Source organism: Hippoglossus stenolepis, chromosome 7, assembly GCF_022539355.2.
Source record: "Hippoglossus stenolepis isolate QCI-W04-F060 chromosome 7, HSTE1.2, whole genome shotgun sequence".
Taxonomy (NCBI): Eukaryota; Metazoa; Chordata; class Actinopteri; order Pleuronectiformes; family Pleuronectidae; genus Hippoglossus; species Hippoglossus stenolepis.
Window position 1 is genome coordinate 10,355,206 of NC_061489.1, and position 69,596 is coordinate 10,424,801.

The window sequence follows — 69,596 nt, forward strand, 5'->3', positions numbered from 1 at the left end:
ATCATGGGAAGCATGCCAGCTGTCACCTTACAGTGATGTAAGTACTTCTGACAGGAGGAAAAGAAGCAGCTTTTACCCTTTTCCATCACAAACATCCACTCTATATGACATTCAATAGAGGGGTTGGACCCACGAGACTCAAGGACTGCTACAAAGAAGGAAATAACATGTATGTTCACTCAATGAACTCCCCTCTACCATATTTATTCTCACTCTGCACAAGTCTTTCGTCCAGATTATAAGATACATAGATAATGTAGGTACTACATTTTGAAAAATAATAGGCATTATAATATTCAAATTAAAAAAAATAAGTATTTCCCACAACAAACACGTAGAGGGGTCTAGAGCTATTTGTAAGTCCATCAAATAATACTTTTACTAGTTGTATAGATACAGCAACATACCTAAAAAATACAGATCAAGAAAAAGGAATATCAATCAATCAGTCATAACATTTTATTTGTATAGCCCATATTCACAAATTACAATTTGCCTCATAGGGATTAACAAAGTGTGACATCCTCTGTCCTTTACCCCTCGACGAGAGTAAGGAAAAACTATCAAAAAACCCGCCATATTATCAGAGACAGAAGTGAAATAGATGTTGTGTGAAAACAGAGCACATAAACAAAATATCAATATTTACAGCATTTATGAGAAAAGACAGCATCTAACATAAATGGAGAGGTGCATCAATGTTTAAAGTATTTATATAACAGAAAATGTGTGACAGAGATGAAGGAGCAGTACCAACAATTGTAATGATAATGGTGTAGCCAATAATGGTAGTACATGTGGGCAGGCATATTGTATATCTAATAAATCTAGTTGTAATCATAATCCACGATCAGATGTCACCATGATCAGCAGCTGTGATCCTGGATCTCCAATGATGGACTTTTACTTTAACTTCTTGACGAGTTTCCCTCTTTCATATTGGTTCCCAACGTAGAAGGAAGCAGTTTGGTTCTGTCCAAAGGAAACAACATCAATTTACCACCACCTTTACGACTCGTAATGTAATATGTCATTTGTTCATATATAATCCATACAGAAATAAAACCAAAGCTTAAAAGGTTCACTAACCGACTGCAAGTTGTAGCCTTGTTGTGAATGGACAAGCATAGCAGTGGTGTGCTCTCCCTAAATGTATAAAGCTATAACCTCAACTTCAAACTGACTGTCTCACAATCATGCCACCTCACAGTGTTCTGCTCACATCTATCCTCCAAAAATCATCTCAAAGTAGCCTAAAAAACAGCAAATTAGTAACATATCAGCAGTTCTGATTTATAATGATTGTGTGATAATTGTTTTTCATGCTTTAATAAAATGACAGCATGTTCTTGCCCTTTCCCTGGTCTCTTTCTGTGAGTGCTGCCTTGCCTTGAGGGCATACAAGTCTTGGCAGCCAGTCAGGGTCCAGAGTTCAAAGGTCAGAGGTGAGACCAGGGATAGAAGAGCGACCTGCAGAGCATTGTGGACCTTCTACAGAGCGTCTCTCTCCACTTGTCTCCTGCTCTGCAGGTTGTCAATGTTCAAAGCTACAGCTGCTGCTCCTCTAACTCATGTCCAGTGCGGTTCAAAGGCTCTCGTGCTAGACAGAGCCTGCTGCTGCTGCATGTGCTGTTAGTTCCAGTTTCTTAAAAATACTGATTGTCTACTAATCTTACTCTTCTAACAATGTGATGAGTCACTGAGTCACTTCCTCTATTCAGACAAGTGAAATGTGATGCAATAGATAAAATCTACTGCAACACTTGTAAACGTTTTAATATTAGAGGGACATGTTTTGGCTTGTGGCTGTCGTCAAGGTCGTCACCGCGTTTCGACGCGTTTGGGCTTGTTCTGTGCATGGCAGGTGTTGTTTGAGTGATTTTTCTTCATGCACCTTGGAAGTGAAGGTGAAGTTGTGCCAGAAACCTCAATTCTGCTTCTTCAGTGAGATGTGACAAAAACATTTTTTGAGAATGAGTGGGCGAATCTGTACCTGAAGAATTTTCTTTTCACATCATCTCTCAGACACCACATGCTCTCATCCAGACACGATCTGATAGGGATTTGAATCCTCACAGATCCTCTGTGTAGATGTTCAAGTCATGACAGAACTCTGGAGTGTTTTTGCCCTGATGCAGGATGACAGGTACCCGGCTGTATTACGAGCCAAAACGTTTCAAAGCCTCAGCCCTCTCTCTCTCTGTGCTGCTGTGTTTGTGTGAGTGCATATGTGCAGCTTCATATCAGTCTGTGTGTTTTCGTGTGCTGGCAGGCAAACGTGTCATATCCTGGTGTTCTCCAAGTGGGTAGTATAGATCAAATGGACTTTGATTCACTTCAGGTCTCTCTTACGCTGCCTGTTTTTTTTAGCCACTTCTCTATATGTCCTCAGTGAGCCTCACACGTTTGGTTAAAAAAGGATTCGGGGAACCTTGAGCCACTTCTAATTGTGTTCGCCTCACTAACAACACCTCTGCCTCCAGCTTCCCTCGCACCATGGCAGTATACTCTGTAAGTATCGGAAGACTATTAAGATTTCAGTTATGAATTCAAAAATTAGAAAAAGATCCATTAGTGCTTTATTTAATGTGTCTTGTGTACTATTTATCGATTTTTTACTTTATATAAATTATTCTTTCTTGCTGGGCCTTTTTTATCTTTGAAATCCAAACAAAACTTAGCAGCAAGTCAATAGGATTTAAAATTCAAGAGGATTTACAAGCATTCCGTGAAAAGTGATTGATTTATTTCAAGAAGGCAGCACAACATTTCTAAAACAGAAATAATGTTTTTCACATTGTGACAATTACTTTGTCCGACTCAAAGTACATCATATTAGATTCTTGAGTAAAAAAGTTGCATATAAATAAATAAATACATTAATGAATAAAAACATAAATAATACTGATAAATACATGAATGCCATTTTTTAATTTAAAACTGCATAAACATGTGTATTGAATACACTCACTGGCCACCTTAAGTTACGAGAACGCTCTTATTAACAAGTGAAGCTGAAGAGCTGAAAACAGACGAGAACCTTCATCTTTTCTTTGGGTTGTTTAGTTTCTTGAGGAAAAAAATGTATTTCCTGAAGACCATCGTGCTGTTTTTGATCATTTTTACACACTTGGGTTCAATCTGGAAAAAGAACAGAAAGAGGTTTGGAGTTACGTCTCATGTGGATACCCAGTATTGATGCAACATTCAGAGCTCGGTAACTTTTGAGAAATTTGGGTTTTGGTTGGCTCACCTGTCGATGTGGTTCCAGAGTCTGCAGGTTTGCTTTAAGTTCTTGGAGAAGATTTGTGTAGTCGTCGGACACGCTAACATTGTTGAGCAGGTCCTTCAGCTCCTTGGTGAAGACGCCCACACAGGAAGACTGAGGTGGAAAAATCACAGGACATTGTTAACTGGGTGCATGCCTCCTGAATCGAACTCAACTCGAGTTAAGGTACAACACTCACCCTAGGTTCTGGCACTCGCAGTGGGCCAGACTGTAGGAACAGAATTTAATATCATTAATGTACTTAGTAATGGTGACCACTTTAATTGACAGAGGATGAAATGAAGAGTCATGAAGAGTGAAGACACAGGAGACACATGAGAGCATTAAATCAAATGAAGTGTGGATACTTACAGATGTGATATTGACTTTTTTTTGTTTGTAGAGTTGATGGAGTTGCTCCAGTCTGTCCATTATCTCCACGTTCAGGTTGAAGTTTGACTCAGCATTGTAGCATAAATGCAACAGGACAACAAGGGCAAACACAGACTTAATCATACTGCAGGGATCTCAATCACTCTCTCTCTCGCTCTCTCGCTCTCTCGCTCTCTCTCGCTCTTCCTTCACAGCTTATTTTGGTTGTCTTAAGTGTGACTACTGATGTGATGTGTCTCTGCCCATTCTTTATATACACAGAAAAAGGAAGTCACTGATGTCAGCATCCTCCACCTACCTGGAAATACAAATGATCAGTCAAAAATGTGATTGCTACGTAACGCTCAAATTGTACATGAGACCTGAATCTCAAATTTTATGGTAAATGATTTCCAACAAGCTTCGCTTTATTTTTCAATAAGATCTGACAATAACATCATCTACATATGTAGTTTCTCGAAAGATATTAAGCCTTTGCAATAAAATTAATACAAGAGCCACAGACAAGCAACATCAAACTTTATTTTGTTGTGTTAATTTGTAGAAATCATGTTATTTCTAACTGGAACTGAACAACCTAACTTCTCAGATATAAAAAGTGAACAGAATCATCTTCACAGCACCACTGTAACTTATTGCATGCAGTTAAAAAGTGATGCTTTTTAGCTATAAAAATTCAGTGATAGTGTTTATTCACTGGACATTTAAACAAATTAATCAGTTTGCAGTTTGTTTCAGGTCAACACTGTGTGGTCAACAATACATGAATGCAAGAGATAACTTGGGGGGGGTCTTTGACCAGAGGAACCACAATCAAGAGCAAAGTATTGAATGGTCTAAAAATAAATAGAAAGTACAGAGACCCCTCTGTCCCTCGTCCCCTCCTTAACTCAGAAAACATTGTCACGAGTCAGGTTCTGTGGTCAGGAAATATTTGGTCATGTTTTCGTATAACGGTACAACGTAATCATTTAACTAAGGGTGAGCTCATAGTTTCTTCTTGGAAACAGTGGATTAGAAAATAGTGATGAAATATGCTAGTTTTTTTTTTGGTCTATCTTTGCAACAGATATTTAGAAAGAAAGCCAGACATGTTGGGATATCCCCTTGCTCAAACTGTGGTCAGTGATGAGAGTAGTAAAGTATGTTCAATGAAACTTAATAAGGGGAAATAATAGCCACAGGCCATGTCACACATGGCCTGTCATGTACAATATCAGCTTGAAGCGCGTCTGATTGAGCAATAATGTGATGAATTGAGTCTCTGCAATGCCAATAGAAAAAAAAGACCTTAGTGATTTTGAAAGGCAAAACAAAAAAAGCATTCAAAATAGAACTGACGTTTGTTATTATGACTGATTATTTAATTTTCACGTGAATCACTCTGGTTTGGGAACCAATGCCAACATGTTAGATAAAATGACAAAAATCATCTTTGGGAATTAGGTTATTTAAAATGTACTTTTAAGACAGGGTTACTACTCAGGATGAGAGTAGTAAAGTATGTTCAATGAAACTTAATAAGGGGAAATAATAGCCACAGGCCATGTCACACATGGCCTGTCATGTACAATATCAGCTTGAAGCGCGTCTGATTGAGCAATAATGTGATGAATTGAGTCTCTGCAATGCCAATAGAAAAAAAAGACCTTAGTGATTTTGAAAGGCAAAACAAAAAAAGCATTCAAAATAGAACTGACGTTTGTTATTATGACTGATTATTTAATTTTTCACGTGAATCACTCTGGTTTGGGAACCAATGCCAACATGTTAGATAAAATGACAAAAATCATCTTTGGGAATTAGGTTATTTAAAATGTACTTTTTAAGACAGGGTTTATGACCTATACTGCAGCCAGCCACCAGGGGTAGATTGAGATGTTCTTGCTTCGCTTTTTGGAACTTACATGTCATCCATCTTTAAAAAACACTCTATGTTAGCAGCTGTCACATGACAATGTGGTCCTACATTTATGTAAGACATCAACAGTTTTTCTGTGGGAGCACAGTAGACTCCCAGCTGTGTGTTAATAATGTAATATAATGTTATATCAGACAGCCTTGAATTAAGAGTAACAAGGTCTTCAAGCAACTTCAAACCAAAATCCCACCATTATCACGGCAATGGTAGAAGCTTTGAAGCATCGGGGCCTAAGTAATTTTCAAGACCTTCAAGGTCTCTGCAGCTCTCTGGGTATCAGGCCACACATAGCCGTCACCAGTGATCCACAATGTAACTATGAGAGGAAAATAAATTTGCGTGATAAATTCCCACGGTAATGAAAAGTCTAAAGTTTACTGACAGACTTTAAATACTATTTAGCCCATTGAAGACGGATAATGTTACATCAGCTCACTAAAGTCAAGCAGCTAAGACTGGGACTTGAAGTCTATGCAGTGTGCAGCAGGTGGAAACATCTGACCTCAACAAGAACTGATGTACTGAAAGAAATAAACCACTTGTAACATATAAAAGGGGCTTTCTTTCCCAACAGCCATATTCAAGGTGACAATCTCAAACTGCACTGTTGATAGCAGTTCACATAAATTCAGTCCACTGCAGACTTGTATCAGTGTCAAAATCATAAATCTGCAGTGTTTGCAACAGCAGTGTGGGACTGCTCTGAGGACAGGGCTGCAGATATTTGAATTTCTAGAAGAGTAAAATAATTCCTTAATAGGTTGAAAAAAGGCCAGTATCCAAACCTTTATGGCAATAATACTACGTTACTGCCGCATGTAACATAGCTTATTAACGTTGACTCAATGAAAGTATTAATTAAGTGACATCTGACTGAACAACTCAACAACAAAGTTATGTGAAAATCTACATTCTGATTAATTGAATTGCTTGAAATCTTAGACTGTATATAAAGACACGAAGCTTAAATATCCAGGATACAAACACTACTATCACGTACATTTGGAGCCAGAGTTGTGCAAAAGCAATCAGGGGATGGGATTGGAATGCAGTTGAAAAACGAGCAACTACCTCTTGTCTGTAACATCATCAGTGGATGAGGAGTTAGATAAGTGTGCAGATGACTGAGGAGAACAGGGCTACTGCTGTGGGCACAACAGAGGAATTTTTTCACAAAGTCCCTAAAACGGAAGAAATAATATCTCCACTCTGCCGTGACAATTCCAGGACTAAGTTCCACAGTTTAATCTCAGTCACTTAGTTTAGTTGATTTTACGTGTAGCCAAGTCTGGGTGTGGAGGTTCCTTCTCGTTAAAAAGGAGTTTTGTCTTTCCTCTGTCTCCCAGCGTTTGTTCATTGTGTGAATTGCTGAGTTTCTCTCATAGTATTGTATGGTTTCAAAGTCAAGATAATGTATGACGTAATTGGCATGATGGAAATAAATTGAAACTGTACTGAACCTCAACACAAGATATCATTAACATAGAAACTACAGTTTGATTTGAATATTTATTTTAAAAAATGTGCATTTCTTCTAAACGTTATCTGCTCTATCTCTTACGATCTTTGTGGAGCTTTGACTTCCTGACTCACACTGCATCATAATGTGTGGCTGTGGTTAAAAAGTGTACATCTGTCATCATGGAAGTTACTGGGGTGCTCTTGTCTGTAACACCATCAGTGGATGAGGAATCAGATGAGTCTGCAGGTGTGAGTTTGTGGATGACTGGGGAATCTTTTCACGGAGAAAAAGTCCCAGGAGGGCAGAAAAGGTATCTCCAGTCATGTGTCTGCTGTGACAATTCCAAGACCAAGTTCCACAGTTTAATCTTGACTTAGTTTAGTAGATTTTACAATTTTACAACTGCTGAAAGGAGACCCGATAAAGCTCGGAGCTGGCTGCACAAGAGTAGCTCTGTTTCATTAATTTTGAAGGGCATGAGAAGATGGGCCCCTGGGCATTGTAACCTCACAGACTCTCTGTCCTTGCATTCCCCCAGAAACACACAATTCATGAAGTTGTCACAATCATTTCTATGTTGTGACTTCTTCAAACTGCAAATGTTTTGACAAAAAATGGAACTCTCCAGTACATTATACGACGAGAGGTTCAGGTGTAGAGACCCTGTGACCTCAAGGGCCCATTCAGCAGTCCATTTTTGGTGTAGACTGTGGACAGTGCTTGTGAACACTGAACAATGACATCATCTCCCCAAACGGACGTCTGATGATTAATGCGGTTCGACTTTCTGCTCAGATGGGAAATGTTTCACCTCTGTGTGTGGTAGAGAGACACAGAAAAAGACCTCTGCCGTGGTGTGTGCAGACAGTATCAACTCATGGAAAGCCTATGTTGTATTGCTTGCAAATGTAACGTGGGTGAACCTGAGACTGCTGACGGTGCGAAAACTTTGGTCAACTTGAAAGAGATCGTGTTTGATAAAATATGAATCTTACATTTCCGCTGAGCTTGCCAAATTCAAATCTTGTTTGCTTCACATCTTACCTGCCTGTTGTTTCAGAGTGCATGCAGTGTACTGTGTGTGTGTGTGTGTGTGTGTGTGTGTGTGTGTGTGTGTGTGTGTGTGTGTGTCAGAAAGTATACTTTTTGGGAACATTTGCCATAAAAGAGTTTTAAATCCTACACTTTTTTACTAATGATCATTTCATTCCAAGTGTGTTTTTAAGGACCACAGCTTCAAATGATGAATCCTAAAGATGACTAAAGAGGGGCCAAAGCCACATGTGTGAGTACCATGGCATGTATCCCTAACATGCTAATGTCATAGCCCCTATAAATGATAAAAGCTGTGTTCATTTTGTAAACATGCTTGTTTGATTTAATTTTGTCCTGTGTTTTTTTTCAGCACAGGGAATGTGATTGGGTGGTGGATCTGTGGCCGCTCCCAAATTAAGATGGCTTCTCGTTATCACAAAATGTTTGCCTGATGAGGTCCTGAAATGGTGAATAAGTGTGCGGGAGCTGTTTTTGCAGTTTTTGATCAACTCGTCCCTCTCCTGCGCACCTGCTCCGCCAAATGTGCAAAGCTTTCTTTAGTTTTTCACAGAAACGTGAAGTCACTGTGACCTTGACCTTTGACCTTCAGGCACCAAAAAGTAATCAGTTCATCTTTGAGTCCAAGTGAACGTTTGTACCAAATTTTAAAGACATTCCCTTAAGCTAATTTTAGGATATCATGTTCAAGAAAAATATAAGAAAATCTTGACCTTTGACCCCCAGAATCGAATCAGTTCATTCTTGATTCCATGTGAATATTTGTAACAAATTTAAGGGAAATTCCCTCAAGGTATTCTTGAGATATCACGTTCCCGGGAATGGGACGGACGGACAACCTGAAAAAATGATGTCTCCGTTTTCGGCGCGGAGGCATAAAAAGGAGATAAGAAGAATGATCATCTGAACATAGGTTTAGTAATAGTATTACATTCTATTGCGTGTTCCTCCCATGATGCATTTGTATCCGTGTGAAGGTGTTGTTTATCCTGGGATAACTCACGGAGGAAAAAAATAAAGATCTCCATCAAAACTGAAGCAGCAGTTCAGATGAAGTGTTTTGTGTATGTTCAAATACAAACAAAAAAAAGCTGTCACAGTTATTATTTTGGTCAATTCGCATCGGGGCATCGTTTTTTCCATCAATAAAATAACAAATAAAAAGGCTTATTGGCAACTTACACTCGAATTAAGTGATAAAGTAACAAGTATTCAGCTTTTGAGGCCAAAACAACAAAAACTGTTTTAAATTAATTACATTTTTGTTCATTGTACACATACCTGTACTCTAGAGTCCAATTTCCATTTTTTTGGGTAATGTCTTTCTCATATTATGTGTTATCATCTTTGTGGTGAGCTCCATTTACCACATACTTCCTTCAAAGTCATAACCACATGAATATTTGTGCTTTTATCTCATTTTGATCCAAGGATAAAAATGAAGAAAAGATGTTTCAGTCAAATGTGCAGCAACAGATAAAAAACTGGGAAAATTAAAATTGAGAGAATAAAGTACATACAGTATGAAGAATTGAAACATATTGTATTTATGTATATATGCATAATACTTTTTGGAACCAAATTAAATATTTGGAAGCCCTGTTAAAAAGTAAATTATATTGTATATCCTTGTGGTTGCAACAACTAGTAGCTTATGCTGCCATTACATCACTTCTCATGATGCAAGATAGAAACTGCTTTCAGGAGTATTTACGTCACTGAACAGCTGCAATGAGCTAAACTTCTGTTTTTGAGCATCAAGTAAAACTTCAGGCACAACAGAGAAAGCCCGATATCTTTCCTGTTTCTCTGTATTTCAGATGGTGCTCCACTGTGATGGGAGATTTTTAAGGCTGTAGTGATGTTGTCAGCCATTTTCCTTGAGTGCTTTCAGCGTAATGGTCAGTCCTCCAGCATCACAGAGCTGAAACTCGTCCACTCCATCATCATGTGGCTGCTGATGAGCCAAAGCCGGGGCTGGGTCTGCTTCATCCCCATGATCTTCCCTCTCCTCATCTTCCTCAAAGTCATCTGGATAGTCAGCTTGTTCTGAAATTTCAGGAACCTCCTGAAAGGCTGAGAGAGAAAGAACCTGCTGAGTGATTGCCACTGTTGTACCAGAATAAAAGATACCAAGACTGAAGGCTTTTGTGGTTGATCATAAAACCGTTTTTAGAAGAACTTATTGTAAAACTACCAAATGTTGATGAAAGGGCACAAAGGTGAATAAAATAGTTCACAGACAAAAGAATAAATAGGCTTGCTGAGCTTCACACGGATACTACAGAGCCCCTTAAGTCCCAAATGGGGATATTTTTTATCTTTTGCACACAATATATTTTACTAGAAATGTATATGCAACTTCAGATGCACACAGTTACTGTGATGGAGAGAACTCAGCAAATCAAGTTTTATTATTACCTTGAAACAAAGTTATTTATCTTGTTTGAACAAGTTATTATCTTGTGATAAGGATAAAAAAATAAACGTTACCCTGTCAGGACCTTAGGGGCTCTTTGTGATACAATACATTTTATATAATTTTGTAATGATTGATACTGTGTGATGCTAAATCAGACTATGATGACTCAACAAGTTTTTTTTTGTTTTCAAATAAAACCTCATTAGGCCAGAGAACTGTCGGTTTAGTTTCAACAAGTTAGAAACTTTATAGCAGATTTTGTCCAACCAACAGTCGTAGAAAAATGTAAAAACAAATTGAATCAGTGCTTGTTATGATGGGATACATGTTTTTAAGAACCTTTTTACACTTTCCTGACTATAACCAGTACACTGAACTTGTCTTGTATGCCACTTTTGGTGCTTGTAAGAAAATCTTAAAATCTCAAAATGTGAACAAAACCTTAAATGATTAATCAGCAAAAATGATCTCACAATGAGATCATTTTTGCTGATTACTATCTAAATTCTGCAGTGCCATAGCAAACTCTTAGTCATCTTTATAATACAAAGATCTATAGTTGTTTAAAAATGTGAATCACAGTTTAATCAAGTATCTAGTCTACATTTCACCAATATAAGAGGTAAAAACTGCTTGATATACAATATTGCTCCTCACATATTCTACCATTACTGTGTATAACTCCTCCATTTCAATTGTCATTGCTGCTCCCTTCATTTCCATCTGACATTTTCTCATGTAAATACTTTAAACATTGACACACCTGCAAATCAATGTTGTAAATATTGTAATTTCTTTTTATGTGTTCAGCTACACGCGGCATCTATTGTGCTTCTGTCCGTCTACGTTTTTCTCCACCTGTTATTTGTTGTTTTTTGGTAGTTTTTCTTTACTCTTGTTTGGGGTTTAGGACAGAGGAGGTCGCACCTTGTTAAGCCCTATGAGACAAACAAACAAACAAACAAACAAGTTTTGTACTTTCCGTTTGTTGACACTTTATACTTCTGCTCTACAACATTTCAGAGATAAATGGTATACTTTTCACTGCACTGCATTCATTTTACAGTTGTAGTAACTTTTTCAGATTAGGATTAGATTTAAAAAATGACACTTATAAGTAAACTACATTGTTAAAGATTAAACAAGTTGTTACCAACTTCTTTGGCTTGTGATCCCTGACAAAAAGCTGTATTTTCTTAAAGTTGACTTCAAAACGTATTTGTTGGTTTAATTTAAAGGCTCAAAGAAGTAAATCTATAATTTCACAGATAAACAAATGATTGGGGAGGATTAAAACCTAAAAATGATTTCAGAATTACATATGAGACTGTTGTTTTTCATCTTTCCTACAACATTAATCATCTCCCAAGTGTATCATGTGACACTTTGGAGGGGGTCGACCCAGGCTTGGGAACCACTGGAATGAAAAACTCCAGAGCTGTGTGTATAAGGGTGTTACTGGCTCCATTTTGACAAGCTACAACTGTGAAACGATACTTATGCTCTGGTGCATTAATAAAATACAATCTAATTGTGTAGTAGATAATAATAATTATAATGTGAGGGACCCCACTCTTTGGAGTTCCCTCACTTGTGACTCTCGCTGAGGTTTCTGCATTTTCTTTCCTCACCAGATGAAGAATTCTAGACAGAGTTTGGTGGCTTTGTTTGTGTTTTGACCTCCGGATAATGTTTGGACATTCTCCAGAGGCACTGAGTGTGTGAACGCAAATGCCAGAGTGAGAGCCTTATTCTAGACTTTCTCTGGAGAATGTCCAAATGAGCCCATGAGAGAACACAGCAGGAGATCCTCTGGAGGATTCATTGTAAGTGAGTGGGGGCGTGTTGATGATATTTCTATCACATGACCGAAGATAAACTGAAAAAAACAAAAGAAAAAGAAAACAAATATCTCAGGATCAAAAAGCGGTGCCATACACAAACGTGAACGAATATCTCAAGAGAGCTTTTGGCGATAAGGTCTGACACTGCTGTGGATGTGTTGTAAACAAAAATGTGATCCCGAAAGCGAAATGTATAGATTACATACTGCCTCTGCCTGCTGCTCCATCCCTCACCTGGAGATTTCTGTGTTGTCGTGAACGTGTCTGAGTGGAGAATCACCTGCTGCGTGGTTCATATGTAAAATGCAAACTCTGAAAAAAGTCCGGACCCAACTCGGCAGGCAATCTGTGCAGTTCAAGCCTCAAAACAGCTTCAATCGCTTAGACAGAGCCCAGAAAAGTCACCTTGTGTGGCTGCAGAGGGCACTGTTGCTCAGTAAAAGTTAAGTAGTGTTGCTTTAATGATACACTATATTTTTACACTGTGGTACTGGCACTTAAACTTAAAGCAATAATCCGACTTTAACCACCTTTAAAAGATGTTTCAGTGTATGTGTCCAGCACTACATTACCAGTGGGCTCGGCAGAATCGCTCCTCATCAGAGACGCTGAGTCTCCGCTGCAGTCTTCTACAGAGGACAAACTATCATCTTCGTCAAAGTCCTCAGGATAGTGGCAGTCACAGTGGTTCTTTCCTTCGACACACAAATCATCACAATCCGCCTCCTCATCACTGATAGTGTGTTCTTTCTCTTCCCATAAGAGTGATTGGCTGAGGACCTGTGACCCAAGTGAGGAGTTTTTCCCTCCTGTATTAATGTCACAGCTCTTCCCCACGGGAGCAGGGTCAGTCTCTGTGTCTTTGATGTTCTCTTGGTGAATCTGCACATAGGCGCTGCTAAGTACACAGGCAGCACTCGGCCTGTTTTCTGGGTCGAGGCTGAGCATCCTTTTTATCAAAGAGGAGATGTCATCTGAGAACACGTCAGGCACGGGGTCATACTCCCCTCTGGTGATCTTGTATAACAGACTCATGAGGTTTGAGGCTGCAAATGGAGGCCTGAGAGCACAGAGCTCGTACAGCAGACAGCCGAGAGCCCAGATATCGGACTTGACCCTGTAGGGGACATCCTGACAGAGCTCAGGACTGAGGTAGCTGGGCGTCCCGACACATGTGGAGGCCAGATCAGCTGTGTTGGTCAGTACTCTGGATATCCCGAAGTCCCCTAACTTTACCACACCTTGCTTTGTCAGCAGTACATTTGAGGTTTTGATGTCCCTGTGTAGTATTTTAGCCATGTGTATAAAATTTACAGCTGTAGTCACCTGCACAAACCACCCCATCACAGTGTCCTCTGTGAAAAACTCCCCTGGTTTCCTCTCTTTTACTTTGTCGTCTAACGTCCCAGCATCACAGTAAGTCATCACAATGTAAATGAATCCACCGTCAGAGCTCACAAAGGCGTCGCTGCATGTCACTATGTGAGGGTGCTCCAGCTTCCTGATGATGTCAGCCTCTTGGAGAACAGCCCTCTGGGTTTTTGTCGCTCTCGTCTTCTCCACTTTCACCCTCTTCACTGCGTGCAGGCTCTTCCGCTCCACATGCCTCATCAGGAACACGTCTGCTGCTCCTCCATGGCCCAAACACAGGACCTGCTCATACTGCTCCATGTTTTGTCCGAAGCCGTCGAACAAAGTTCCATTTTAAACAAGTAAAACCATGTAGAGGTTATACATGAGGCTCTACATGACACAGGAAAGCAGCTGTCCACGGACGCTAGGTAACTGCTTGTGTTGAGTACTGTTGTCGTGGTAACCACCTTGGCACGACACTGAAATTGGATAGGAGAACAGTCAGAGAGTAAAGCTGTTCTGCTTTTGTGTTTTCTAAAAAGATATTTATCAGTAGCTCACAACTGTTTCAAGGTTACAGATAAATGTAAATGATAATAAACATAAAATGGTTATTGTTCCTTATTCTAAGACTATATTTTGAAAAAAATACATCTTTCTTTTGTCTTTCATACTGGTCTTACATTTTGTATAATTTGTGTTAAATAAGAATTTGCATCTTGTTTAGTGCTTTACACAACCTTTAATTTGTACAAGCATTACTGTTTTATCTCCTGATATATTATTCATCCCTATCTGTTATTTATTTACTTAAATGTAATTATGGCTTGGCTGCTATTTTGGTTACTACACAGTACACACATTGTCTATTATATGCATTTCAAAATTGTAAGAACTGTAACAACATTGTAAAATACAATATGTGTTAAATCTGTTTATTATACTCTGGCACATTTACAGCAGTATTTATTGATGCTGAAAAAGTAATGTTACGTCCCTGCTAAATGAATCAATAAAGAAATGCATTTTAAGTCGGCTACTCACATTAAAAAGACAGTAACAAATATATGACTGTGATATTATAGGCTAGGGTTGACCTTGAAATTAACTTGAATGTAGAAGGAATACAATTTAAAGATATATTTCCTTAATTAGAGAAGGTGAGCTCCCATCTTTACTTTTAAATATAATGTGATAATAAACTGTATTCATATATCACTTTTCAAAACACAGTTACAAAGTGCTTCACAATTGGACAAGATAACAAAAAAGAAAGGGAGAAACATTAAAACAGCCCAGATAACATCAAGAAAGGTTTTCTCATATAAGTACGTTTCACTGTGCTTCTAACAATATGAGTCCAATAATGAACAACTTGAAAAATCTGGTATTTAAACATTACCTTTAAATACACCACTTACTGAACTGCAGTATGGGTGAATGACACTAGGTGGCGATGTGGACATTATCTAACTGTAATCTACCAGTAATTGGCTGAAGAAGGAGAGGGGTTTGCGCTCTCTGCGCAGGTACCTGCGCATGTCACAACAGAGCCTGAGCGAATGGTAGTTTTCTCTGTTTCACATTTCTGTGAATTTCTCTTTATCTGAGAGTAAAATGCCTCCAAAGGGTAAAGGTGGTAAAAGTGAGAAAGGTGAGTGAATATTCACTGTGTTTGTATTTCGTACGTTTAAATCCAGCAACATTTATCCGCTTGTAGCGTAAACCTGTCACACATGTTTCCATGCAATGATGCAGTGCTGATGTTTGAACGTGACTGTGTTGTCGCTGTGGCTGAACTGTATGTTGTGTAGGAGCAGCCGCAAGAAGCGCAGACGCGGATAAGAAAGACAAAGCAGCCAAAGGAGGCACCGCTGTGAAGGTAACATTTGATTTTACAGTGGTTTCATTCTGAGAGGAGGGATTTCCCCCTCCTCCTCCTCCTCCTCTCCCCGTAGAGTTCCTATTACACAGTGACAGTGTGAATGTGTGGTAGAGTTGCGTGTCAGCACACTTGTCACCTCACGCAATTCTAATCTATAGATCTCCCACCATGTGTTCCGATATTTGTGAAACCCCGGCCACGCCAGCGTTTCAAATGAGCACGTTATGGGTGCCGTAAGGACATAGTAGCCAACTTTGCCTTTTATTTCCGGAGATATTCTGCAGTAAAATCTTCTGAAACTGGACATTCAGACAGTGGGGGTCACCATGAACAAGAGTGAGGTGAAATGTCTGTGTTACCTCTCAAGGATTATAAAAAGCATGTATTTAACAAAAGCAACTTATCAGTGTCAAAGCAAACGCCCATAATAAGTGTCATTAAACTTTCAACGTTTGTCTCCGGCCTTTTTTTCCGCTTCAAGGACTTTTACCGTAAGATCACGAATAGACAAGCATCAATTTTATTGATGCTTCCCCCCCCCCAACTGCTTATCAACGTTGTAAGGGGTGGTTATCAATCAATCAATCAATCAATCAAATTTGATTTGTATAGCCCTTATTCACAAATGACAATTTTTCTCATAGGGCTTTAACAAGGTGTGACATCCTCTTATCTGAGTAACCACAGCCTTTCAACCATCAGCTCCAACTAGTTCTATTAATATCAAAACTGCTCATCTGACACCAACAATCACATCATGGCCAAAGCCACTGAGATCATATTTGTGCCCTATGCTGATGTTTGATGTGAACATTAACTGCTGGCCTGAATCAGCGTAATCATGATTTGATGCCTTGCACTGATGCAATGTTCTGAAGTATATCATTGCTAAGCTGAACATCTGCATTGATATTAAAAAGCTAAAGTTATTGTCTCCTACCTGTTGTTTATTCCTGCAGGTCTCTCTTTGCTCTTACTGTGTGTGTTCCTAGGTTCGACACATCCTTTGTGAAAAACATGGAAAATGTATGGAGGCGATGGAGAAGCTGAAGGCTGGCGTCCGTTTCAGTGAAGTGGCATCACAGTACAGTGAAGACAAAGCAAGACAAGGAGTAAGGACATGCTCTTATAATTAGTTGTTCAGTTTTACTCAGGTTCAAACCAGTTACTGCATGTATTATACCATAGAAAACTTCACAGTGATGTTCTTCTGTAATTTAATTTTTTTATCATGTTCCATTGTATGTATGTATTTAGTCGTTTATCCTGGGAGCTGAATTCAGACACTGTCTTTTCTAAAGTCTGCTCTTCAAAACTACTGACATCTTCAATGGTGGTTATAATTATAACTATGGGATTGGAGATGCTGTTTATGATATACAGACCGAAACCTCAGTATGATTCCTGAAGGGTAATAAATTCAAGACTGATGATTATTACTTTTTTACTCACTGTGTTCATGGTTAGTTATTCCAATATGTTTTATTTTTAAACATCTCTGCACCACAACTACACTCATGTATTCTCAGGCACTGGAAAACTATTTTCAGTGCAGTTAAACATTTGTTGCTCGTGTTCAGTCACTTTATTTCCGGCTTGATACTCATATCAGGTGTATACAGTAACTGACTGTTATTATGATGACAGGGTGATCTGGGTTGGATGACGCGTGGATCGATGGTTGGACCTTTCCAGGATGCAGCATTTGCCCTGCCTGTCAGCTCCATGGATAAACCTGTCTACACAGACCCTCCTGTCAAGACTAAGTTTGGCTACCACATCATTATGGTTGAGGGGAAAAAGTGACTCTCAACGGTGGAAATTGGGACGCAGATTCTGTATTTTGAAATGATGTTTTCTGATTTTCACCTCTCTACATTTTGCTAAATGTTAAATAACGATAATAATTAAAAACAGACGTGTGTAATTCTGCCAGGTTTTTCTTTGTGAAATGTACATATGTGTACAGACAACTCACATAATTACCTGGGTTTTTCTTTTCAGTTTTGATCATGTTTGCGGAACATAAACCACAAAAGGCCAAATAAATAAATTTTCACTCATGTAGTACAGAATGTGTAAGGTTTGTGTTTGTGTGTGTGTGGGTGTGAGAAAGAGTGGCATAGAGACTTGTTGGAGGAAGTTTCGGCCTGAACAACTTCTGCTTTAAAGTCTTTCTGAGAGAGTTAAGAATTACACATCATTCATTTTTTGTACAACCAATATTTGAAAGGATGGCAGAGCCAGGACCGTTGATAAGATCATGTTTCTGTTTTGATTTGGTAAATAAGAGATAACAAAGAAAGCTGTTCAAAATACTGAGTAGGGTTGCAGCCAATAGTTATTTTTATTATCATTCAATCAGCTGACTATATTCTCAATATCTCCATCAGTGGGTCTGAGTACAAAATGTTGAGAAAGGTGATGTAATTAAATTGATAGTTTAGATCACTGTTGCATAAAGACAAAGGAAACTAATTATTAAACAAAAACAGCAGATTTGTTTTCTGTTGATCAACTGATTGATTAATCAGATAATTGTTTCAGCACAATTACCGACTGTTCAATGGTAGCATTAAGTAGTTTGTTCTCATTTTATGTATTTCAACTAAGTAACTAATTAAAAAAATTAATATACAATGTATTTTGACTCATTGTGTGTGTACAATGATTTTAATATTAGAAAGAATTTGCTGGTTTCCCTAACTACATTACTGTCCCTTTTAAGTCCCTGGTTACAAGTCCTGACCAACATTGGCGGGCGTGGTGACATCCAGACCGCCAGGTGGCGGTAGCCCGCAGAGGCCCCGGCAGCAGGGCCCGCACCGGGAAAAGGCAGCTGACGTTGTTACGACTTGCTGGATGATTGGTGAGGTAAGATGGCGGCGCCAGAGGAGCCAGAATTATCCCAGGCTCAGACTGAAAAACTCCTCCAGTTTCAGGTAGACAGCCTCAACACAACACTAACAAGCGTCCATTTGAAACGTCTCATGTCAACACTGTCCCGTTGACTCGATATCAATGTGAACAGGAGAATTTGTGCGCGTTAAAGCGCTTTTTGCTCAGTCAACTTCGGCACCGTTACCCCAAACCGTAGCCGTCTCCTGGAGCCACAGCTAACGTTAGCGGAGCTAGCTAGCATTAGCAAAGGTAGCTAACAAGTTAGCACAGTTTAAGGGCCATGGATGGATTCGCACAACGCACCGTCGTGTGTTCTACTCGCAGATATACAGCCGCTCCAACTTTATTCATCAGCATCACTCGTGGTGCTTGTTGTTTGTATTTTATGACTTGACGTCAACTTGGCTAACGTTAGCTCACCACTGACGCTTCCTGAAACAGTTGCTGAGTTCACACTAGCACAGCAGTCATGATGGAGCTGTCACTGAAGTTTCCCAGCTGTTTTTGGACCTGTTCATTCAAACAATCATTTCTATGCCGATGTGAATGATGCAACTTTCCTCTCGTTTTACTCTGTAGCTGTTGTAAAGCTCTCGAAGTCTCCGATGGAATAGATGGTCGACTTTTCAGAGCTAGCTAGCATGAGACTTCTTGTGTTAAACATGTTTACTGTGTTCATTTTGACGTTAGATTTGAGATAAGGTAGCTGTGTAACTAAAAGGTAGTTAATCAACCATACAAATGACCCAATTCAACTTCATTTTTCACATCTTTGCCTTTCGGTGCAACCTGAGCACCTAAATCATACTTTTTTCATGTTTATCAGGACCTAACTGGGTTGGAGTCAATGGACCAATGTCGCCGAACATTAGAGCAGCATAATTGGAACATAGAGGTAAAGTCTCAGATGCATTTTCGTGCATCTGTACTACATCTTTATTCTTAATAGATTATGGGAACTGTGCTTTCTTGCTCTGATTAATTTGCCTTTTTTTGTCTTGGCTTACTCATGATGTGTTTCAGGCTGCAGTACAAGACAGACTCAATGAGCAGGAAGGAGTTCCCAGTGTGTTTAACCCTCCACCATCCAGACCATTACAGGTCAATACAGCAGACCATAGAGTATATAGTTACATCGTGTCAAGGCCACAACCCAGGGTAGGTCTGCACACTTTCACTTTGGTTCTTTAGATTTTTTTCCACCTCACAAAATAAAATACAGGATGTCCGTTCTTGCCTAGATTTCCTTATGTATCATTGTTAATGGTATCACTCGGATATGACTATAACATTAAAACTCCTGAGTGATTTCTTTATTTCTAATTTATTGTTATTACACAAAACCTAGGACATGCCTCATATCTCACAATTTCTCTTTTTGAAAAACTGCATTGACTGTTCTTTTCAGGGATTACTAGGATGGAGTTACTACTTGATAATGCTACCATTCAGATTTACATATTACACACTTCTGGACATATTCAGGTAATTCAAGCACATTGAGTTATACATGTAGCTGCTTGATAGAGGATGGTAATTGACCATCGCAGTGTCTTTTTCCTGAAGGTTTGCCCTGCGGTTCATCAGGCCAGATCCGCGTGGTCGCGTGACAGACCCTGTCGGAGACGTTGTGTCCTTCATTCATAGTTTTGAGGAGAGGTATGGTCGGGCACACCCTGTATTTTACCAGGGGACATACAGCCAGGTACGTTCAAAGATATGCTGGCAGAAACACAATTTTTGAATCAAGTTCAGTCATACAGCAAGGATAAACTGCAACATGTTGTGATTTTGTTCACTGTGATATGTGCAGGCACTGAATGATGCCAAACGGGAGCTCCGCTACCTATTAGTGTACCTTCATGGAGATGATCATCAAGACACTAATGAGTTTTGCTGGTATAATACTTTTTTTTTTTTACCTCTATGACCTGAAGTGTTTCATATTACCGGTTGTCTGTTTTGTACCGTTATGCATTTTAGTTTTTACTCAAAGCACATTCTTCTGGTTAAATGGTTTAGCACATAAACTCTAAATTGTGTATGTATTCACATAATTCCAGTTTTTTTTCTAACCATGTGCAGATACAAAAGATGTTATCTGTATAAATAATTGTGCTGCTGATCTGTTTCTCGATAGCTCCACCTTATGTACAGAAGAGGTCATTACCTTCCTCAACACACAAATGCTCTTTTGGGCATGCTCAACCAGCAAGCCTGAGGGCTACAGAGGTACGTAAATGTAGTGTTATTGAACGTGTCATTTTTCTAGATCAGCTGTTACTGTGAAATTGTGTAATGTGATCATGAAAAATATGCTTGGTAGCAATCAGACATGTTGGTGCATGCACACATGTATACTGTATGAAAGAGGGGTGAGACAAACTCAAACTTTTTTTGGACCTAATGACAGAAAATCAAAGCTGAACAGATGATTATTTTCTGTTCATGAGTGTTCATTGGAGAACAAAAAATTGATACATTAAACTGAAACTGTTCACATCTAATAATGTGAATTCCTTGAATGGCTCTATACAAATGTATTATTATAAATATGTGGATTTATTTGTATGTGTAAGTGAACTGATCGTCTATAGTAATAAACTGCGTTATAACAGTTATATTTGGGTGTGTTCCAGTGTCTCAAGCATTGCGGGAGAACACCTATCCATTCCTGGCCATGATTATGCTGAAAGATCGCAAGATGACAGTGGTGGGAAGGCTCGAGGGTCTGATTCAGCCGGAGGACTTCATCAATCAGCTCACCTTCATCATGGATGCCAACCAAACATATCTGATGTCGGAGCGCCTTGAACGGTAAGAGAAGTCAGTGATGGATAATAACTGACCACTTTCCTTTTATACATTTCATCTAATGCAAGACAAACTGGGAGTTAGATGTTTTAATTGAAGTTCAAATGATTGACTGTCTGGATCAACTGCATTAATGCTCATTTTGAAGTTTAAACCCTTGAAAAGTTTGTTTAATGTCACACTCTGCCCGAGCACCAGATTAATTTAACAGTTTGAAAAAAAATGTTTTAATACTTTTTAATTTGCCTTTATATACCACATAAAATGTTAACCATGCTGGTATATTTTTTTTCAGCACAATATTACCAATATTCCCAGACTGACTCTTTGAAATAGTATATCAGCATAGTGGACACAAAAAACTAAATCCGATATAGAAAATTATGTGGGGTTCTTTTCTATTAAAAAAACACAGACATGCTCAACGGAGCATTTTTTAAGTAGAAAATTCAGGTCGGCAAACAGTGCGGATTCTTGTGCAGTTAATGACTAATGTTTTAAATCAGGGAGGAGAGGAACCAGACACAAGTGCTACGGCAGCAGCAGGATGAGGCCTATCTGGCCTCCCTCCTTGCCGACCAGGAGAAGGACAGAAAGAAAAGGGAGGAGCAGGAGCAGCGCAGGCAAGAGGAGGAGAAGGTTCTACAGACTGCTCTCGCTGAGGAGCGGAGACGAAGAGTGGGTCTTATTTTCTTTTTACGTTGTAGATGCCTATAAACATACAGACCGTAACAATCATTTTTGATTTATAAATCTTTTCTGATTCATGTTGTCACATTTTGTTGCGACTCCAGAACCTTGAAGAGGAGAAGGAGAGGAAGTCAGAATGTCTTCCTCCTGAGCCGCCTGCAGATGATCCAGAGAGTGTCAAAATAGTGTTCAAGCTGCCCAATGACACACGAGTAGAGAGACGATTCCTGTTTGGGCAGTCTCTGACGGTGAGTACCACAGTCACCAAGACTCAGACGGCCCTGGACAATTTTTCTCATCCAGTAGTTTTCTGCAGGTTTCCCAATGGAATTACATTTTGTCAAAGCAAAAATAGATTTTATTCACAACCTTAATAATGTTGATACGGGTCAAAGGTGGTTTGACACCTTTTAATTTGAAGTTCTTTCATCTGAATTAAGTATTTTCTTCTCAGATACTGTTCTTCAGTGAATGGTTTCTTATCTTCTTTTTCAGGTAATATACGACTTCCTTTTCTCGTTGAAAGAAACCCCCGAGAAGTTTCAGATAGTTACAAACTTCCCTCGCCGAGTCTTGCCCTGCCTCCCGACTGAAGAGCAACCCAACCCGCCCACACTGAAAGAGGCAGGACTCAGCCGCTCCGAGGTCGTTTTTGTTCAGGACCTTACGGATGATTAATAGATGACACACCTCCTCTACCTGGAAACACATTTTCCTTCGATGCCCAACCGCCCTCTACCCTTTTTTCATTTTACTTTTGTCAAATGGCCATTATGCACAAGGGGGTTATTGAGATAAAATCATTACCTGGACTAATCAAAACCACCCAGCATCCAGTCCTTGTTTGGTTGTGTTTACAGGGTTCCCAGTAGCCTGGAAAGTCTTGAATTTTATCAAATAAATATTTCTTCAAGTCCTTCCTTGAACTCATCTTTATATCCCTGTGGAGAGAGAGGTGTGTTTTCCATCATCTGTACTAGTTAACAGTTAATTGTCTTTCCTTACCAGTTAATGTTGCAGCAAATGAATTAATCACCTACTTAAACGGTAGCATAGCTTTGTCAAAACCACAACAATTTCCTAAATTAATCCATGTCAACTGGGAAACTGAGGAAGGCAGGTTGTAATAACTACGGATACACACGGGATGCAGCATGAAGTATAGACTTCTATGATGGCGTAAATGCCTTTGCTTTTCTTGATGTTTGCTCCATTTTGTCCTAATTCATCTGCCTCTTTGCCTAAAGTTTACACACGCCTCCTTCAGTGGATGACAAGCACAGACCTGGTTTTGGTTCGGTACTGCTGTGATTGTTAATCAATGTGGTCTGGAGAGCTAATGTACTACTTCAGGGAACAGGTTGATGGATTCGGACATAAAGGAAATATGGGAACCCTGTTTTAAATGAGCCATGACCTATGACCTGTACATAAGTTAGATATTTAAATCCTCCAAAATTTACCTTACTTTTTTTCTTTGTTTTTTGACTCATCTGTCATATAATGACCAAACGCAGGTTGGTAACTATGTAAAGCAGACTGCCTCAAGCTCATGAAGTTTAAAAAGACAATATTTAACAAAGGCCACAGCTTTTACATGTGGCTTTATCTAGCATAGTACAAGTCTGCCCATAGTGTGCCTGTGGTTACTCATAAATGCCTGTTTTGCCTGTAACATCTAAATGGGCTCATGTAAAGATGTAATTTTCCAACTATAAATTAAAAACATTTTAAAAACATGGATTTATTGAGAATGTACAACTTGCTTGATGTAAGGAGATCTATCGGAAAAGCAGATTTTTTTGTGTGTGTCTGTGCTATGATTTAATGTGTAACATTATCCTAAGGAGAAACTAAAGCCATTTTTAAACAAACTCTGGAGAACGTACGTAACAGTTGGGTCTCTCCGAAGTTTGCCTTTCACATATGACCCACACAAATCTGCAGTGTTCAGGTGAGGCGTGGTGGTGCAGGACGCAACGTTTATATGGCGCTGCGGAAATCACTTAGCACATCAACACTGGTATCGGCCCTTGTTACAAAAAGCTCTCTTGACATATTTTCTACATTTATGGCTCCTGAGATATTTGTTTCTTTTTTGTTCTTTCAGTTTAGCATCCCTTGTTAGAAATGTCATCACTTGATGGGATCAGTATCATAATTAGTGTTAAGTACAGCAGGTTAACCTTTAAATGAACTACGACAAGTGTGATATTGGTATACATCATACATTTATTAGTGAACAACCCTCTCAGATCAGCCACAACAATAAAAAAAAATATGATTGCACTACTTGGTAAAGCATAACTAGCAACTTTCATTTAAAAAAAGTACAAATCTTAAAAATTTCAAACAGTATACAGATGTATATATAATACACTAACTAGTTATGTTAAATGCTACAAACAATATGATTCCAATGGAATGAAAAATTATAACAATAAGAACCATTTCCTATATATAATATATATTAGTTGTTTTCTCCCCCCGCCCACCCCCCTCAATACAAACATGGAAAAAATGAGGTAACTGTAAATGTGCAAGTACCAAAGCAAAATATCTGCCTAACACAGAACACATGCCCCTGGCTCTGTTGGCGGGTGGGTAGACTGGTGTTCAGGCAAAGGACCCCTAGAGGCCAGGGAGAGTAAGAACAGTAAACCACTATCCCACCACAGCAAAAATCATTGGTAAACAATAAATGGCGTCTAAGGAGCAATCAATCACAAATCCTAAATAAACTTTAGCTGCTCATTGGAACACATTTTTGCACCACACAAGCTGTGAGATTATTTCAATAACGCTTAACAGAAAGACTACAAGACTCTATTCTCATTTGCTGTTAAAAGTTACTTCATTAACTAGGCCTTATAATGGGAGCATCTCTTTGTATTTAACAGGGTATCTGAATATTGTCAATTCAATATTTATTTCAGAAATAATAGCGCTAACATCGACATGAGTTAAGGTATCTATATGTGAACAATACATTTTAAGATATTGATACACTGAGAGGAAGAGCCTGATAGGCAGGCACAGTACTACACTGAAATAAGTATGACAACACTATTCTTTTTTTAATCCCTTAAACTATATTGATTTTCACTAACATTGTTTAGGGGTATTAGTATAACATGCTTCAAGAATACATGGGATCCATGACAAACTATTGCATTCACGCAAGTGAGTTTTCATACCTAAAAGCAGAACATCTAGCACCTTTTCACTATGGCTTTTGATAAACTACAGTAGTTTCAGAGCATGTTATTTTCAGTCGTTAGGGCAATAACAGTAACACAATGTATGTAAGAATTTCTGGATTCAAGACCAGCAGTTTTTTTTTTTTTTCCTTCTTTTTTTTTTCTATAAAATGAAGTTAGCGCAATAAAATCTTGTAGTCATTCAGTTCTATTACAAATGTGTGCAGTACAATGCATGGCAGTTATCAGCTGAGCGTTAAGATCCAAACCCCCAGAATCCAAAGCCAACTAGAGCTAAAATCAGTTGGGATCTGGTCGACAAGCATGCATATTGTGCACCATTAAATAGGTCCCCACCAGATTTTCGAGATATCCTCCACTATAACACACCTGTTTAACTTTTTTTTTCTCTTTAAAAAGTCATGCAAACACCTCTGAAGTAGATTTGGGAGTGAGTTAGGTAGGATAGTGTGCAGCGCGGCACGTTTAGAAATGGGATCACAACCGCTATGTCTCAACATATGGTTTGAGTACAAGAACAAAAGTCAAACAGGTTTGAATAATACACTTGTAATGAGTTGCAGTGTACATTGCCTCTTTTCAGTGAATATTAATAACATATTTACTGATCTTTTTTTCTTGCATGCCTGTCGTTAAATGATATAATATCTACTATTTCAGACAAAACAGAATATTATAATTGATTACATTAAAAGTATTTATGGTCTGAGGAAAACGACCAAACTAAATTCAGATATACCCTTTTCATGGCATCCTTTCCATTTCAAATGGACTGTTCTCCTTTATTTTTTATATACTGAGAGGCCCTGAGTGATATTTTTTTAACTTACAATATATGCCAGCGAATAGATATGTACACATAGGTTAATTCTCAAAGCTGTGGGTTTAACTCATTAAATGGCTTCTTTTTTTCTCTCGAAGGTGGCACAGACGTCAAAGACTCACATTCACTTAAGAAACAAAAGTAAAGTAAAAGGCAAGATCCCTTCACACGTAAAAGCAAAGGTTACGACCGCCTGTTAGTGCTTAACCGGGGCAGCTAAGAGACAAGAGTGAATCCAATGCAAAAAAGTTCATTTGTTGCTCTTCTCCCTCCCTCCCCAAATATATTCTTATTTTTTGTGTGAACACAAAAGCAGGGGACTAGAAGTCTTACAGTGTTTCTACACCACTGAACACTCCAGCTCTGTGCCATTTAAAGACTGCCTCGAGCACGGTGGAATACACAGACAGCTGGCAAAATGTGGAGCGTCACCAGTGACTTCTACAAGGGTTTTCAACATTCTTCTGTCTTCAAACGTTGATCTAAAAGCATTCACACTGAAGCTGTACATACAGTTGCTCTTCTACAACACCATAACCATGGCCCAAGACAATGACCTGACCGAGTAACCAGAATATAACACATACCATACACAAACATTGTTAGTGCACCAACTGTTTCCTTCAATGTATTTTATCTAGAAGAAATAACCAATAAATAAAGTTTTTTTTTTTTTTTTTAAATGACATACTTTCAAAACAAGTGGAAATCACAAATTATTTTCAGGGTTAGTAATAGGTTTGTGCTTGTCAAGGTCATAAGAAGGCAGATCTGAAATCTTGAACAGTAGGCTATATCTGTATCGTGGATTTGGCTCACAGACAAAGAAATAAAAAGCCCGGTCCTCCTATAGAGGGCAAGAAAATGTCCATGTCAAACTTGCCACTCACTGCACATATTGCTTTCTGCACAGGCCTCCAGAGCTCTATGGCAACAGCATACCCTTAATAGAAGAGGACTCCGATCCTTAAACACAGTCAGGGTGGAACCACATGCAAGTCTTCCCTCATGGCGCTTTCTGAATAAACAAGCAGTTCTTTTAGTATGCTTCTGTGTGATACATTTTGTTGGCAATGCTTGATTAAAATATTGCTAGTCTGAATCAACAGTTCATGCAAATCCTAGCATGCTGCCCTGTATCCAGTGGTTACACAATGCATCGGGTCTGTGAACAGGACAAACATACACACACAATATGCACACGCAAGTACACACTCGCCAGAGGAACAATGCTGACGTGGAGGGTGGATGTAGCACTTGTGCAGTTATGCCAGATGACCCTTAAAAAGACGCAGTCCATTAATCCATGACTGCTTTTGCACAGATCTGTGTTCCAAAGTGGATTATCTGGGGTAGAAGATAAACCACAGTTGCATGTCCCATAACCTCAGGCTGAACCGAATCTGCATTTAACCACAGCAAGTCACACTTTCACAAGAGCATTGGCAAAATCTAAAACAAATAAAGGGTAAAACTGTTGAAATGATCAATATTATTGCAGAACATACATTATTAACAAGAGAATTTGTCCAACACCTTACACAATCATGCATCTATGATGGTCAGGCGTCGTCTCCAAACACAGATACCCATGTTGAAGTATTCCTATTTATTTTCTGCTAATTGCACAAGGTGTCCAGCCTACGATCCTCCACGCTCCTGACTCACCTCCTCCAATGCAGGAAGCTCACTATTCATGAACACCACGACCAAATCCAATAAAAGAAAAATGAAACCCTGTAAACAAAAGCAGCAAACAATGCATTGTAGGGAAAATCTTTGGAATCTGCAACGAGGGGGCAGAGAAAGAACTGGCTGGCGATCCCAGAACTCTGGCTATAGGCTGCAATAGGCAGTGGGTTTCATGAGACTCAGACCATGAAGCACAGCAGAGGTACAACAGGCTCCAGAAAAAATCCTGGATTGCTTATTATTTAGGAAAGGGGCGGGAGTGGTGGGTTGGTAAGCTATATTTACTGGAGGACGCAGGCAAGGTGGCAGGTGTCCCCAGCTTTGGGACAGACTCTGGTGTGTGCAGCTTTCCAGTTCAGCACTCAGAGACAGTTCTCACTCCACCTCTCGGTGAACGTCCGAGGCATCGGCTCGGCAGATAGGACAAGTACGATTGGTCTGGAAGCAAAGCCCATACAGCAATGAGTACAAAACACAGAACTCAAACAAGACAGAAAAAAATGTTTAGTTTAAACGGAATCGACTTACCTTTAACCATTTATCCACACACTTGGCGTGGAATTCGTGGTTACAAGGTAATACCCGAAGTAGCTGCCTACACTCAAAGTCACTAAAGCACACAACACACCTGAGAGGAAGAGAGGAAACCATTACAAGGATGTAAATATACTGAATATGAGTGTTTTGTTTTACCAAAGAGGTGCGGAAAAGACTTACAGCGTTTGTTCAGATAGATGACTCTCCGAGTTGAATCTGTAGGACGGGAGTTGCTCTATATCTGCTTTCGTGAGTCCACGTGGTTTTGCTTCACCCAACCTCTCTGCCAGATTCAGTAATGCCTACGGAGAGAGAGAGAGTGAAAATAGAGAAAGAGACCTTTTAAAAGGACGATTTGTACAAACTGATCAACTATCAACTTAGGGTGGGGGGCAGCATATCACTAAGAATTTAGGGTGTCCAGCCCAATTGTAAAAAAAACACATAGTTTTTACTGGCCCTCTACATGTACAGAGCGCATATGAGAGCATACTGTGTGTGTTCTGGGGACTGCGCTCACTGGCCAATCACAGCCAAGGTTCAACCCTCACACTGAGCTAACGTTAGCTTGACGATATCTAACCTCAGAAAGGGGCAGCCATCGACATGTTGCCATACCTGCGTGGACTGGGGAATAATGTTTTCCACAGGGGGGAGCCACCTGTATATTTCGTGTGTGAAAACATGTGGCTTCATGTTGTTTTCCTCTCACCACCACACTCACCTCATAGTTCTCCATCTCCACATCATCCACATCCAGGTCCAGACTGATGGCCGGGCCCACTGCTGTCGGAGGCACAGGAAGCATTGACCTGAGCAGAGAAAGTGAGAGACACAACCTGTTGAGCAAACTTCACTGTGATCATGAGCAACACAAACCAGCAATGAGCAGTTACTACAGTCAATCACTGTTTCTGGCACTTTGTCACTCCATTGAGGGGATTCAGAAGCACAAGGACAAGACACTTTTAAACCAAACTCAGCTGCTGTATTCTGACACAAAATAGTTAAACACTGAGGCCAGTAAATTAGTATTAACCATGAATTTACTTATGAGTAAATAACTGCATGATTCATGCTTCTATATTTCATAACCAGGTCCTTCCATGTACTCACAGGAAGTAAGGGAGGAAGCCTGGGTAGTAAGCTGGAGGGGGTGGAGGAGGGGGGAGCGGTTGCTGCAACCGGTATCTCTGTCCGTTCACTCGTCGGGGCAACATGTGGGGATATGGCTGCCAAGAAACACAAACAAATTCATGCAGTGGTCACCAACCTTTTGTAGCCCAAGATCACTTTTTAATTCCAAACATAAGTCGAGATCTGATATCCTGATATCCACCCTGATGTCTTCCATAAAAAACAACTTAGGAGGGTCATATTTATTATTTTTGTAATTTCTGTTAAAGGCTCAATGTACAGCCTTTGCAAAGAAAGGCAGTTATGCGACTTTATCTATTCAATGCACAATATTGATATCAATTCTCCTCCTCAGGTTCCTCAGTGGCTTTTTGATGTAAACATTTTTTTTTTACTTTTGCTTTTGACAAATCGCCATTATAGTAAAATTGTAACACTTCCTGACAGGGTGCTCAAAATATGAGGACGTTAGAGGAAATGTTTTATAAATAAATTTACTTTACACGCACACACACGTCTATTTTCTTTTTGTTGTTAATATCCTGTTCATTTATAATTATCATTATCATTGTCATTACCATTGTTGTTGTTGTTACTATTATTATTAGTCTGTTTGTTGTACAATGTTATGGTCATGTCTGCAAATAAACCTTCATTGACTTGAACATAAAACTAGTTTTCTATCACATGACTATTATGTCGCAAAAAATCCAAGTGCTCACTTATCCATTACATAAACTTCACGACCACACAATAAAGTTCTGATTTGCCACGGCAGGCAGGAGGGACAAACACAGGCTACCTACCAGAAGAGCCAAGGTAATGTTAGTGTCCATTAAAGCTGGCCAGCAGCATTTGCAGTCAATTGATTGTGTTAAGAAACAACGCTGGTGAATGGTTCTCACACTACAGCTGACATGGAGAGACATGTCAGCTGTAGTGTGTGAACCACACTGACACTGTCAGGCATTACAAGGCTCATTGCAGTCCCATAGCTGACCACTGATTTGGAAGACTGGGAATTGTGTGGCGCTGTGTCCTGCTCTGCGGACATTAATACTTTACATATATCGTAGAAGAAATCAACACCCACCGGTGTTACGCGATTAGAAAAATAAAACTGGCAGTGTCTCAGGACTAAAGTTTTTAAGATGTTTTTATGGAAAGACACTGTGCGTGACAATTTTACCATCAGCCTTAACGGCACAGCCTGTAAATTTAAGACTTAGCAGCCAATTTAAGACCTTAAATTCCACAGAAACCCTGATTTATTTAATAGTTGTAGGTACACGGCCAATATCCCTGTGAAATGTCTGAGAAGTTGTCTTACCACTCCGAAAGGAAGCTCCTGATGCAGAGGCTCTTGAGGAAGATACTGCAAGGGCAGAGAAGGAGGCAGCGCTGGTGGGTGATGAGAGGGAGGGTAGGAGAAGGTCCCTAGCGGGTGCTGGTCCCCTCTTAGGTCAACTTCATTCTCTACCCTCTGCAGAGGCTGAGAGGAGGGAGATAAAAATTGCTATAAGACTATATACACACAACTTATATAAACATGTGTAAGATATACACAACTCACCATGCGGGGGTGCTGAGGCTGTAAAGGGAGAAACTGGCTCAAGGGAGTAAGGTGCGGCGGCTGGTGGGGGGGTACAGATGGGGTTGGGTGCAATACAAAATGTTCGCTGGAGATCAGGGGTGGAAAGGCTTGATAAGACACTGGCATATGCTGCATGGTACATGCCTGTATGAGCTGAAGAGTGGAAAAAAAAAGAAGAAGAGACAAACATTTATTTTAGTCCATTTTCTTTTAAGTTAATACCAATAATCAAACTCAATATTTTGAAACAGCCTCAATCTAACCAAGGTAAATAAGCTCATTTAAATTTATAGTAAGGCAGTCATAATGAAAGCATGTTGTAGTAAACAGAGGCATTTACATAAAACCAAAGTACTGACAATATTACCACTACACCAAACAAGATGTTATTGTGAAGTCTGTTTCCACAAATAAGGAACTAAATGTACAACAAAGTTATTGTGACTAAACTGTTGCTATTAGTAACAGTGGCAACATCAAGACTACAAAACAAATCCTGCATAGTTACAGCAGCACTTAATTTCTTAGTCATGAACAGTGACAGATTGCATGGCTGGTATGGTGTGCTACATGGAGGCCACTGACATTTGGGCTCTTCCCTTTCAAACTCACAGGAGGAGGAAGGCAGCAGAGCAGAGAGAGCTGTCCGCTGAACATTACCGAGCATGCTGGGAGCTGCTGAGTGTTGCACCCTGGAAGGGGCTGCCCGGTGTGGAAAGGAAATCCGTGGGTCGTCACCGTCGTAACAGTGTATGATATTGGAACTGGTCCCTGGTGCATCTTTCAAAACAAACGTGGGAGGGGGAGATGGGGTGACTCCACAATCTTCATAAAACAGAGACTGTCTGACAAAGATAACTAATATACAACTGCACCACACCCTGCATGTTTTATATTAAATCTCTACATACATTTGTTCAGGCAGGAAAGCAAATCATATTTAATACATGCTGTAACTTCCTTCCCCACCAGGCTGTTCTGCTTCTTTTACCTGGTCATGTAGATCCACCATGATGGGACTCTGCTGGGGCAGGTGAGCAGCAGGGTGAAGCATGCGTGGTGGTGTGCTGGTGTGGCTGTATTGTCTGGACTCATCTAAAGGAACCTGTTGGTGATGCTGGGAGAAAAGCAGATGATGGAAGTTCTCATCCTGGACCAGGGAAGAGTGCAGCACAGGTCTGTCTCGTCTCCCCCACTGGCGTCTCACAGGTGGACTGTAAGATTATTGGGAAGAAAAATCATCATTGCCAGAGACGGGTTTAACACATTATCCCTATTTCACACCAACCATACCGAGTAAATACGTTTCCTTAAAATTCGTTCTTGATTGTCTTGGTCAAGGTGGACAGTTGCATTTCCATTTAAATGTGCTTAAACGTTTGTTTTTTTAAATGGTATAAAGTAAAGTTTAGTAATTTACACTTCAAACTAATCCGTCACAACAACTGCTTAGTGGTATATTGTTTTTTACATCTAAAACTTATTTGCTATATGGGCATATACAACCAATTACTTGCATGTGAGGAAACAAGCATATTGTTTAGCGATTGGTTATGTTGAAATGAGTTACATGGGGGTCTTGAATATTGTTTAACATTCTCTTATTTAAGAATAAAATGTCCATATTGATGTTTTGTCTTTAAAACAAAACTGCAATAAGTAAAGAAAGGACAGATTATTTCACCTTCTCCTGAGATGCACTGGGGCGTTGCAGGGCTCTCCAAAGAACCTCCTTGGGTTTAAGGGGGCTGTTGGTGGCAGCCTATTTACTGCTATTTCCCATGGTCGCATTGGTGACGTCGTGCAGACGAGTCACACTCTGGGAAAGGAAACTGTACAGTGGAGGCACTGGTATGTGGCCTCTGATTGTCTTAACCCTGCAAAAAAAACCATAATAGATAAATAATCAATTTTGCTTCTTACACTTAATTATAAATTATATCCTTTATCCATCAACGGTCTAGTCACTCAATTTTGAGAAATTAAATAAAAATCATAGTTTGACAGCAGGAATATGCCAGTTAACATATGAAATGTGTCCAGTGCCAGTCAGATTTCCCCACAAGGATTAGAAATGTTCTAAATTATAAGTATATAATACTTATACAAATAAAACAGGGGTTGAAAAAATACTAGTTACATTGTTCGTCATTTCTCTGTGAATCACTCAAGATACTGGTACGCTACTTTGGTGACAACCCTCTTCTTTGCAGTCAAGGTTTAACTTAAAACGATGCCATTTTAAAAATTGGCCTAAATTTCAGAATATAAGGAATAGAGAAAATGTTTAGGACCTTATACAGAGGTCATATAGAGTAAGCAAGTAGGAAAGTGTTCAGGAAATTATATTTTCATTTAATCAGATCTATCTATCATACATTTCACTGCTACATTTAAGTCAGGCTTTTTTCCAGATTTCTTGTAAATGGGGTTAGATTCCAAACACTGTACTTAAGGCACATGCATCAGCCAACTTCTTCATACTTATGTGGTAAGTAAGTAAGTCTGCAAGACCAGTCCAGTTGATTATGACACTGAAAGCTGCATTTCAAAAAATTACCTGTGGTAATTTCTCTGGATAATATCTAATTCTACTGTACTTTCTCTCTTGTGATCAGTGCAGGTGGGGTTTTCGTCCTTGCAAAATAGGCTACCTTAACCTTTAAACCTGTAAGTATGATAACTACCATTATGTTTTTTTATTATTTTTAATAAAAATAATTTAAACTGATTGCACTTAATAATCTCACTCTTCTTTTAATAATGACATAAACATGAAACTACCCGTCTAATAAATTCTAACTTTATTAATAGAAAATATACTTGAAAAGGGACAGGCATGTTTAAAACGCATAAGACAGCGTTATCATAAGACAAATAACATTATGTTGGCTATTGCAGGTCACCAGGGAGACAGGTCGAGATCTAGGTCATGTAAAACTACATTTATAGTACATGTCATGAAGGAAACAGATGTTAAAATACATATCGTTATTAAAATCTTTAATTAGGGGCATTACAATGTTACATGTGCTGAGGATCAAAATAATGTATAGTTCTATGATTAAATGGCAGTGTAATTAATACCGGAACAGAATAAATAGGGGTCGCTGTAGCCTGCCTGAACAAAAACATGGAAAGCCATGTGCTCAAGAGACAAAGCAACAACAAAAGATGTGGCAGGTCAAGCGGACTGCTCGCCACCTCACAGCACAGGAGGCCACTGTGCAGTTACACAGGTTATTACGAGCCTCAGGTGGAGCCACACACACACCCCGCTGCGGACATGAGGAACATTATCGCTGATGCAGCCGTTACTTCCTCACTTCAGGCGCTAATTCGACGTCCCCTGACCAAGCGCGGCTGCTAACTTGAGCCAAGCTAGGCTAACGCTTTGTCCAAACACAGCGGCGCTCAGCTGCGGCGAGCTACTTAGCCAGCATGCTAATATGTGGTTAGCGCGTCTGCTCGGTTATCACTATGCATTTGCCCGTGTAGCTAACACAGCACCTCAGCCCAGCATTGCAAGGACACATTTAGCATGTGAGTTGGCTAACAACAGAGCCCACATCTTACTTTCTTAGCTAGTTCGCTTGCTCGCTGAGAAAGGGGGAGATGGCAGGTGTTCCAGCCTCCGAACGTCGTGTCCCATCAACGTATCCTTGCGTGTAACCTCGTCTAACCGACCACCATCTCCGGACACTAACTGCCGCTGACTGAGTCCCAATCGACCGCTGTTTCCTCCGATAGATCCTGACAATGTCCCCGACAGGGCTTCTGTTAGCTTGCTAACGCTAACCAGCTAACACAACGCTTCCAGCTGCAGCATATGGGAATCCGTTGTCTCCGGAAACTTTCCGAGCGTCCTGTCGGTTAACGGCTACGTTCGCCTGAGCACGAGAAACCGTTACACTCGTGAAACGACAACGTTAACGACACAGCAACGGAAAACATTCCTTGGCGCGTGTATGTGCCTTGAAATGCATTGTTATGGCTAAACCACGCCCCCTTTCCCAGAGCGACCTATCAGCGGGCAGCAAACACAGACAGCAGACACCCAGACAGTCTACTTTGCTATCAAACAGTTCCTGTTGTTATTTATTTAGTTTATAGACAAAAAGTCCCCTGAAAGTCAACAAAACTTTTCAAGTAATTACTCTATACACTAAATACATTTACAAAGTAGGATGCATCATTATAGATGACGGCATACAGATAGTATATAAAGCAATTACAGATATAGGTCCACCTGAAACATATGTCAAAGTACTGCTTACAAATTTGTATAATGATAATAATACTAACAAAGTGATACTAAGTAACACTGACAGGACTGTACAATGAGACACCCAGACAGTCGCTGCTATCGGCGCTGATGTATCAAAACTAGCAGTTCTTGTTATTTATGTAGTTTATAAACAAGTCCACTGAAAGTCAACCACACCTTTCAAGTGAAGATTTTCTACACAAACCAATTTCACAAAATATGATTCAGTGTTATAGAATAAACTATCCAGCTGTAATTAAAATGATAACTCCACCTAAAATATATATTTGTTAAAGTACTGCTTGCAAATAATAATTGAAAGATATTAGGTGACACTGTATACAATAAGTACTTTAACTTTTGAAAATTAAAGTGCATTTAGCGGTCAATACTTCTGTACTGTCAATTTAAATTTTGAATGTAGGGCTTGTGAACACAGTAAACGATGTTAACAGTTATTCCTCCACTGGCTGCCATTGTAAGCACAATATCATCTCATCAGAAAAGGTGTTCCCAACTATTTACAAATACAGAATATTTAGCAATCTACGCATAATCAACCTGAAAAAGTTTGGGAATTTTACATTATAGCATATCTCCTGTGACAAACATTCAAACAAATAAAATGTAAAGTAGCATTAGATCATTCATACCCTAAGAATGAATTAGTATTTGGTATTGTGTTATTGTAGGTCTGTAACTCTACTGTGGCCTACTGTCTGTTTGGACTGTCACTGGAGGCCACTGTGTCCTACTGTGGACTACCCAGCTGATTATGTAATATTGCACTTGCTTGTTCAAGTGAGAAACAAGCAACGAACATTTCCATTTAGTGTCTTTGCTGGACAGTGAATGCAAGCTGCGAAATAATGTGATGTGATGCTGAACTTGAGCAGTATCGAGCTTGAATGGGCCTTTAAATGCTTCACATCAGGCCCGGTGTGTCAAGTAAGTGTTCATAAATAATGTCTTCGTGTGTTTTGACTGCCAAGCTGCAAAGCACTGGGACATATCCAGTCTCATGAGCTGAGCCGCAAGTTAAAAAAAAAAGCACCATAGTGAAGAGCTGGGTGAGGAGAGTAGCAGGGGTTTGCCACAGAGACAAAATGTAAACATTACAACATATCGCACTCGGTGGCAGCAAAACAAGGAGGGGCTGGAGGTTGAGCAGGATGACAGCCATAATAACCCGTTTAACCACATCCCGGTAAACACGCACTGCAAACCTCCACAAAACAACATCCAGGCCAGAAGCAGCGATCAGAAAGAGGAGCAGAGCTGTTACCTGATTGTTAATATGCAAACATATGATCACTGATATCTCCCTCGTAGTGTTCACATCTCGTCAGGCTAAGTGCGGCATCCCACGGTCAGCTGTTCCCGTGTGGAACATTCCGTGGGTTTCACCACTGCTGCGAAAAAAGGTGCGGAACATCACACCGTCGTAATACCACGACCCTCTGTCTGGATACTGTGTGTGTTTGGGGCTTTACGACCCCGAGGCTACTCCCGTAATCACCGCCTTTTCGCTGTAGGAGTCGGTAATCCGGCCTGCGGGTGTTTAGAGTTTCTGCGGTTCCCCGTTACACCCCCGTGTCTCTTATTTCCAGAGCTGACAGCAGGCGCCGGGCTGCCATTTTTACCGTAATACACAGACCAGAGCAGCTCAGTGTGGCTGGAAAACTTCCTGATTAAAAAGCGTTCATTTGTACCCACGGGGAGAAGCTTACTAAGACCCTTTATTACTAAGTAAGCCTTAATAGCGTAACATATTTTGTAACTATGAATTACAATTGTACGATAAATGTAGTTGTGGAATATATAAAAAAAACTGTAGCTATAGGTTTTGGTAAGGCCCTGTTCATACCTTGGGCGATCTGGTCACAAATGATCAGCTTTAAGTTTATCTGTTAACAACTGGCATTAGAACATGTCCGGAGTGATCACTCTCAATTTTCGAATAAACTGGTGGGATTGCTGCCGTTTACACAAGCTGAACTGAACTGAATTTCTGGCTTGAATTTGCTCGATGAAACAGCTGAAAGTTGAATTGAGAGTTGGATAAACCGGAAAGATAACGATTGCAAACTTTTAAAATGTGAGTTACGTCATGTGAGCGAGGTTGAAGTTATCTGAAATATTTGATTCCATCAGAAATGCATTGGTCTGGTAGGAGCTGAATTAAGTGCATTAGCAGAGGAAAGTAAGTTCTGATGCATGTTGTTAAATGATATGCTGTCAGAGCAAGAGGACTTTGACAAAGAAAATACATATGTCGTTTGTGCAGATAGTGTGAAAAATGACTGAGTTATGGCTGTTAACAGTGCTGTATTTATGTCTTTGCCTTAATATCCAATCAGACAACATCAAATTGTCCAATCAGGGCACAAGAAGACCCACCCCTGCCTCTGAGTGGACTGAAGTGGGAGAAGAGCGACTAGTGCCCAGCAGCTCATGTTGTTGTTCCTCCATTAATGTAAAATTCACACGCAAAAGCTGGATCTAAAACTCAACGAATCAGTAATTACATTTTATCAATATTATGAATGTTAATTACATTTTGTCTGCGATACTGTTCTTATATCTGCATGTGCTGTGCTTGTTTTGCATAGTTTTTACACGTAAGAAAATGTGTACACACAGAGAATTCCCCCAAAAGCCGAAAATACAAATGGCTTCAATCCAAAGGAAAATAATTAGATTGTAGACTAGTTCCTCCACAAGGAATAATATGGACAACACCTTTGTGAACTGGAATGAGAAAAATAATAGTAATAAATAAAGTTTAACAGAATAGAAAGAATATATGTTTTAAAAATATATTATTAGTTATTCATTGAATTTGGTCAATTTTTATTACATTATTTCGATCTGTCATTCTCTTTACAAAATCATGTTTGTTATGTTGCAAGCTTGTGTGCGTTGTTACTTTTATCATCTTGTCTATGTAAGACAACACCCTCAAATCATTCAATCATTTATGTTACAGTCCGATTTTGTTGACTAGAATTGCTTTGGCATCATTTTATTAAGTTCCACCCATTTATATGGTACATTCACATTGAAGGGTCAGCAGTGGTTGTGCTGCTTTTTAATATTATAAGTTATAAACCAAAGTCTATAAGGATAAGATTAGGTACCAGATTCCTGGGATATCACTCATCGATATCCAGAGGGAGTCCACTTGGATGCTAATCGTTTTATTGTTGTACTAATTAGCTAATGCTAGGTAGGCTACCATGCCGAACTAATATAGTAACCATGGTAATTATCCTGTTTGCATTGTCACTGTGAGCATGTTAGCATGTTAGCATGCTTGTGCTACCATTTAGCTGTCCCCGATTATTCAGTGGACATGTTCATGTAAGGCTTTTAAACTTTGTTTTAATTTCTTAAAGGATCCCAACTGAAAAAAATGCACTGGTCAGCGTGAGTTTTGTGCTTTTGCTTTGAGGTAAATGTCTGATAATGAATGAAGCCAACGGGCAGATTATCATTTGTGTAAGGCTCTTTAATTAGAAGGACAGGCAGGGGGTGGGGGGTGGGGGTGGGGGGGTCTCATTAGGGAGGTGCACAAATCTGAACAAGGCATCGGTCCAATGATTGCTTCTGATGAAGCACACTTTAGAAAGGCCGCATGGACACATTGGTTTTTCTCAATTGAGGCAAATAGACTGTTGTTGTTGTTGCCATAGACAACAGAAGCAGCCATTCAGACAAGAGGTCAGTTCACATGCTCCTGGGGCTCTGGTATGGACACTGGTGACCCAGTATGGCACGATGCCCTGTATCCCCAGTGGGCTGACCAGACAATAATGGGGAGAGGAGCTTGCTGCATTGGACTTATCTGTTAGTACTATCAACAGCTATAATGTGTCCATGTGTTAGGGATAACAACAGGTGGATATTTTGCAAAGTTGATCAATTTAACTTTTTGCCCTTAGTAAGATGCTTTTGCGATTTTTGTTCAACAAGCAAGCACAAGGAGGAGGTTAGGTGCCAGGATTATTGCCAGTGCGTTCGTGTATGTGTTAATCATTTATATTTACGACAGTGTGACGGTTATTACTGGGAGCAACAAGAGCCAAAGGTCTCATCCAGGCATCAGTAAAAGAGAACCTTCCCTATGAACGTCTTCTGGTAAGTCTGACTGCTTCATTTTATATTTGATTTATGCTTTTTGAGTGTCAGTGTGTTGCTTATAGAGTCTGCACAGCTCTGTGAGGATCACAAAGAGAGCTAATGTAAAATGTGCTGATATTGTAAGGACAGGGAATATATGTATCACTTAAATCTGTTGTGGTAAAAACTGTATAACATAGGATACAGTTTGTATTGTGAGAGGAACAGATTCAAATTGAACAATTCTAAGAAGCGCAGAGCAACCAAAGTGATTATACCTCAGAAATTACAGCATTAAAAATCTGTTTATTCTCACATTTATTAAAAACTGATCCTCAAAACATCAAAAGCGTTCGGATTGCAACTTTAATTACACATCAGGTAGAAACAGTGGAACTAATGTTGGCAAACATTTGAAAAGCTTGAAATGGCCTTAAGCATTAAACATTCACACAAAGACTAAATCATAGGGATAATTTAATCCTTAAATGACAATTAAAATAAAATCAATGAATGTTTAATAAAAATTTCAAACTTACATATGACTGTAAAATGAAAGTGTAAAATATCCATCTTGATTTTGATCTGTTAAGATTCCCTACAAGTTTTTTTCTTGAGTTTATTTACCTCAACTGTAATTTGAAAAGTTTAAGGGCTTTTCAAGGAATGACATTTTTAATCCTCAAAAATCTCTCTCACTTGAATTATATGTTTTGTTCTCAGGTGAGTGTTATGTAAAATAGCAAAAATGTCCTTAGAATTTATTTCATGTTCATATTTGATCAAAATGATCTGCTGTTCAAGTTCCGGTTTACTTAAATATAATTTTGTGTAATGTAAATCTCCAACTAACCATCTATGTGAACCTCTAACCTTATCAGTGTTAAAGATTCGATGAGGGCGTAGAGCTGACACTGCTCTTCATTCTCTGTAAATGAAACTTTCCAACATATTATCCAGTGATGTCACATCATAGCTATGATGCTACTAATCTGGGTGTTGTCAAAAGTGCAATATACTGTTAAATTTCAACCCACAGAAATGGCCGCGCTTGATTACTGTAATTGTTATATGTCTGTTTGCATCTTACATCTTAAAATGCTTTGAATGTTGTTCGTGTTATTTCCAGAGGAAAAAAACATGATTTTCAAGGTACAATGGTCTGAGAAAGGGCTGAAAGCCCCATATTTGAGAGGTTCAATTCTAAGATGATGGCTGTGTTGGTCTCTCAATTACCAACTTGAGGTGGACTGAAATGTCTCCCAAATTATTGGATACAATTTTTGTCCAGCTATTCCTGGTCCCCAGTGCATGAATCCTCCTGACTTTAGTCTTCGTCTGACTTTTCATCTAACGCTACCAGCTGGGTGACAATGTTTCAGTTTTAGATGTACTGTCATCTTTCATCTCTCACAAAATATTTTGAGTTCACTTCTGGTTATGATTAAATATGCACAAGTAATTATGGTGCACAAGGTAAACATTTCCAATTAAACAGCAATATGGTCACTCTCGTTGTGGTCACTATCTAACTCTTTTGCTTATAACATTTATTTTTCTATTCATTTTCAGTCATGGAGGGGATCCCAGGAAGTATTCTACTGTTGTGCCTTATCAGCTTAACATATGGTGACTGTTCAGTTATGTTCTTTTTTTACATTTTTATCATTATGTACCTATTTACATCTCTACCTAACACTCATATACTGTTTCTGCAGCTAATACCAGTCCTACAATCCACAAGTTTACTTACAATTTGTGTGAAGACATCCCCAAAGGTATAGTGTGTGTGAAATATTGAGAACTGCCTTTATTTCAGTTTTGTGATATTATGCCTCACAAAATACTGCACAACTTTATATCTTCCACCACTGTTTTTTTCTACAGATGGCTATGCGTTTACTATAAATGCAACAGACGCAGAAAATGCTAACCTGACTTATTCACTCACTGGGCCCAATGCTTTTTACTTCCGTGTCGGCAAACACACTGGGATTGTAGAACTCGAACTTCCGCTAAATACCGAGGTATAGAAGGAGATATCCTTCAGTCATCAACAACATCATTTTATTTTGTGTGTATGTGTTTTATCAATTTTATATATTTGTTTTTGAATTTACTTTGGTATAGGGTAGTCTAACTCTTGGAGTTCTTGTCTCTGATGGTCCAAATAAGGTAAGTGACATTAGTTTTAATCATCTGTTTCATGTTGGTTTTGTTCATTGTATTCAACGATTGCATCTTGCATTGTCCTAGACACCAGGAGAGTTAACTCTACTATTGATGGAGGCCAACAACAACAAACCCATATTCCAGGAGGCTTCATATGATGAAGTGATTCCAGAAGTAAGTCAAACCTCTGTGTCAATAGTTATCTTAACCTTTTTAATTACTCAGTTTTTCTATAAAAAAAATAATATGTAAACAGTATAACAATCCATCATGATGTAAGAATTAGCTTTCACTTAATGCTGAGAGACATTCCTGTGTTGAATTAAATCTTTTTCCCTCTTGTTTTTATCCCTCTCTATTTCATCAGAATACCATTGTAGGCACACCATTGTTTAAGGTGCGGGCTGTGGATCCAGATACTTCATCTGCTGGTATTGTTTATTACAGCATTGATCAAGTGAGCTTCCTCAATAAATTCATTTATTGATATCATATTCTGATGATCCATAAATATAAGGAAAGGTTCAAGTGCTCTTTGCTTTCTAGGTTACTCCAAATGAAGGATCAAGTGTGTTCAGCATCGGAAACATAAGTGGTGAAGTCAAATTAGCAGGACCTCTGAATTATACTTCACTAAGCAGTTTCTATCGTCTTAAGATCAAAGCAACAGTAAGTATTGTGCTTATACCGCTGAGTTTGGATTTGGTTCTATATATTTGTCCTTGATGAAACACAGAATCTCGTCTCTTAAAACCTATAGTGATGACCTGTTTCCAGTCTTTATGCCAAGCTAAGCTAACCATCTTCTGACTGTAACTTCATGCTACGCAGAAATATATCAGAGAGTGGCATCAAGCTTCTCATGATACTATGCAACAAATGTATCATAGAAAATTGTAGATTCCTATATGGGGAACAGTTCTTATGTTCAATATTATGTATTAATGATATTATCTAACATCAGTCTGGGGAGCATACTGCACCATTTACAGCTTGATTTATGTTTGTTATTTATACTCTGTGCTTCAGTCATGCCTCCATGCTGCCACAATTGAATGCTCAGTTTTGAACCATCATGCTTATTAGTAATGCCATCTATTATCCTGTGAGTGATCTGTTAGTTAATCAATAATCATAAGCAATCAATGATCTATTGTATTGAATAGAATCTTCTATTAAATGTAGCCGTACATTTTTTGAGTTTCAATACCTTTGTGTGTTTGATTTCAGGATGGTGGGGGCCGGTGTTATTATAATGAAACAAAATATTTCTCCAGTGTTGTTTATTCCTTCATTTCGGTTGAGGACGTCGCAGATCTCGACCCACAGTTCATCGGTGTTCCCTATTTAGGGAGAGTTGAGGAGAACTATCCGGTGGTGAGTGCGGATGAATTTTATTCTGGGTACATGCAGGGTGAATAGTTTTATTGCCTTTATTTGATTCAGTGCATTTCACCATTCAGCTAAAAAGGAAACTAAGCTGCAGCAATATGGAGAATGAGGAAAGTGATGTGTTTTCTGAACATTAGAGCATATAAACCTTTTCAAGTAACTACACAATTATGAACCTGAATATGAGTATAATATGTCTCCTTTAATCTACAATCTTTTTATTTTCTGCTGCAAATCATGGTGTGATATGACAAAAAGCCTCCATATTGTGTGTGCCATAAACAGTCTATAGTTTGTGAGTAAATAAGAGACTTTCAGCTGCTTAAAGTTTCAGAAAACCTTTTTTTTTCTTTGACAGGACACATCTGTGTTTAAAGTGATTGCTATAGACCAAGACATAGGAATTAATGATGTTATCAACTACAGCATTGAAAGTAAGCTTCAACAACCTGCACAAAATAAAACAGTGTGTTGTTTGCAGTGAGAGCGAGCAAGTGATAAATGGTTTGTCTTTTTTGTTTGACAGATTCGACAACAGCTGGCCTGTTTAAAATCTCAAGCAACAATGGCATCATATCTGTGATGTCACCAATTGACAGAGAACTTGTTGGTGATACTGTTACCCTGACTGTAAAGGTAATGTAAATAAGTGAAGTAATAGTAATGAGTGTATTTTGAGTTCATTGGGTTAAAAAATAACCGTTCTTGTACCACAATTGAAGGAATAGTTCAACATTATGGATAATACATTTATTCTAGTTTCTTGCTAGATTTGATGAAAGTATCGAGATCACTCTCATTCCAGTATACTAAACATGAAGCTAACAGCCAATTAGCCTTCAAATCCACCAATCACAAGCCTCTGCTCATGCTAACGTGGAGACGCTGTGTTTTCCTGTTTGTATGGATTGAAGAAATGAGATACACCATGTTAATGAGTTACCATTTGAGGTGGTGGCAGAGCTTCTTATCTGACTTTAGGCAAGGAAGTGACTGTGCATATTTCCCAAAATGTCAAATCAAGATAAGATGTTAAAGCTGCAGTTGGGAGAAAAAAAAAAGTGAACATTTACAAAGTACAACTTTCAGGCGCCACTTTTCCACTTTAAAACTGTCTCCAAAGACCCTACTTGCACTAACCACAGCAATAGAAAATTACTGCCTGGGGATTTCACAGCAACACCGCCTGTGCAGCAGCTATGTGGCTAACTCATGCAAAGCAGGACAGCACCACAGCAACTTACCTGTGCGACTTACATAAATATCAGGACAAACTTCAACACGTGTGACCCCTTCACAACTTAAAAAAACATCTAGTTTTAGCAAACTGCTCATTGCTCTTTGATTGTATTTATATCTAAACAAAACACTAGTATGAGGCTAGGTAGGTGCAATATCTTAAAGGAAATTTCCGTCAGCTTGAAGATCATGTGAGACAACAGGGACATTGTTGACATGGTGGTCGAGCACAGGGGGATGAAGAAAGGGTCAAAAGGAGATTAATTCTGGACACCAGAGCAGAGGGTGTGATGGCAAAGAACTCAAGGAGTGACGCTGAGTGAGGGGGCGACATCTTGACAAGGCTTCGCAGCTTTGTCATCCCCTCTGCATGGTTCATCATGAGAGAGGAGGAGGTGAGGAGGCAGAAAAGTCATTTGTGAAGAAGGTGCCATCTTTGCTCGAGGAACCTAAGTTAAAATAATTGAATTTAGGACAGAAGCAGAATCTCCTCTCAATCATACATACAACATAACCGTCTCAAGAATGGTGTCTGTCTAATCTCACAGAAAACAAAACATGATTTTATGCAAATATTTGTTGAGGTTGAGTCCTTTCTTTCACTTCAAATTGATGTGTGGAAGTACAAAAATCTGTGAAAAAAGCAAAAACAATAAATGCAACATACAGCCTCCCAATGTTGCCAGTGATATATTTGAAAATTACACCCAATGTTGAACATACTGTATATCTTAGCTGAAAATAATGACACAAATGTTTACGAGTCTCGTTGAGTTGAGAATCTTATGTATTTGAGAACATGTTATTTAAAAATAATGTTAAGCTGAAAAAATAAAAGGATTCTTCTCTGTTATGTTTTAGGCCACTGAGTCTAAACCAAACATCCACGGGTCACAAGCCAGCACCACAGCAAATGTACTGATCAGCATCATTGACGTCAATGACAACGGGCCTGAGTTTTATAAGTGTGAAGGCCTCTCCTGTGTGAAAGCAAGCCACTTCACAGGAGAGGTCTTTGAACACGCACTGGGGTCCGTATCCATCAACATGACGGTCAAAGACCCCGATAAGGTAAGAAAATATGACATTTAATACTTAAAGAGTCACAATCATGATGGAGCATGAATAATCTCTGTTGGATTTTCACAGATGTCCCGCACTAAACTAATCCTGGAGGGAATTGACAAGGACGTGTTTTCTGTGGAACCTCAATATACGTCGTCAGATAGTATCGTTCAGCTGCTGGTCAAGCAGCCCAAACTGCTGGACTTTGAAGAGATAAAGCAAATAGTTCTGCAGGTAAGAGTTCAAAACAGGCTGTGACATGTTATTTTTCATTTGGTTATCATATTTGTGCTTTGACCAGTCTAAGGTGCTAATGTGTTGCTCTCACCATGTGTACAGGTGACTGCCATAGATGAAGATAAACCCACGTTCCACTCCACTGCTACAGTTACTATTTCCATCAAGGACACCAATGACAACAGCCCCAAGTTCCCACAAGACACTTATAAGCTGAATGTGTCTGAGCACTCTCAAAATGGGACGATAGTGGCCAATATCACTGTACGTGTTAAACTTATTTTATTTTCTTACCCAGACAGTGTAAGAAACTCTCAGATAAGCTCATATTGTTTTTTTCCCCAGGCAGAGGATCCTGACACAATGGATCAAGGCAACATCACCTACAGACTTCTTCCAGACAGCATGTATGTCTACACTCAAAAAATGCACTCAAATACCCAATAAAATGTAGTTTGGTTTGTTTTCATGCTCCCTGACAACATCACTGACTGCATCTGTCTGTATCTGTGTTGCCAGACGACTGTACTTTGACGTGGAGCCACAAACGGGCACAATTTATGTGAAAAACGCGACTCTGTTGGATCGCGAGGTCAGATCTCTGTATTCAGCGACTCTGGAGGCCAGAGACACAGACGGGAAGCCCGGCAACACAGTGCTGGAGATCACTGTGACCGATATCAATGACCAGAAGCCAGTCTTCAACAGAGACTCCTACCTGGTGTTTGTGGAGGAGGGGGGACAGCTTGAAGTTAAGATTGAGGTAACAGTGACAGAATGATAAGACAACAGTAAACAGCAAACCATCCAGGAGGGTTTTTTTTCACTTTCTTTAATAATACCAGAAAGGGCATTTTTCAACATTTTCATAGATTTCTCAGAGAATAATTCTTAGATCTTGATATAAATATATACACGAGTGTGTGTAATTTGGTGAAGATACAAGTAAAAATCTTGATCTATTGAATTTAAATATTGTTTCACAAGGGGACTATTAGGCTTTGGCAGAGGAATGTGCCCTCCTTGTTAATTATGAGGATGTTTTTCATTATTTGTGCTATTTGTAAAAAGTACTGCACATATTTACACCGTTAGACTCATGATCGACATAAGTGATGGACTCAGTTCATGTGTCATCAACAGCTTTGGGAGGACCAAAGTGACTGACTGGGCTTATGTATGAATGCTCACGCAACATGTTGAGTCCTGATCTAGTGTGTGCCAGGCTTCACTACTGGAGTGATGCTTGCGAGCTTGTTCAGACAGTCAACTCAAACTGCCTCACTCTCTACTATTGTCTGTCATACAAACCCTCTCAATTTGGCAGTCTATTTAAACTGCAAAGATTTCCCATTCATCCCTTTGCTTGTGGAGTCAGGCATCACTACCGCCCCCCACTACCCCAGCTCCCCCACTACCCCAGCAGCCACCTGCAGGCTCCAACAGACGAGTTAAAGATTTTAGCTTATCAGTATATCACAGTATTCATATACAGACACCAAGAGGAGTGAATGGTGTCATTGCTGCAAAGGAATGGCCATAGTTTGGGATTTAGTGGTTTCAAGTAACATACAATTGTTTTTTTAGGGTGTCCACATGTTTCCAGGAATGTAGTTTACATTACAGTAGTAGTAACATTACATAAAGCACATTGTTTCCTAACAGTTTTCTCTAATTTTCTCATTTGGAAAGGCGACTGATGCCGACGACTCTGATACAGAAAACAGCCAAATCGTGTATGGAATTATGCAGAGCAGGTACAGTGACAACTTCACCATCAACACAAACACTGGCGTGTTGAAAAACAATGGCGAGCTGGATCGAGAGGTCCTGGACCCGAAGCTGAATGGGAGGATCGAACTCAACGTAACTGCTACTGACAAAGGAACTCCCCCGTTGTCCTCTATGGTCCCAGTTATTATCAATGTAGAGGTGAGACTTCAGAAATTCATATTAAGACTCTGGTGCTGTGATGCTACTGATGCTGCCACTCCCTGGTGAAGATGATAACTGTTACTGTCTTCTTTTCATGCAGGATATCAATGATAATGTTCCGCAATTTGAGGCCGTCTCTTATAATTTCTCTGTTAAAGAAGGAGAAAGAGGTGAGTGTTAAAGTTTGCAAATGGATTTCAGGTGTTCAGAATTGTGTGACTAGATTTAATTTGTATTTCTTTCCGTTAAAATCAGGTGCATACGTGGGCTCTGTCTATGCTGAGGATTTGGACCAAACGACAGACTTCAATCGCATTTCTTTCAGCATAATCGAAGGAAGCTTCGGCAGCTTCATCATTCACACCTTCGCAGACGAGAGGGGCTACAGGGGGAACATCACCGTGGACCCCGACATTGAATTGGACTATGAGAGCGCTCGGAAGCAATTCAGACTGAGGGTAGAGGCAATAGATTTTGAGCAAAAGAAAGCTGTAACGACGGTGGAGGTGTACGTGCTGGACGTGAACGACGAGAGGCCTGAGTTCACGCCCACGGTGCCTGTGACGGTGAAGGAGAACACCACTGTCAGTGGGGCTGTTGGGAGTTTCACAGGCCAGGACAAAGACGGAAATCACTCACTGGTTTACGAACTGGAATCCATCAAATGCAGATGCAACGGCTCTCTGATACCCTGCAGCTGGTTTATCCTCGATCCAACGGGGGAAGTCAGACTCAACCTGTCGTACACAGTGGACTATGAACAGTGTGACCAGGCGGTGATAGAGGTCCAGGTGGTGGACGAGTTCACTGAGAAGGGGGAAAACAACAGTGTTAAAACAGGTCAGAACTGGGCTGTTCATAGATAACAAAAGATCATCAAATCAAAGCAGTAAAAGCATAGTAAAGGCATAAAATCATCAAACACACACACTCTGTTCACCATGCTTTACTTTGATATTTTTCAGGACAAATGGTGATCAACATTGAAGACATCAACGACAACGCTCCTGAATTCATTCCCTCAAATTCTGTATTTGGTTTGTAGTTATTTTCCACTTGTGACTCCTTCAAGAGGAATTCTGGTATTTTTCAACCTGGGTTCTATGTTTATAAATGTGGGTGCTGTCGTGTTTGTGTGAAGGAGTAATCTTCACAAAGACTGTTAACCGAGCATAGCCTGCCCGTCTGTGTCCCTACAATAACATTCCCCCCGGTACAAACTAACATCCTTTCAGGTCCTATCGACTACAATATGCTTCTTCCCTGTGGCTGAGGAGGTAGAGCAGTCTCTAACTTCTCTAACCAGAAGGTCCCAAATTGCCCCTCATAGAAAAAGTGCTGCCCATGTATGAATGTGTGTGTGAATGGGTGAATGGCAGTAACCTGTAATGTAAAGTGCTTTGAGTGGTAATCAGGACTAGAAAAACGATATATAAATACAGACCATATACCATTTAAGATATAATATTCAAACATATGATGTACAAAAATACCACATCTCCCCTTTTTAGAGAACAACGGGTAGACTTCCTTTGTCTCGTTAGACCTCAGAGGATTATTCATCCCCTTCTTTTGAAAGATGTGTTCCTTTCTCAATTGGGAGGTGATTAAATTGGACCCGGCCAAGGGGGTAATAAATGTGGTGTACCTGGCTGATTCTTCTGTAAATCAGACGCACATTCTTGCCAACTTTCTTGGGCATGACCACCATTCCAGCGCACCAGTTAATTGGTCCAACCACACAGCTTCTGACCCCCAATTATTATCTTAGCTAAGATATCTATTTGAGCCTTTAATTGGAGATGAACAGCTCTTGAAGAGGACATTTCATAGACTGTTGCAGTTGCCCCATTAGATTACATTGTAGCCAGCGGATGTGATCTATCGGACCGAGAGTCATTTATGTACACATCCACAATTATAAACAAAGGTATCCTTTAACTGGAGACTCTCTGTTCTAATAACCTTTCCTTTCCCCTCTTTAGTTGTGGTGTCTGAAAGTGCAAGTAAAGGGACATCAGTTGCAGGAGTCACTGTGAGTATGAAAGGGAAAAAATTACTTACGTGATTTCAGCCTGTTATAACATATGTAAAATGACATCCAAGCATTCTTGCTTGTATCTCACACTGCTCTCAGGCTATAGATGGTGACTCTGGAGTTAACAGGCAGATTGACTTTAAAGTAACAGCAGTCCAGTTCGAAGACACCAACAATCACACAAGTAACATAAGGATGCTGTTTGAGGCCGTCACCACACAGCAGAAGGATATTTATGTTGGGATTATTCAGTGAGTAAACAATAATCCATCAGCATCTTACAAGTTAGTACAAATCATTCAGCTCTAAACATGTATGTGGGTGTTCTCACAACTTTTGGTGCATGTGTGTGAGTCAGTGTGTGTGTGTGTGTGTGTGTGTGTGTGTGTGTGTGTGTGTGTGTGTGTGTGTGTGTGTTTGGGTTGCATTTGAAGTGACTGTTAATATCGATAGTTGAAAAGTCAGTTAAAAAACTACACAGTGATGGATTTTCACCAAAAGACACATAATCATTACAGATGCAAAATGTTCACAAAATGACAAGAGTGCCAGAGGTGAACAATAAAACACTCTGTTATATACCTCCACATTGTGAATAAAGTATGAAAAAAAAAAGAAAAACACACAAGTCACAACAAAGAGATTCAGAAAGTAGCTGAAAAAGAGCTTGTGCGGTGTGCACGGACGTGAACGCGGCTCTAGAGGAGGATGACATCGGACATTTAGACTAAAAACATGGTCTTAATGACGCCGTTTCGAGTTGAATTTGAATGTCGAGGCTTACGGACACTTGGATGACACCACAGTATGGAGGCATATTATTTTGTTGTTTTTTACGTTTGAAGAAGTGGTCACCAGTTACTTCAATTTCATTGTACTTGGCTGCAATGTTGTTTACCCCTGAAACTCCTGAAGTGTTTTGTGGACTCAGACACTTTACCCACCCCTCCATCTGCACAGTGGTGAGTAGATAATGAGTGAATTATCATTTTTGGGTGAACTCTCCCTTTAACATTAAAATTCAGAACAGAAACAAAACAGCCAGAGGTGACACAAAGAGTGAGATACAAAACAGGAGACCAAAAGAAACAGAATTTTGTAGCTGAAAAAGTCCCTTAACCATAATAACACATAACAACACAAAACAACCCACAAAAAGACAGAAAACTACAATAAAGAAGACAGACACGAGGCCTTTTACGTGTCTGTACTTGGTGTCTGTGTCCATTACTGCTTTTATGTTTTCTTCAACTTTCCACAGAACTACTGAGGGACTAGAAATGTCACTGAAGGGGAAATATTTAGTAACGGTGACTGCAACTGATACTGGTGGCCTCTCCAGCAGCATCATACTGGAGGTGAGGGAATTAAATAAAATGAGGCTTTAGCTTGTCTGTCTTTGTAAACACCAGAGTGACAAAAACTGCAGCCTGTATTTATACTGTTTGTTATTTTGCAGATTTTCTCAGTTGATGAATCGTATAAAGTCGAACTTCAGTTTACAAGAACCGTAGAGCAAGTTGAACAGGATCGTGATAAAATCATCAGGTAAACATATTCGTCTGATGATGGAGAACTTAATACTGTTCTCATTAATGACTGAGTATTTTCTCTGATCTCTACATGTCCAGGGCGCTCACTGCTGCCACCAATGCTGCTGTTGAAGTTGTTGCAATCAGGCCTGACACTGGTGACACATCCAGGCAAGTTCACCGCTACCTTCACATCACCTTACATCAGAATACAGTCATAAAACACTGGCTGCTGTTGACAGAAACTCTTCTTGTCGACATTCAGTTTTTGTCCACTAGGTGGGGCAAGTTTGCCTGAAAACAGTCATATTATGGAGGATCACTTATTTGATGTTGGTAGTTGACAATAAGGATTTTAGATTTGTAAACCTAAGTTCAGTCTTTTAAGTGTTTTGTCCTCTCAGAGCTTCACCGATCACTGTGATGGTGGTGTATTTCGTCTACTCCAACGGGACAGCTCTCACCTCTAATGAAGTCGAGAGGATGGTCTCTGGTCCTCAGCATTATCCTGTACTGGCTGACCTTGGCCTCAGATACATTGTAAGTAATAAATTAAATTATTATTATTATTATTATTATTTATAAATTAAATACAATTTCTGTGAGCTCGTTATACTCTCTTGAAGGTACACTCTGAAAAATAAAATCATCAGTAGGTGGTAAAATCAGAACTAGACGAAAGCACACCTACAAAAATGTGTCTTTAAGATAGATTTAAAAGAGGATAAGGACTTTGCCTCAGGGAGATTGTTCCTAAGAGTGGGAGCCCTGACAGAAAAGGCCCGGTCACCTCTGGGCCTTCACTGAGGACCTCAGGTTACAACAGGGAATATGTGGTATCAAAAGATCTGAAATGTCAAGGCTCCATTTTGATCGTTTATAAGAGATCTGATGATAGACAACCTTCTCTCTCTGTTATATGAAAGTTTTACCCATTCATAAAAATGTCCATTGCACCTTTTCAAAAGCTTCCTCTGTATCTAATGACAAGAAACCTGTATCTGGAACCTGTAGATGTATTATGTCTCAACGCCTTCCTACACTGAAAGACTGAATTCTGACTATATTTTAATATATTAGAAAAAATAATCAAAAGTTATGAGCTTATTGCAGAAGTTCAAGATTATTCACAAATAAAGATGAAACAATGATAATTATAGTATGTTTTTATCTTATTATGTTTGAAGTGATATAATGTTAGATCTGACAGGTGTAATTGAAACCTCATAGGTCTACAGACAACAACATACTAAAGACCGATTTCTTCCTTGTGTTTCAGGGGCAACCTATTGTGATCCAACCAGAAGTAGATCCTGTGAAGTACATTCTGCTGGGGATGGTGGGAGGCCTCATCATCATGCTGGCGGTCCTCACCACCTCTCTCATGTGCACCCGCAGAAGGTAAGGAACAGGGGAATAAAGTTAGGGACGGGACAAAAACATACTGTCTGTCCCAGCAAAGACCCATGTCCTATAGTTTTAAAATTATTGTGAGAGGTTTGGTGTCAGTTGACGTATGCGCTCGCTTCATATTACAGCTACAGGAGGAAGCTAAAGGCAGCTAAAGCTATGAATTCTGCGTCCATGGTGACGTCTGACAACCAAAAGGGTGGCGCTGTGGTGCCTGGAACCAACAAGTACACCATGGAGGGGTGAGGAGACAACAGAATCTCAATAACAAAGGAATATGAACAGTGAACAACAATGATCAATAGGAAATATGAGTTACCTCAGATCCTGTTTATATTACTTTGCTCTGGGGGGTGGTGTGTGTGAAAAGTGCTCTACAAATGAAATCTGATTGATTGATCGACTATTCCCTGACAGAGCCAATCCTGTTCTCAACCTGCACATGGTCCTGGACTTGGACGAGGCGAGCTCAGATGTGGACAAAGTCAGGTAAAGACGACCCTCCTGACCGCCGTGCTCATCTCCATCATCTGCTGATGGTAGTTATTTGCGTGGTGACCCCAGTTTGACAAGGCGGTGGCTCACAGTGACACGCAGCCTCTCTCTCTGCTCTCTGGTTAGTTAGTGGGACGGTTTCCAGGTGAACATTTTGTCACAGTCTGCTCACGGCAGCATGTTGTGACACAGAGCTGGTTCCAGCTCCAACAGTGTCATGTGACCTGCAGCTAAACCAAACACCTCTACAATGATTTGAGAAAAGAAACATTGTCTTTAGGAAATGACTGAGTCTGAGTTCTAGGAATAATTTGAGATTTCTTTTTTCATTTAAGTCTCAATTCCCTCGACTACACTGATGACATGGACCTTCCTGGAAATCATATAAAAACAAACATGGTGAGATTACATCTTTACATTTTTTTTAACCTTTTATTAGAAAATGATGTTCTTATAATATTAATTCTTTCCTGCTCCTCATCAGCTGATGATCGAGGAGGAAGAGGAAGAGGAGGAGGAGGACAGCGGACCACCAGAGTACATTGAGCCTCTGGGTGCAGCGCTGGCCCAGCGGGGACAGAAGAGAGACCAACCTCAGATGGGTTTTAGTAACCCAGCCTTCAGCACCACAGACCTGTGATGGAGAGAATGAAGAGAGAGGCACCAAGCTCAGGCTTCAGATGGACACATGTTGCTTCTCTGACCAGATCGACCAAATAACTAATCAAACAAATAGGGCCTCGTCCTGCGCCTGGCGAAACAGAAATTTCCTTGCTGTCGTTTTCCCATCTTGCGCCGCGTTTAAATAGTAAATGCACTTGCACCATGTACTTAGATCTTTAAAATAGAGCCTATAGTTTTGCATTAAGAGCTTGTCTTTATATGATTTTGTGTTCTGACCAATATTAAGTAAATATAATATTATTTAGATTCTACGTTGAATTTTGCATCTGAAGTGAGTTTGCTTTGACTAAACATTAAATTTAAGAAAAAATGTAACCATGTGACCATTACACACTATGGAAACAATACAATGGACACCATTTTACTATCATATACTACACTATCTTTTTTCCTAAACAATATAGAGTAATACAACTTTCATATCAGTCCGTTTTAGCTTAAATTAAAAAACTTAAAGCAGAGAAGAGAAAGAAAACCAAATCAGCCTTCCAGAATCTCAAATACAACAACAACAACAACAACAATGATAATAATAAACAAATGAAGATGATTGTGTAATTCACACAAATGTTTCTTGAACATTAGACAGCTTTGTCCAGTCTTTATTCTAAGCTAAGCACAACTAAGTGTAGCTTCATATCTAATGATCAGAGCTGAGAGTTGTATTCATCTTCTCAGCAACTCTCAGCAACGATACAAAGCGACTTTCCAAAATGTCAAACTCTTCCTTTAAAACTCTCTTTACAATAGTAGCCAGACCAGGAGAGGGGAGACAAACTGTCTCCGCCGATGATTCCGTTTGATCCGCCCTTCATAAATACAAAGAACACCTATGAGAGCAACAATTTTTTGTGATAAAAGAAAATATCAGCTTCGATGTTATATCCTGGATGTTATACATGTGTCAATAATTGAAATAGACCTTGACAGGAAAAAAGTTTCCTCACTCCTGATCTAGACAGAGAGAATCCAGACACAATCAACAGAAAAATAAACAAAACCATTATTTGTTGCACACATGAATAACTTTATTTTGTTCGTATATTAAGCGATGGATTAAAAATTGTTCGGTTTGCTTTGAAATTAACTATTTTATAAGATATGCCAACACAATGTTATTTTTTTTTGTCACAGCTGATGCTACTAGAAAGAAAATCAAACAAGAGGTACACATAAGAATCTAACATCATGTATGAATGAAATCCTGCATGTCCGCCTCAAGGTTTGACCTCAGGAACGTTCTGTTAGAAGAGTTTTCTCATGGTTTGAGACACTTGTTGCAGAAATGAAACCTCATGCAGTGACACTTTGTGACGTCAAGCAGCAGATTGAACGGATAATTTCACTGACATCTAAATGAATGTATTACAAGTGCAATCTGTGAATAAAAGCATTTTCTTCCAGTGTGGATTTCAGCCCACTAATGTATGAACACCATCATCACTGACACTGTACCATCCTCTGAATCAAAAACACAGTTTCATCACAAAATTTACAACTGAATCACTCGCCATGGCATTAAAATACAGTAAAGTGGTAATAACACGAGTCATTGCTTTTCCAAAATGATCCTGATTGTGCTCGTCATCAGTACATTTTTATGCTTCTTTCATAATAAAAACAAGTCATTGTGCCAAATCTAAAAGCGGAATATAAGTCATACAAAAAGCCAGCGCTGATGGTAGAGACTCCTGTCACACACAAAGCAACATTTTGATAAATTCAAATTTCCACATGTCTGAAATAAAACGACCCAGAGAACATGCTGACGGAGCAGGAGGTCATGAATCACAATCATCAACTGTCACTCTGAAGTCATCTCTCCCTCTGTCGACGCCGTTCAGTGCTGAGCTTGTTAGCAACCAGGAGAAGGATCACTGGTTGCCATGGCATCACATTGTCTGAGGTGCATAAAAAGAAGAGGCAAAAAAAAGCAGCAGCTAAAATGACTCAGTGGACGATTGAAAGGTCCTGGTGAAAAGCACGAGAAGGAAAAGAGCCAACGATGACATAAAACCCTAATTTTTCCAAACATGGTCAATGTGGCAGGTTTTACAGAGAGACGTCCCAGAAAAACTGTGAAAAAGCGAAATCTAATAAAAGAGAAACAAAAACAACCCTTGAATGGCTGATGTGTGTATTCAATGCCTTTGTGCTTTTTTTGTCTTGTGTGAGGACGTGATTCTCTTCTCACATTTTCGAGACAATATTCACAGCATCACAGCCACACCGACCAGATGTCACGTGATTTCTTTCCCTGCAGCCAGCCCTGTTGCTTCATCCTCGTGTCACTCGGTGGTGTGAGCTCTGGAGCAGCAGTGAGGCTGCTGCATGTTCTCCATCAGCTGACGGAACGGGTTTCTCCTGCGTCGACTCACCTTCCCGTCCCGATCCCCTCTCTTCCCGGCCCTGCCTTTGCCCGACCCTGAACCCGACCCGCCCTGGGAGGCCTCTGAGGGGGGCAGGGCCGAGGGGTTGAGAGGAGGCGGGGGCGGCATGGACGGCTTCTGCTTCTTCACCTGCTTCTCCAGGTGTTTCTGGATGGCTGAGCCCAGCACGGCCACTTCCAACACAGCCCCATACACCTCCCACGTCATCCCTTTATCGTCCCAGCTCACCTCCTGCACCGGCTCCTCACACTTCTCCTCATCTTTCTCCTTACAGTTTATTGATTCTGTTTGGTCCTCTTCTTCTTCTGCTTCCTTTTTCTTCTCTTCAGTTACCTTCTCCTCCTCTTCACATTCTACCTCTTCCTCAACCTGCTCGTCTTTAACCTCTACCTCCTCCACTATCTTCTCCTCCGTACGTGCCTCCTTCATGACCTCGGGAAACGTGGTGGTGGTAGGCGTTCTCGGGGTCATGGGCGCTGTAGCGACTGAACGAAACTCCACTTGTCGACCCACCTGCATCTCAGCATCTTTAGTCTCTGCACCCACAGCCCCACATCTCCCAATAGAGCTTGGGAAGTAGAAGGCATGGTCCCCCTCAGGAGGGGTCATAGGGCTGGTGGCCGCAGACTGACACTGCACCACCTCCAGGCTCACCTGTGTGCAGATGTTGTGGCAGCCGAAGGGAGCTGGAGATTCAGGGACGGGAGGTTTTGTCGCAGACTCGTCACGTACATCTTTATTTTCTCTGCCCTCTGAACTGTCAGGTTTCTTATTGGTAATTGGTTGTTCACTGGCAGGAGCAGATGATTCTGCAGCTTTGCTTTGAGGAGGATTCGTGTCCTGATCAGGAGCATCAGCCTCTGTGGAGATCTTCTCATCTCCATCACTCTTGTTTTCACCGAGTTCCTCATATTCATCTATCTTGACCATCTCTGGCTCAATGGAATAAGAACATAACTCATTATTCTCTTCATCTTCTTCCCCATTGTTGCCATAGTGGGTGACCAGGATTGTAATGTCCTGATCCATGCTTCCCATCCTCTGCTGCTTACTCTGCCGATCACTATCCTCCACAGTAACTTGTGGCTGTGTGCAGCTGGCAGAGCTGGAGCCGTCATTCAGCTCGGTTGATGTGGCACATTTCAAAGCTGTGGTTATCTCTGACTCAGCTTCTGTCAGACTTCTTGTCACAGGGAAACTCTCTTGTCGATCGCTCTCCCTCTGCTCCTCTGATCTTTTCACTGGCTCCCCCCTCTGCACCATTTCCCTCCCGATTAGTTTGGGGAAAGCAGTGGTCGAGGGCGTCTTTGGGGTCATGGGGGACGTGGCAACGGAGCAGAACTCCACCTGCTGACCCACCTGTAGCTCGGCATCTTTAGTGTCAGAGCCCACAGCTCCGGGTCCCCCAAATGAGATTGGGAAGAAGAAGGGATGGACGCCCTCGGGAGGAGTCATGGGGCTGGTGGCTGCAGAGCGACACTGGACGACCTCCAGGCTCACCTGCGTGCGCATGTGTTGCTGTCCAAAAGGAGCTGGGGAACGTGGGTCTGGAGAAAGTGGGTTGGAGGGGTCTGTTGCTGCTGGCACCAGGACAGTCACAATTTCTGGCTTTTTTTCTCTGTCCGGACCTACACTACTATCCTTAGACTTTTCCCTCTGAATGTCAGCATCTCCATTCTTCAGGGACTTGGTACAGATTGTCATGTTTGTGGGATGAGCGGTTGTTTCATCAGCTTCAGGTTGTTGTGTCAGAGTGGTGGCATCGGTCTGTGTGCAGTCTTTAATTTGTGTTGAGTCAGGATTATCTCTATCCTCCCCTGAAAGCACCTGATCTTTGGACGTCGGGCTCTCACCTCCCTCCTCGGCGTGGCTGGCGTTCGTGTGTCGTTTTGGCTCATTTTCCCCTCGGCTTGTTGACTCTTGACTTGTGTTTATCTGAGCTCCCTCTGGCACGGCGCTGTCATCTGAGCCACCTGAACGCTCTCCATCATCTGTCTTGTCGTGAGGCTGGTGGTCCTCTCTGAAACCTCTCATCTCGTCCTTAAGACTTCCCATCCTGTCTCTGCATTTAAGTAGTACAAGTGCCTGCAGGGGCACAACACAGCAGTGTTTGTTCCATTCGTAATCAGTGACTGTAACAACAAGCCTCAGCACGAGAGGAGGATGAAAAACATTTTGTTTTTGCGATAGACGCAGACGTGCAGCACATGTTACATCACTGCTACTACTTGATGGAAATTATTCATGTTTATTTTAGTCTCCCAATGTAATCGGCATTCTCACTATTACTCAACACACCATTACACTGCATTTTAAACACTATTATTCAGATTTCTAAGAACATTTTACTGATTGATTATGACTCAGACCATTCACACAGCTCATGTTTAAATCCTATTTAAGTTCATAATCACATAAACATAAAAGCATGCACAGGAATGCAGCATAGGGCTCTATTTTCTAACTACGTGAGCAAACATGATGAAATGCAGTGGAGGAAATCACGAGTCAAAGACCTACCTCAGCAGTCCGAGTCAAAGTGAAGTCTCCCCATGGCTCAGTCTCAGATGATTTGGGTCAAGCATTACAAATCTCAGCGCTGATCGAGACCCCGCATATGTCCGTACATCTCCCCTGTTGATTGGAAGTGATTTGCAGTGGCTACAGGTTTGTCTCTAGAAGAATCTGTCTTAGGCAACCCTCGCTCTTTAAGCTGTGGCTGTGTCTATTGAAAAGCTTCACATTTCCAGTTTCCCTGGAAACCACGGTCGGGTTTCTGGCAGTGAGTGGTAATGTAATGACAAAAAATCTCTGCTCGGCTCTCTAATCATCAGTAAATCATAGTAATTAACTGCAGGTTCTCATAGCAACACAGAGGCGATTGTGAGTCGAGAGATGAACCTGTGAGTTGGCTTTATTGGAGACATTTTTAGAAGAGTCATGAAGTGGTGATAAAAGCTTCATGCAGATAAAAGTGGTCAGTTTGAAGGGAAGTGTACAGTGGATTGATTTCTCTTCTTTATTTGTCTGTGTGTGTGTGTGTGTGTGTGTGTGTGTGTGTGTGTGTGTGTGTGTGTGTGTGTGTGTGTGTGTGTGTGTGTGTGTGTGTGTGTTAATTTGTCTGACCACTCTCAGTATAAAGAAATCATTGATTAATCATAGTAAAAAAAGCAGGATGTTAAAATGAAAACCAGATTTAGTTTTGTGATGATAGATTATCAAAGTCCCATTTCAGGACCATGAGACGAATGCAAACTAAATTGTAGCAGAAGATATTTGTGAAATATTCTATTAGTACTGCTGCAACTGAGCACATGAAAGACAACAGGGCAGATCAGCTGAAGGAGCCGGGAGGAAGCTGAGCTGCACCTCCCACACAAACAAACTCCTATAAACCACCTCGTCTTTCACACTCCGCTCGCCCCCCACTCAACCCTCTCCGCTTCACGACACACATTTATTTAGAGCCTCTTTAATTCTGCTCGCCGCCAGTAAATTGTCTGGAACCAAGGATTTTTTTTATTTTTCCCTAATTTATTTGGGAAGAATCTTTCCGTTCTAGGTTTCGCTGTAGTGGTGGGCTGCAGCACGGCCAGAACACTGTGTACTGACAGAAGTAGGCTCACCATTAATTCAAAAGGCCTCCACCAATCCCCAGCCGCCTCGGGAGTGCTGTTGCCTGGCAACCGCGTAGTGTGATGGAGGGAGGTGTGTTGCTGAGGGGCCAAGGTAGACAGCTCCGATCACATTCTCATCAGGAGCACTCAGCCTGCCAAAGGCCGTCTTCTCCGCAATGTGTTGGTGACCGTGGTGATTCATTGATGAGTGCTCACAACAACAGGATGCATCACACACACACACATACACAACTTCTGCAGCATCCGCTGACAGTGTTATATCACCTTTTACAAACCTGAGAAACATGTGATATCTGTTTTTATTTCCGAAAATAGTCACATATAATGAAAGAGCAAGAAACACATGATGGGAAATGTGACAGGAAAACAAGAATTTCTAAAGATTTCCTTTGGAATGTTAGCTGTATGGTGTTATGTGAACACACTATGTATCTTTTGTCTGGTTTTCTGATGCCAACATACTTCCATTCCAACAATTACTACTTGTCTATGACCTATGGATGATCAGGAAAGTTGGCTCCAGCTGGAATTGTTCATATTTTATGAATTATTTGGTTTCCAGTTTGTGTCCAAACTCCTTGATGGTGTCCGTGGCCTTGTCCGCAGCCTTTCCTATGGCTGTTTGGGTCTGTCTGCTGGCTTCTTGAGCAGCTTCAAAGAGTCAGAGTGAAGCAGAAGAGACCTATTCAGTAGTCTGATTAAAACTATTAAACTTTTGTCATTTCTCATACTCAAAGTAATAAACTCTTAGAACATTCTGAAATAACCTTTTCATCCTCTGACAGCCTGAATATGTCTTTTAGCTGTAGCCTGCTGAAAATGAAATGTCCACTGTCGCATCATAATAGTTCAGAGACAGAGCAGTGGGCACATTACCTGTGTTGGCTGTTTCTCTGGAGGAATCTGCCACCTGCTGCACAGCATCTTGAGCTGCCTGCACTGAAAACACACCACAGGGACTTACAGTGACTTCAGGGGAAGAAAACTACAGCAGTTGGCATGTTTGCTTTTTAAGATTCCAATACCACAATTTTAAACATTTGTAAAGGATAAAAACAACAATTGACGAAGTATTTTCTTTGTCTATCAGACCGGAGTTTTTGTTGTTGTTGATGTAGTTCTGTACCTGCAGTGTCTGTGACTCCTTTTGCAGCCGATTGGCTTGTGCCTTTCAGGCTCTCAAAGGACTTCTTAAACGAGGCCATGGTCTCCTGTCTTCGTCCCTGCGGGGTCCACACATCCGTCTGAGCCGGCAGCGATGGGAGCTGCTGTTTAATACCCTCTGTTTGGGGCCCAGACACCAGCGAGCCTGCACGTTCCAGCCGGATTAACTCAGACAAAGACCCGCCCAAAGAGTCCTCATTCAGACTGGCATCCCAACTATGGCAGAGTCCTGCCAGGAGCCAGAGCCCACTCAGCAGATTCTACTAAACCCTGTGATCAAACCCACAGACAAGAGCGAGCAAAAAGAGAAGCATGCGAGGACGATGCACAACAGATCCTCATTTAGATCAACACGCAGGAAAACAGAAATGTTCACAAGAGGTTTAAAAATCTAAAGAGCGGTCAAAGCCAACAGAGTTTAAACACGATCAGACAACACTAAGCAATGGTTTCCTTTTTTTTTACTTTTTATTTACAGAGGAGTTGTATGTCTGGCTTAACACATAAACCTTAATATTGACAAGTCCTGCAATTTAAAGCACATTTTGATATGACAACCATTATGATTTCAAGACATAATATATTGACTGTTAAAATCTTCAGTACACACAAACACACGCACACACAAACATGTATACTCTGTCCATTTCTAACAGATAGTTTACTGGAATGATTTCACAAGCAACTATAAAGATACAATGTAAAAAACTCTTACTTCAAAAACATTCAAAGAAATCTCCAAAGAAATGCAAAAAAGAAAAGACCCACAAACAGGCTTTGTTGACACTTAGGGGATATTATTGTATTCATATCTGTTTGCAACCGGACATATTTATTTTTTCCTCTCCCAATGTCTCATTGGAAGATGATGAACATCTATTGCACATTTCTAAATACACATACACACAAGTACAAAGTCACAAGCCCTGGCTCTAGTCTCATTTCATTGGGAGGGAATCAAGGAAATGAGACTGAGAGGAGAAATCCTACACCTCAATAAATACTTACACCCAACACATTACATTAATAACATGACATTTACAATATATAATAATAAAAGATTTGTCTTGAAGGAAGAACATTTTTCAGTGGGAATGCTTGTCGTTTTTGTTGTTTTTTGCAACAGGGGTATGATTATAATAGTTTTAAGATTTGTCCTTTTTATTATTAGAAATATTATTGTGCTGCTGGTTGGATGGTGGGTTGGACTGATGCTTTTACGCTTCTGGCTCGTAATCCTGGCTCTCCTGGGGAAAAGAAGAAGAGATTTCTCAGTGACAGGAAGGTCCCACAGAGAGAAGCTGCAGATTAAATTCATCAGTGGGAATTTAATTTCCTAATCACACACAATTCAACTTGAATCAGTTTAAGGAGACAGAGAGCTTATGGTAAGACAAGATCGCTCTCTGTCAGATAATGATGTCTTTCCATCATCGCTGAGCTCCTCTGCTGGTCCAGTGTCTCTGTGTGGCCTGCAGAGGGCAGCACCAGCCTGCACCAGCCTCAATGACATGTCGTGAGCACAATCCCATCATTTTTGTAACCCTGCACACGCCTCCCCCTCCTCACACCTGATCGTACAAAAACATAACACAGCCTCCATGAAATTAAAAATAGTCTTGGGTCATCAAGAGATGAATTTCTTTTAAATCTCTGCATCCATTATGAGAAGGTTTCACTCACTCAGTGCTCAGCCTCCATATTTACAGCAATGCAGGGAGACCCTGACATTACCCACAATGCAGCGAGGCAGAGCGCGTCATCACCACACCCATTCAGACGATGCTCGCACATTGCTGGTGTAGTGAAGGATGGGGGAGGGGAAAGAGATGCGGAGGAGTGGGAGAGAGATGGAGGAGGACATGGATGATACAAGCTACTGCCTTTGAGAAAATCACTTGTAATTTGCCTCTCAGCAAATATCCCTGTTTTATTCCTTCAAATGATTAAAGAAATAATCCACAGATGGAGGCTTTACGTGGAAATGAGAGAAAATCCGAGCAAATGCACTGAATGAATTGAACATTATCACGGATGATGTCAAATCTAATATTAAATCTTCCTCTAACTGATGCTGACTCTGAATATTTTAAAATTAACCGTAAATATTGTAGGTTTCTGCTTTAAATCATAATACACACTGAGGGATATTTTTTATATACAATTAAAGCCATTTAAAATCTGCCTTTAGAGCAATAGGTTCTGCACAGTTTGTCTCGCCCCTGACAGTCAAATTCCAAAAATAGCCATCTGTGTCAGACTTGCATCCTTCTTCCACCCACACACACACACACACACACACACACACACACACACACACACACACACACACACACACACACACACACACACACACACACACACACACACACACACACACACACACACACACACACACACACACACACACACACACGCCTTTAAATAAAGCTAGATTTAAGCTGTAGTGTTAACCCAAACGCATACACAGCAAGTCGCTATGGATATCTAAAGATAATCTAAAGCTCCGTGTAGGTAGGTGGTGCTATATTCACTGTACTCGCTATGTGGCAATCGGCTTGTTAAACCCTCCGTTTTTATTTCCAGGGGCGAGAAGAATTACATCAGTGGGAGCAGCGGCGTTTGTGTGGGACAGAAGTGGAGGGCAGTGTGGAGCGCCATTGGAATGCAATACAGATATAAATGTGTGTAACCCTGCAGAGCTGCTGAATACTGATGAGTCTCGGTCTGCTGTAAGTGAACGGACTCATCCCTGCCTGCGGTCTGCAGCTTTTTCCTTTACGATAAACAAATAGCTGTTGATTACAGAGCTTAATTCAAACACTGAGACGTGAGATGCTTCAACGTAGAGCAGACATGTGCACGTTGTGTCGTGCAGGCTGATTACCTGCTGGGTCTCGTCATATGTCTCTCCTTCTGGCTCCAGCATTGCCTCTCCCTGGCCCTCCATGGCCTCCTGCCCATACTCCTCAGGCTGCAGAGAGAGAGAGAGAGAGAGAGAGAGGGGAGGGTAAAGAGAGGAATATCCACAGTAACACCAGCATATACACATAAACATGTATCTGGTTAAACGTATATTCTAAACCTGTTTGTCAAATTGTGATTCTGTTTCCTACCCAGAATGCTGTGGAGATGATGTATCTCCATGATCTTAACTATTCATTCATTTATGTCTCAACTTTCCTGTCAATGGCAATACATCCAGAATACATTATTTTATTGTAATTCATCAGAACATGAGGATGAATCATTTCTTAATTTCTAGACACAGTAATTATCAGTAAAAGTTCCTCCAACAGAAGCACTGAGGTAAATAGGGCAACACTCGTTGGACGCTATTTCCAGCTGTGGACTCTGGTGGGTATTTAGAACAGTGGGATTAAATTAAATTCAACTACAGTGCGTGTTCAGGGTAATGAAGGAACAACGTTGAACTACACACCAATGGGTTTTTAATAGTTTCTTGGGAGCAGTGGAGCTCTATAGCACGAGCTAATCAGATTCACCAGGCACCAGACAACCCTTGTTAGCAGGTAAATATATGTTGTGTTTTCTTCTTTTGAAAAACAGAGAATATCACTATTCTTTGACTTGATATTGACAGTTCTAGTTTAAACTGTACTTTATCCCCTTCTGAGATCTTTCTGAAGCAGACAGTTCCCCATCCTCGCCGCACCTGCTTCTACAGGCCCTGAAAACAAAGCCAGTGGGTCGCCGCAAATATATTTTTAAACCCAGCACTAATCAAGTCAATTAGGTCAGAGAAGAAGAGACCATAATCCTGAGCTGTATCAAGCTGGTGTTACTGCTTTAAGTCCCCCAACACGATTAGCATGGCCTTAAATGCTACACAATAGGAAACCTGCACTAAGACACAGATCAGACGGATCGATGCCTGAGAAAAAGTCAACATGAAGAACACTGTGTATTGTATCACAATCACAACAGAGGGGGAATAAATGATGTGTACCACTCGTGAAATGTTTGAATTCAGGTGAAATTCAAACACAATGAAAACATGTTCACACTAAGTAGCAGAAATCTCTCTAAAATAAAAAATAGAAATTACATGTTTTAATTATTTAGAGTTACATATTTTAGTCTAGGTATACTGATGTATTTTCAAGTGTTTTCTGATTAGTTTGGTTTTTATTAACTATGTGATAAAAACAGGGTGACACATCATGATTGACAGATGAGACTGAACCGTGATTGGTCAAGCACATGTTTGACGGGACCTCCGATCTGCAGCTCCATCCTCCGATCGCCACTGTGCCGACTCTAAATGTGCAAGATGGCTGCGTTCGTATCCAGGATATTTTAGCTTCAATTCTGGATAATGGGAGGAAGTAGAGACGTGTCTTCCATTTTCTTACACAGTCTATGGTGTCCACTGTACTAGATTATCCCAGATATAGACGCTGCCATTTTGCACTGGTGAGATCATTTGGAGCCACAATCTGCACAGAAGTGATCCTGAGGCGAAATCGTGGAAGCAAGGAGCCACTGACTGTCAGTCTCGATCATAACATCTCTGTTTTTTACAGTATCGAATGACTCATAAAAACCAAATTAATCAGAAACACGAACACTTAAAACAAACATCAGTGTGATAAGAACTATCTAAAATGACGAGAACCATCTTTGGAAGAAAAAAAATCTTTGGTGTGCACTTTAACTGCTAACATAAAGGAGGCAGGGTTTACAATCTACAATGCAGTAAGACACCAGCAAGTGATTGAGGTGTTTTGGCTTCACTTTTGGGGAGCTGCCACGTCGTCCATCTTTATAATACAGTCATCGCTCTGCACATGAGACAACAGTGTCAAGGGTCTAACGGTCTGTTGTCAGGGTGTTAAAATGAGTAGTCTTATCACTCAGACTGTGCCTTCAACAGAAGCCTGTTAGAGCGGCCTGTCAGATTTACTAGATTAGAGGGTCCAGCTCTGAAGGATGAAGCCTTATACGAGACGAGGACCTCTCTGTTTCACTGACAGTCTGACAGAGATAGACGAAATGTCAACGTGCTGACAGCACACGAACAGTGCATTTAAGCTAAAGAGAATTGGAGGAAAACACTCAAGGTCTAATGTTGCTTTATCAATTTTCTGCGTTCGTGGAGAGTCGAATCTCTTCAACCTTTCTCCTCACATCTCAGGATCACAGTGTGTAAAGTGCAGTGACATTTACAGAGGTTATCGGGGGGAGGCAGGGTATAGGATGAAGGCTGTATGTTGAGGAGAGCTGATAGTCCCACAGGGACACTGATCAGGTCATTTACAGGCGCCAGAACAATGAAACAGGTCTGAGCTTTATTATACAAGCGGATATTGTGCAGGCAGTGCAGAACAACTATTCATCCTCAAGATCCCCTCGCTTCCTTAAAAAAAACAGGGGTAAAACAAGGTCTATAAGTATATTATGTATATTATCTTTATTATATCATGAATAAATGTAAAAAAACAAAAAAAGGATTTGAGTATTGTTCTGTATAAAAGCTGCCAATCTAAAAATAATAATAAAAAAAACAATATTATTATATAAGTTAAAAATACAGAAAACATCTGACAGCTGAGGAATAAAATAGATGAAGTGCAGACTGTGTTTTGGAACGTCACACAGATTTATCACCCGTATAAACTTGGCTCTGCTACACCAGTGATCGTGTCCAGACTTTAATGAACACAGCTCACAAGAAGATGCCAAGTGTAAGTGAGATCTGGAACTGGAACAGATAACGGGCCTTTTTCCCTTTTAATTGCCCACGTGACAGAGAGCTGTAGAGGCACCGTGTCGTGTGCACAAACAAGAGAAGGCTCGGTCCTTTTGCATTGTTACTACAAGGCAGTTTTTCTCATCATTTCCTTATTGGCGTGTAATTACAAGGGAACTGATTTTATTTATGAAGTGATTTCTTCTGTAGCTTTGGATGGAGGTGGTTTGAAAAAAATAATCCTGTTGATATCATCAGGTTTTCTTCAGTGTGGGCCTGAGACATATGATTTAGTGTTTGACTCATCCCAGTGGTTAAAAGTAAAAAGCACAGATTTAAACTATTCTTTCATCTTAATCAGACTGTCTATCTTATAGAACATGTGATGCTGAATTTCTGAAGTGTCCCATTGAAAAAACCTTCTTCTTTTCATGTCTTATAAATGCATTTTGAAGTTTTATTTCATAAACGGGTCAAGATTTAGTTTAGCTGAAAAAACATTATTGTGCTATACACTGCCCAATCCTGAGAGGTTGAATATATTAGAATTGTCACAAAAAAATGGATGAACAAATTGATCAACGTTAATTTATCCATAAAAACTGTAAAAAAAAACACCTCTGGTTCTATCGTCTTAAATGCGACAAGCTTTTCTTTGTTTTATAATGATTCTACTAGTCACTTCTCAAGTAAGCTTTACATTAAAGATGATACAAAAAGCATAAAAAACTAAACTGACCACAGACAGATCACAAAAAATGCATTTCAGTTTTGCCCGTCTGTATTTTTCAGGACAAACAAAAAAACACCAAAATGGATTAACAGTTAATTCCCTGTCCAGCAGATGTGTGTGTGTGTGTGTCTGATGCCATGTCTAATAATAGAAAATAAAATAACCTGTAAAAGTACAGTTAATTGTGTGAGCTATCTTCTATAGTTGTGTATGTTTGCTGCTGAACTGCCTGTTTGATAGATCTTAGTGCTACTGTTGTCATGCTGATCATATCGGTCTCTGCTTATGTCCGTCTTAACTTCTGTCTGCTCTTATCGGATTTTACTCATATTTGTTGAGCGAAGCTGGTTTGAAATTTACCATGTTGTCATGGCTGTGTGTTGTTTGTTTTGCTTTAATGAATTGTAATTTTTTGTTTTGCATCTATTGCCATGTTTGTCTTCTCTTTATTTATATCACTGTATTTTGCTTTTACTTAATGATATTGTCTACATCATGATACGTGTTTTAAACACGTAACTTATTTGTTGTTGTTTGATTTTATGTTAATAATAATAATACTAATAATAATACTAATAATAATAAGGCACAGATAATGGTTGTCACATTGTACATACGTTCATGTCAGAGGGGAACTCGTCCTTCTTCCCCAGACCAGTGGCAGCTACGATGTTCCCCATAGCTCCAGTGGTCTTCTCCGCCACTGTAGAGTCACACACACAAACATCATAAACTCACACACACACACGCTCGTAACATTATCTCAACAATTCGGCAGACAGATTAAAAGCATGCACATGATCTCAGACCTCCTTGGTTTCTCTACTAGATTATTGTACATAATGGCCACTTACGCTTTCCCCCTGCAACACACAAACTCTCCCTCCCTTTTCACTATAATGAATTTGCCATGAAGTTTCCTGTTCCTGTAATAAAACTATCCTCATGGCTACAGCAACAACGTTAACGTTTGAAAAACAGAGGTAACTCACCTGAGCCCACGCTGTCTTTGGCCTTGTTACCTGGAGTAACAGAGAAAAAGAGATGAGTCAGAAAGAGTTCTGTTTCTTTTTGAAGATCGCTTATGATTTGACATTTCGATGTGCATTGAGATTTGGTTCTTTTGTGCATTTGAGTGTGTGTAGATAAAAGAATTGTACACTTTCCAAAATCTTGAAATAAGTCTCTGCAGTCTGAACATCAGGATTAGACTTAATCTTTCAACAAAACAAGTAAAAATCTTCTCTATACCTGATGCATTGATGTTGAAGTAGACCAACGGCTGCTCAGTTAGTTTTCATATGGGTCAAGAAAAAATCTGCTGAAACAAGCATCATAACTCTGACCATGCAGCTCGCCACAGCTTTGCCACCACAGCCGCGCAATCCCAGCAAGGAGTTATTAAATCTTGTGGACAATTTCAACCACAGCCACCAGCATTGTTTAATGCTCCGACCTTTGGCAGATCCCATCCATCTACACTGTGCTCCATCGAGCTTTTTTGGCAATCTAGTGTGTGCTCAGATGTCCTGATCACTCAAGCCTTGTCATCCTATCTACTGTGCAGCAGTCACGTGCCTTATTGGTCCCAGAGGGCCTTTAAAAGCCAAGTGAGGAGAAATGAAATGATGATGAAGTTCACAATCGTCACCACAAACGGCGAGGCTAAAAGCAGAACACACATCTGAGAGCAATTTCAGCACACACATGGATGATAGCTGCAGTTCTTATGGCTGAAAGATATAAGAATTACAATGAGTATTGTATTGTATGTATTTTATATACGAGAATCATATATAGGTTTTAAGCTTCTTTGGGATTATTGAACAAAAACAACTGATTCAAAGATGATTTTTAATAAATGTGTTTCAAACTCATTCAGGTGTTTATTTAAAAAACTAAAATTAGTCAAAAAGTCTAATATTTTGCAATAAAATTCTTTGTGATTTGTGATTTTTTATTTAATTTAATTTTCAAAATGATCACATATTAGTTCATTTTAAATGAGGACAAAATGACATGATACACCATCGCACACCATGAGGATCATTTCACGTGTAAATTATTACTATTATCATGTAAATTATTATCACCTAAACATTGACTGATTTAGTATCTAATCATATAATTGAAACAGATCATTAATATTATGGTTATTTTGTCATGTAATTTGAGGCTGTGGCTGTTGTAGAGAAGCACTGACACTAAATATACTGACACTGATGTGACTGCAGGTTTTTACAAAGTAATTACACTGCTATTAAAATAGCACTGTATAAATACTCCAGCGTGTCATAGTATGCACATAAATGCTCTGTGAATGAAACTGTTGTGACAGTAAATGGCATCTAGTACAACAG

The 69,596-nt window shown here is 40.1% G+C and overlaps 7 protein-coding genes and 1 long non-coding RNA gene across 15 annotated transcripts in view; 4 read left to right on the forward strand and 4 right to left on the reverse strand.

Annotated features, from left to right (window-relative positions):
• Positions 1-2,264: 2,264 nt before the first annotated feature.
• On the forward strand, positions 2,265-10,240 carry LOC124852054. Its single transcript, XR_007032808.1, has 3 exons — positions 2,265-2,511; positions 8,259-8,329; positions 8,450-10,240. It is a non-coding gene; the product is annotated as an uncharacterized LOC124852054 (long non-coding RNA).
• On the reverse strand, positions 9,187-14,146 carry nek12 (NIMA-related kinase 12). 2 transcript variants are annotated; one of them, XM_035162364.2, is made up of 2 exons: positions 12,936-14,146; positions 9,187-10,173 (listed from the first exon to the last, which is right to left on the reverse strand). In XM_035162364.2, the coding sequence occupies exons 1-2, from the start codon at positions 14,032-14,034 to the stop codon at positions 9,965-9,967; spliced, it is 1,308 nt and encodes a 435-aa protein (XP_035018255.1). In that variant the 5' UTR covers positions 14,035-14,146; the 3' UTR covers positions 9,187-9,964. The 2 variants fall into 2 exon arrangements, with proteins under 2 accessions (XP_035018255.1, XP_047196427.1); XM_047340471.1 differs by lacking the exon at positions 9,187-10,173 and adding an exon at positions 10,186-11,457.
• Positions 14,147-15,208: 1,062 nt separating this feature from the next.
• On the forward strand, positions 15,209-17,673 carry pin4 (protein (peptidylprolyl cis/trans isomerase) NIMA-interacting, 4 (parvulin)). Of its 2 annotated transcripts, none has more exons than XM_035161547.2 (4): positions 15,209-15,370; positions 15,531-15,598; positions 16,594-16,713; positions 17,249-17,673. In XM_035161547.2, the coding sequence occupies exons 1-4, from the start codon at positions 15,334-15,336 to the stop codon at positions 17,405-17,407; spliced, it is 384 nt and encodes a 127-aa protein (XP_035017438.1). In that variant the 5' UTR covers positions 15,209-15,333; the 3' UTR covers positions 17,408-17,673. The 2 variants fall into 2 exon arrangements, with proteins under 2 accessions (XP_035017438.1, XP_035017439.1); XM_035161548.2 differs by having other exon boundaries at positions 15,210-15,370; positions 15,537-15,598.
• A 732-nt stretch (positions 17,674-18,405) lies between these two features.
• faf2 (Fas associated factor family member 2) lies at positions 18,406-23,747 on the forward strand. The gene is made up of 11 exons (XM_035161546.2): positions 18,406-18,543; positions 19,329-19,397; positions 19,526-19,660; positions 19,911-19,987; positions 20,069-20,207; positions 20,316-20,401; positions 20,643-20,734; positions 21,142-21,319; positions 21,823-21,994; positions 22,111-22,254; positions 22,502-23,747. Exons 1-11 carry the CDS (start codon positions 18,481-18,483, stop codon positions 22,682-22,684), a joined length of 1,338 nt encoding a protein of 445 aa, XP_035017437.1. The 5' UTR covers positions 18,406-18,480; the 3' UTR covers positions 22,685-23,747.
• A 471-nt stretch (positions 23,748-24,218) lies between these two features.
• Positions 24,219-36,907, reverse strand: rnf44 (ring finger protein 44). 5 transcript variants are annotated; one of them, XM_035161573.2, is made up of 11 exons: positions 36,563-36,907; positions 32,695-32,887; positions 32,002-32,224; positions 31,623-31,790; positions 30,990-31,163; positions 30,747-30,908; positions 29,396-29,511; positions 29,004-29,091; positions 28,460-28,581; positions 28,271-28,370; positions 24,219-28,180 (listed from the first exon to the last, which is right to left on the reverse strand). In XM_035161573.2, the coding sequence occupies exons 2-11, from the start codon at positions 32,799-32,801 to the stop codon at positions 28,118-28,120; spliced, it is 1,323 nt and encodes a 440-aa protein (XP_035017464.1). In that variant the 5' UTR covers positions 32,802-32,887; positions 36,563-36,907; the 3' UTR covers positions 24,219-28,117. The 5 variants fall into 5 exon arrangements, with proteins under 5 accessions (XP_035017464.1, XP_035017463.1, XP_035017466.1 ...); XM_035161572.2 differs by lacking the exon at positions 36,563-36,907 and adding an exon at positions 34,587-35,494; XM_035161575.2 differs by lacking the exon at positions 36,563-36,907 and adding an exon at positions 34,587-35,324 and having other exon boundaries at positions 31,671-31,790.
• A 2,216-nt stretch (positions 36,908-39,123) lies between these two features.
• cdhr2 (cadherin related family member 2) lies at positions 39,124-54,573 on the forward strand. Its single transcript, XM_035161578.2, has 31 exons — positions 39,124-39,417; positions 40,972-41,028; positions 41,118-41,177; positions 41,287-41,426; positions 41,530-41,574; positions 41,656-41,745; positions 41,939-42,028; positions 42,118-42,240; positions 42,802-42,948; positions 43,322-43,397; positions 43,490-43,599; positions 45,064-45,273; positions 45,352-45,501; positions 45,607-45,768; positions 45,850-45,911; positions 46,024-46,267; positions 47,197-47,436; positions 47,540-47,609; positions 47,695-48,279; positions 48,405-48,476; positions 49,425-49,474; positions 49,577-49,728; positions 50,739-50,835; positions 50,937-51,025; positions 51,109-51,180; positions 51,414-51,549; positions 52,289-52,410; positions 52,548-52,661; positions 52,837-52,908; positions 53,250-53,313; positions 53,399-54,573. The coding sequence occupies exons 2-31, from the start codon at positions 40,974-40,976 to the stop codon at positions 53,552-53,554; spliced, it is 3,855 nt and encodes a 1,284-aa protein (XP_035017469.2). The 5' UTR covers positions 39,124-39,417; positions 40,972-40,973; the 3' UTR covers positions 53,555-54,573.
• Positions 54,574-54,604: 31 nt separating this feature from the next.
• LOC118112339 (G protein-regulated inducer of neurite outgrowth 1) lies at positions 54,605-58,776 on the reverse strand. Its single transcript, XM_035161571.1, has 2 exons — positions 58,509-58,776; positions 54,605-58,073 (listed from the first exon to the last, which is right to left on the reverse strand). The coding sequence occupies exon 2, from the start codon at positions 58,041-58,043 to the stop codon at positions 55,887-55,889; it is 2,157 nt and encodes a 718-aa protein (XP_035017462.1). The 5' UTR covers positions 58,044-58,073; positions 58,509-58,776; the 3' UTR covers positions 54,605-55,886.
• A 2,645-nt stretch (positions 58,777-61,421) lies between these two features.
• sncb (synuclein, beta) overlaps positions 61,422-69,596 on the reverse strand; it is an 11,922-nt gene continuing 3,747 nt past the window's right edge. For both annotated transcript variants that reach the window (XM_035160564.2, XM_035160562.2), the window contains exons 3-6: positions 68,229-68,258; positions 67,854-67,939; positions 63,678-63,764; positions 61,422-62,037 (exon numbers count right to left, since the gene is read on the reverse strand). In XM_035160564.2, coding sequence (XP_035016455.1) covers positions 62,008-62,037; positions 63,678-63,764; positions 67,854-67,939; positions 68,229-68,258 — 233 coding nt within the window. In that variant the 3' untranslated portion in view covers positions 61,422-62,007. The remainder of the gene's footprint in view (positions 62,038-63,677; positions 63,765-67,853; positions 67,940-68,228; positions 68,259-69,596) is intronic.

What these genes read in the sequence shown, in the direction of transcription:
- LOC118112339 (XM_035161571.1), bottom strand. Translation starts at nt 58,043, where the DNA reads ATGGGAAGTCTTAAGGACGAGATGAGAGGTTTCAGAGAGGACCACCAG.
- faf2 (XM_035161546.2), top strand. Translation starts at nt 18,481, where the DNA reads ATGGCGGCGCCAGAGGAGCCAGAATTATCCCAGGCTCAGACTGAAAAA. An exon ending in CAAGCCTGAGGGCTACAGAG is followed by an intron (nt 20,735 to 21,141) that starts GTACGTAAATGT and finishes GGTGTGTTCCAG; the next exon opens with TGTCTCAAGCATTGCGGGAG. An exon ending in CTGAGGAGCGGAGACGAAGA is followed by an intron (nt 21,995 to 22,110) that starts GTGGGTCTTATT and finishes TTGCGACTCCAG; the next exon opens with AACCTTGAAGAGGAGAAGGA.
- pin4 (XM_035161547.2), top strand. Translation starts at nt 15,334, where the DNA reads ATGCCTCCAAAGGGTAAAGGTGGTAAAAGTGAGAAAG. An exon ending in AGGTGGTAAAAGTGAGAAAG is followed by an intron (nt 15,371 to 15,530) that starts GTGAGTGAATAT and finishes TATGTTGTGTAG; the next exon opens with GAGCAGCCGCAAGAAGCGCA. An exon ending in AAGGAGGCACCGCTGTGAAG is followed by an intron (nt 15,599 to 16,593) that starts GTAACATTTGAT and finishes GTGTGTTCCTAG; the next exon opens with GTTCGACACATCCTTTGTGA.
- nek12 (XM_035162364.2), bottom strand. Translation starts at nt 14,034, where the DNA reads ATGGAGCAGTATGAGCAGGTCCTGTGTTTGGGCCATGGAGGAGCAGCA. An exon ending in CGATTCTGCCGAGCCCACTG is followed by an intron (nt 10,174 to 12,935) that starts GTAATGTAGTGC and finishes TTTCTCTCTCAG; the next exon opens with CCTTTCAGGAGGTTCCTGAA.
- rnf44 (XM_035161573.2), bottom strand. Translation starts at nt 32,801, where the DNA reads ATGCGACCATGGGAAATAGCAGTAAATAGGCTGCCACCAACAGCCCCC. An exon ending in AGCCTCAGCACCCCCGCATG is followed by an intron (nt 30,909 to 30,989) that starts GTGAGTTGTGTA and finishes CCCTCCTCTCAG; the next exon opens with CCTCTGCAGAGGGTAGAGAA. An exon ending in CATCTATCTGAACAAACGCT is followed by an intron (nt 28,371 to 28,459) that starts GTAAGTCTTTTC and finishes TCTTCCTCTCAG; the next exon opens with GTGTGTTGTGTGCTTTAGTG.
- cdhr2 (XM_035161578.2), top strand. Translation starts at nt 40,974, where the DNA reads ATGGAGGGGATCCCAGGAAGTATTCTACTGTTGTGCCTTATCAGCTTA. An exon ending in TCCCTCAAATTCTGTATTTG is followed by an intron (nt 48,477 to 49,424) that starts GTTTGTAGTTAT and finishes TCCCCTCTTTAG; the next exon opens with TTGTGGTGTCTGAAAGTGCA. An exon ending in ACCTTGGCCTCAGATACATT is followed by an intron (nt 51,550 to 52,288) that starts GTAAGTAATAAA and finishes CTTGTGTTTCAG; the next exon opens with GGGCAACCTATTGTGATCCA.